At 36.7% G+C, this 72,089-nt stretch overlaps 3 protein-coding genes, 1 long non-coding RNA gene and 1 other non-coding gene across 6 annotated transcripts; 4 read left to right on the forward strand and 1 right to left on the reverse strand.

The window, feature by feature from the left end:
- The first annotated feature begins 14,591 nt into the window (after positions 1-14,591).
- On the forward strand, positions 14,592-20,629 carry LOC140176186 (uncharacterized). Its single transcript, XM_072206086.1, has 7 exons — positions 14,592-14,806; positions 14,905-15,115; positions 15,480-16,167; positions 16,220-16,491; positions 18,897-19,835; positions 19,919-20,176; positions 20,408-20,629. The coding sequence occupies exons 1-7, from the start codon at positions 14,592-14,594 to the stop codon at positions 20,627-20,629; spliced, it is 2,805 nt and encodes a 934-aa protein (XP_072062187.1).
- A 14,101-nt stretch (positions 20,630-34,730) lies between these two features.
- Positions 34,731-39,666, reverse strand: LOC140176388 (uncharacterized). Of its 2 annotated transcripts, none has more exons than XR_011867689.1 (11): positions 39,263-39,666; positions 38,882-38,962; positions 38,196-38,299; positions 38,004-38,080; positions 37,349-37,435; positions 37,202-37,261; positions 37,006-37,114; positions 36,579-36,664; positions 36,286-36,376; positions 35,943-35,998; positions 34,731-35,118 (listed from the first exon to the last, which is right to left on the reverse strand). It is a non-coding gene; the product is annotated as an uncharacterized lncRNA (long non-coding RNA). The 2 variants fall into 2 exon arrangements; XR_011867690.1 differs by having other exon boundaries at positions 35,860-35,998; positions 39,263-39,635.
- Positions 39,667-40,882: 1,216 nt separating this feature from the next.
- Positions 40,883-43,803, forward strand: LOC140176187 (uncharacterized). The gene is made up of 2 exons (XM_072206087.1): positions 40,883-42,109; positions 42,343-43,803. The coding sequence occupies exons 1-2, from the start codon at positions 40,883-40,885 to the stop codon at positions 43,801-43,803; spliced, it is 2,688 nt and encodes an 895-aa protein (XP_072062188.1).
- Positions 43,804-43,902: 99 nt separating this feature from the next.
- Positions 43,903-44,808, forward strand: LOC140176188 (uncharacterized). Its single transcript, XM_072206088.1, has 2 exons — positions 43,903-44,094; positions 44,410-44,808. The coding sequence occupies exons 1-2, from the start codon at positions 43,903-43,905 to the stop codon at positions 44,806-44,808; spliced, it is 591 nt and encodes a 196-aa protein (XP_072062189.1).
- A 9,408-nt stretch (positions 44,809-54,216) lies between these two features.
- Positions 54,217-54,324, forward strand: LOC112726044 (small nucleolar RNA R71). The gene has a single exon (XR_003165114.1). It is a non-coding gene; the product is annotated as a small nucleolar RNA R71 (small nucleolar RNA).
- Positions 54,325-72,089: the final 17,765 nt, after the last annotated feature.

Below are 72,089 nucleotides of genomic sequence, written 5' to 3' on the forward strand. Positions count from 1 at the left end.
ACGGAACGCCATAACAATCCAACCAAATTCGTCTAGACTCACTTCTCTCAATCTCGTCCCATCTCCACACCTTATAAAACAGATTCAAATCATGCATTCTAAAGGTATAGGCTTCTTCAGCACTAAGCACCGTGTTGAACGTTATCATTGATTTATATACTCGCAGTTCCCTTACTTGTGTTACCTCTGGCTAGTCCCTATGAATCTTTTGCTGCAGTGATTTAAAATCGATCGCCAACTTCGTACCTCCAACAATACTTCTCTGCAACCAAACAACATTCTCATTCGCTATCGGTACTTCTACCCTTTTTGTCCATCCGTTATTATTTGGGTCTTTGATGGGAGCATTCGACTCCTGGCTTACCAATTTCTCCTCCGATACTCTCACACTTCTTGTCTGTGGCTTGTTTTCTCCTTTCTCCTGTCTGGTGATCACCTTCACTTCATTGCCTCTCCTATCCTGCACCACCACTCCCCTTCTATACCTCGCTTCTCCAACAAACATCCTTTTGCCTCTCAACGCCATACCGTTTATATCTGCAATAGCCTTCAGAGGACCTCCTTTTGTAGTGTAACGTACAAAAGCGAACAGATAGATATGTCCATTTTTATTCTTTCGCACCAACTATATGTCAATTATTCTGTTTGTCCATTTGAACATATGAAATAGTTCCCTTTTTGATATATCTTTCGGCAAATTATCAACGAAGACTGAGAAAGAATCAAGCTCTAAGCGTTGATACTCTTCTTTGTTCCAAACCCTTGGATCTTTAACATGTTTACTCTGTTTACTTTCTTAACAAGAAAGTAACAAACTTGAAATTTTTGAATCAAAACATTAATTGTTAGTAAAGTTTTTGAAAATATGAAATAAAAAATAAGAAAAAGATTTTGAAAATTTTATTTAAGAAATTCGAAAATATTAAGAAGAAAAATAAAAAAGATTTGATTTTTGAAAAAGATTTGAAAAGATAAAGTTTTTAAATTGAAATTTTGACTTGACTAACAAGAAACAACTAAATTTTAAAAAATTTTGACCAACTCATCTCAAAATTTCGAAAATTATGAGAAGAATAAGGAGAAGATATTTTTGTACTTTTGAATTTTTAATGAGGAGAGAAAAAATAACAAAATGAAACAAAACATGAAAATTTAAGATCAAAGCAAATAATGCATGCAAGAACACTTTGAATGTCAAGATGAACACCAAGAACACTTTGAAGATCATGATGAACATCAAGAACATATTTTTAAAAATTTTTAAGAAAAGAAAGATATGCAAGACACCAAACTTAGAAATTTTTAATGTTTAGACACTATGAACTCGAAAATGCATATGAAAAACAATAAAAAACACAAAACAAGAAAATCGCAAGATTAAACAAAGAAAATCATCAAGAACAACTTGAAGATCAAGAAAAAACACATGATGAATTTTTGAAAATCAAAGAAAAATTAAAAACATGCAGTTGACACCAAACTTAAAATTTGACACTAGACTCAAACAAGGAACACAAATATTTTTTTGGTTTTTCTGATTTTATTAAATCTTTTTGGATTTTTTTCGAAAATAAAAATAAAATCTTAAACATAAAATAAAATTACCCAATCTAAGCAACAAGATGAACCGTCAGTTGTCTAAACTCGAACAATCCCCGGCAATGGCGCCAAAAACTTGGTGCACAGAATTGTGATCACACCTTTTACAACTCCGGTACAACTAACCAGCAAGTGCACTGGGTCGTCCAAGTAATACCTTACGTGAGTAAGGGTCGATCCCACGGAGATTGTCGGCTTGAAGCAAGCTATGGTCATCCTGTAAATCTTATTCAGGCGGATTCAATTGGTTATGAGTTTTGATAATTGAAAGATAAATAAAACGTAAATTAAAATAAAGATACTTATGTAATTCATTGGTAAGAATTTCAGATAAGTATTTGGAGATGCTTTGTTGCTTCTGAACCTCTGCTTTCCTATTGTCTTCTTCCAATCATGCGTGCTCCATTCCATGGCAAGCTGTATGTTGGTAGATCACCGTTGTCAATGGCTATCATCCATCCTCTCGGATGAAAAATACCAGGTACGGTTTCTGCACGGCTAATCAACTGTCGGATCTCTCGTCTCGGATGAAAAATACCAGGTACAACTACCGCACGCCTAATCATCTGTCGGTTTCCACTTGTGTCGGAATAGGATCTCTCTATCCTTTTGCACAATGTCACTGCGCCCAACATTCGTGAGTTTGAAGCTCGTCACAGTCATCCCGTCCCAAATCCTACTCGGAATACCACAGACAAGGTTTAGACTTTCTGGATCTCAGGAATGCTGCCAATTGGTTCTAGCCTCTACCATGAAGGTTCTAATCTCACAGATTTGAATGCTCTGTTGTTAGGAGAGGCACGTCAAATCTGTGGATCAGAGACCTAAGAGATTATACTTCAGCTGTCGTCCAATGACTACGTTGAACATCATGTAGACCGCCTGTGGTTGTCAGGCACGCGGATCTTGGCTAAGCGAGTAACGAAGATAGTGGGTGATTGTCACGGGTCACCCCTTCATTCTGACCTAACTGAATTAAGTACGAGAGTATATCTTAGAGAAGAAGTAAGCGGGAATTGAAAGAGAAACAATAGTACTTGCATTAATTCATGAAGAACAGCAGAGCTCCGCACCTTAATCTATGAGGTGTAGAAACTCCACCGCAGAAAATACATAAGAGAAAAAGGTCTAGGCATGGCCGAATGGCCAGCCTCCCTAAAATGATCCCAAAGTCCAAAAAGATCTCTCAATACAATAGTAAAAAGTGCTATTTAAATTAAACTAGTTACTAAGGATTACAGAAAATAAGTAACTAAGTGCAGATAGTGCAGAAATCTACTTCTGGAGCCCACTTGGTGTGTGCTTGGGCTGAGCATTGAGCTTTACACGTGCATAGGCCTTTTCTAGAGTTAAACGCCAGCTTGGATGCCAGTTTGGGCGTTTAACTCCAGTTCTGGTGCCAGTTCTGGCGTTTTACGCCAGAAAAGGGTCTCTGACTGGCGTTTAAACGCCAGGTTGGGCCATCAAATCTCAGACAAAGTATGGACTATTATACATTGTTGGAAAGCCCAAGATGTCTTATTTCCAAAGCAATTGAGATCGTGCCAATTGGGCTTCTGTAGCTTCAGGAAATCTACTTCGAGTGCAGGAGGGTCAGAATCCAACAGCATCTGCAATCCTTTCTCAGCCTCTGAATCAGACTTTTGCTCAGATCCCTTAATTTTAGCCAGAAAATATCTAAAATTACAGAAAAATATACAAACTCATAGTAAAGTCCAAAAATGTAATTTTTGCATAAAAACTAATAAAAATATAATAAAAAGTAACTCAAACATGTTAAAAACTATGTAAAAACAATGCCAAAAAGCGTATAAATTATCCGCTCATCAACAGTCATGTGAATAAAGCTCTAATTCTCGTCATCAAGACAAGACCTATAACATGACAGACGCTCAAAGTATGCAATTTAAGCATAGTCAGTCCATTCCTCAGGCTCTACATGAAAGACTGCTCTGATACCATAATGTAACACCCTCACTATCAGAATGTCATGCTTCCGGCTGCACCACTCTGATAACAAGAAGTATTACAATGACTTCATATACTTGATAATAAAATAGGAGCTTTTGACTCGAAGTCGTATCACTGTTTTCTTTTTAATAAAAACGGAAACACTTTTTAACTGAAAATAAACAAACATATACATATATACAAAATTTTTTACTCAATCAACTTACAAGTATTATATACATACATGTTATTATAGTCACGACTCCTATTCCTCTTACAAAAAAATATAATAATAAAGGTAAAGGAAAGTCTATAACATATGTATGCAAACAAAAACAACATAATTAGGAACTTAACAAAAACTCTGCAAGCTTCCTCGTCCGTCCTGAAAAGATACAACTGTAGGGGGGTGAGAACCTAACCACACGGTCTCACCTCTGAGTTTCAAAATTGTCATAAGAAGATATTTAAAGAGGAATCTATTTTCTAGCTTAGTGATCATCGATGACTTATGAATCTTTTAAAAATTGACGGTTTAATCACTCAAAAATTCAAAGTCTTGTAAAAGAAATCAGTTAAGTATCAAGAAATCCAAAACTCACTTTTCTTATAAAAGAATATTAAAAGTTTCCTAACTGTATGAATGACCAACCTGTTCCAAACATAGGTTCATTAAGCTTATGTTGAACCAGTTTGATATTTCATACTTTACTAAATCTTAGTCAGAAACCAATCACGCAATCAACCAACATTATCATCAATTTAGCACCAAAACTCAATCTTAAAAGTACCACACCAAAACAAATATAGGCAAAACAGACAAGAAAAATACAGGTATAGGTAACAGGTACAGCAAGTAGCTCAGATAGCAATGAGAGACAGTTAAGTAGTTAGGCAAACCAAAACAAATGCAAACCCAAACAAAGCACGCAAATGCATATGATGCATGTCTGTCCTATGGCTAATGAGCTCATTTGTCGGTTATATAGCTAACCCAACATGTTCGGTAGCTAACCCGAGCATCGTCCCTTGAAAACTGGTGAATGGTACAGTAACACGATCCTCACTTGGTGGGCGGTAAACCACCTTGATCCCCACCATCTGCGGGCGATAAATAACCTCGATCCCCACAGACATTTTCAATTGGAAAACAACACACACGTGGACGGTAAATAACCACGATCCCCACAATAATTTCATATCAAATCTGGTGGGCGGTAAATAACCACGATCCCACAGACATTTTAAATTTTAAATGCTTTCTATTTATTAAACATGTTTCATCTTGCTTCAATAATCATAATCAAGTTACTCAAGATATAATACTTTCTGTAATAAATCAAACTAAGTACAATTCATTATCTTCTTAACCAATTCAAAATCAACTAATAATTCTTAAATCCACAATTCTCTAAATAACATTTCAAATCAAGCCTCAGATTTTATAGAAATTTTGGCAGCATTTCCTCTAAAATTCGGACTATGCCACCCTTACGGGTCCCATCAAAACCACATTTTCCAACCATTTTTCAACCAGCTTCAATATCAAACATCAAATCCTTTCTAATTTTTAAACCAATTTTGATAACAGATCGGGTTCGATGTCAAACCATTTCAAAACCAATTTATTTCTCTAATTCAATTTATGTCCAATAAATCAAACTCATTTTCAAATCTCAATCATTTTCTAAAATTCGACCAGTTCTAATATAAAATTATTTTCAAATTAAACTAGCTCCAATATTAAATCATTTATAAAATCAAATTAATTCAAAATCAAACTACCAAAATCAATTCATTTTCATTATCAAATTAACTCCAAAACAAAGAAAAATCACTTTTCATAATAATCAACTAAATAACTTTACAAACCAATTTTTTATCAACAACCGCACACCAATCAAGCAATCAGTAATTCAATCCAACAAATAACCACATCCACAAGACAAACAGAATCACAGAAATATATTTTTCACATTAATATCTATTTATAACAGTTCTGTAATATAAAATAAATTTTAAGAAAAATCCTACCTCAATTGCGACTCAATTACGTGATAAAACTCTGTTTTCCTCTCGGCCCGCAATGCAGCAGCCGCAATCTCTGCTCCAAACCACTTTCGCATCAACCACAACAACTCTAATCGCAACATACAATAACCAAAACTCAATCATATAATAAATAACACCGCAAAACCTCAGCTAAGATAACAGAACAGCGACAAAAGGACTTTTCAGAATAAAAAGGCTTACCGTAACTAAGAAGGAACCAAACCAAGTAGCGGCAGCTTCAATTGTGACCCGCAATAACCAGAACTCGACCCGTAACAAAGGATTACAGACTGAACAAAAATTCAGAACCTCCGGCGGCCATACACGATGGGCGACAACCACTACAGCAGTTGGGGGGGTGGCGGCAGCTTCTGACGGCGATAGGAGCTCCGGCAGCGTCGTGGGTGGTTTCCCCCTCTCTCCCATCGTGTCTTCTCTCTCTCTCCTCGGGCTTCTCGGGCAACAGCGGCTCTAACGACAGCAATGACCGTGGCTGGGAACAGCACCTTCGGCGGCGAAGAACAAGGACCCAACGACGACGGCGACTGGCAGCTTCTTCTCCCCCTTCGAAGCCCCTCAACGGCAACGCGATGGATCTGACAGTGACGGAATCCTCGGTGGCAGCAGGAGCTTCTAATGACGACAGCGTCTGGTTCACGATCAGCAGCGATGATGGAGCATGAACGGCGATGGCTTCTTCCTCCCGCTCACGCTCCTCCTCTCCACCTCAGACTTGATGATGGTGACATGCGGAGGCAGCTCCCTTTCTCGTTCGGTTTGCTCAACGGCATCCCATTCTCTCCTCTTTGTCAGCGTCGGTGGCTTGGCAGTGGCGGCGGCGAGGTAGCAAGCTCAGTCGGCGACTTCCTCCCCTCTCTTTTCCTCCGCTGGTTCTCTCTCTTTCTCTCTTTCCCTTTCTTTCTTTCTGTTCCACTAAATCTGGCTACGGGTGTAGGTTTGTGAATGACGTCGATAAAAGGGCAAATGTGAGGGTTTAGGGCTGGGATGAGTGGCGGTGATGGTTAGGGTAAAATTAAGGTTTTGTTTGGTTAGAGTTAGGGTTAGAGTTGAGGATTTCGGATAGAATTAGAGTTTGATAATTTTAATAAAATTAGGGTATATTGTATTAATTTAAAATCTAGTTTAATCCTTTAAAATTACTTTAAAAATATTATTTACTATATCAAATTACTAATTGGCTTTCAATCAAGTACTCTAATTTAAATTACACAATAATATAATTATTTTCTTTATTAATAAAATTTAAAATATTAAATTTCAAAATCTTAATTACCCAAATCAAATCATATAAAATTCTTACTATTTTACAACTTACTAAACTTTATAGTTAACATATAAAAAATTATCTAATAACTTTAAAATTAAATAAAATTTTTAATTTAATTATTGAAATTTAATTTAATTATTTTTAATAAAATAATTTCTAAAAATAAAATCTTTAATAAATAAATAAATTAAAATAGACTCATAATAAGAATTTTTAAAAATTATGAGTCTTACAAATTAAATTATTCTCAAATCATGCATAATTAAAATTATTTATTTTAGTATATATATATTTTTAAAGTGACAATTAATTAGTCTAATTTTTTCATTAGAACAATTAATTAGCGTACAAGTCCATACGTTTAATAATGATTTATAAAGATTACCATAATTCAATCATAACTTTTCTTACAAAGTAAAAGATTTTTTTAATATTAATAAAAAAATATAATAATACAAATATATATATATTTAATAATATAATATATATTATGTTTAATTAATTGGTATCTCTTTATTGTTAGTTGTGTTTTTTCGTATTTTCTTTTATTATTGGATAAAAATTTTAATATAAATAATGCTTAAATTTTATTTGATATAGAATTAAAGATATAGTCTATAAATATGCAATGATCAATGTTGCAGATATAAATTAAAATTTTGGATGTTTACAAAAAAATATATACGCACATTTTGTCATAAAAATTAAGACATTAATTTATTATATACTACGCCTTTTTCTTTAATTAATCTAATTATTTTATAAATTTTTTTGTTTTATATTTTTATTTAGTGTTTGCGTAAATTAAAAAAAATATTTGAGTTTAAATATATCAAATAATATTTTTTATTAAATAAATCTTAGATATAAATAAAAAAAATTATTATTTTCTGTGTATCGCACGGATACATATAATAGTGTATATATATATATATATAAAATTAGAAGAATAAGTTATATTTGTAAATAAATCTATCTAAATTAATTTTTTTTCTTTTTATGTCGCTTTTTTAATTATTTTTTATATATTATGTTAATAAATTATTAGATTAATTTGATTAAATTTGACTAATAAAATAATTTGGTTATCTAATATTATTGTATATACTTCTTCTTTATTCGTAATTCAATTTCACTTGCTAATTGCGATCGTTAATCACATGTTAACAAAATTTGAAATTTTAAAGACCCTGCATATATATGACCTATAAGATTGAAAAGAAAAAGGATCATACACAAAATAAGGGAACATTAGTCCCATCCCTATCATAACAAAGAAAAATACAAAGTTGTTATAAAATTACTAAATAAGGAAGATAAAATAAAGAAATATAAATGAAAGACTCTAGTATTAATATTCACTAATATTAATATCATCCTACCATAATAACTATGATTTATATATTAATACTATATTTGTAATATTAAGAGAAAGAAAAGCTTCGTAGAGAGAGAAAAAATGCTTTTATTGATGTGTGTATTTGTCTGAGGCTTAGGGTCCTATTTATATGCATACAGGAAGGTAACTTTTTCAACCTTATTAAATACATTCTCTCTTGAGAATGTGAGCTTCACATGGAAATGGGCATCCACGTCTCATTCTTATCACAACACTCCCCCTTGGATGCTCATTTAGAATTATTGCCTCGTTAAAACCTTACTAAAGAAAATCCAATGGGAAAAAACTTTAGTGAAGGAAAAAGAGTACAATATCCTTTTGTGATGGGGACTGCCTCATTAAAAACCTTGTCAAGAAAAACCCAATGGGAAAAAACCTGACCAAGGAAAAAAGAGTACAGTCTCCCCCTCTTGCCAACATCATTTAATGTCTCGAAATCGGCGCATCCCAATCTCATGTACTAATCTTTCAAAGGAGGATTTTGCAGGTGACTTTGTAAATAAATCTGCCAGATTGTCACTTGAGCAGATCTATTGGATATCAATTGTCCCTTGATTTTGTGGATCATGAGTGAAGAAGAATTTGGGAGAAATATGCTTTGTTCTATCACCTTTGATATATCCGCCTTTAAGTTGAGCAATGCATGCTGTATTATCTTCAAACAGGACAATTGGAGCTATCTTATGATCAATCAGTCCACATGATGACAGAATATATTGAATTAGACTCCTCAGCCAAAAACACTCGCGACTAGCTTCATGAATCGCTAGTATTTCAGCATGATTAGAGGAGGTTGCTGCTATCGTCTGTTTCGTGGACCTCCATGATATAGCTGTACCACCAAATGTGAACAGGTATCCTGTTTGAGATCTTCCTTTATGTGGATCAGACAAGTAGCCAGCATTTACATAGCCAACTAGTTGTGACTTGGATCCATAGGGTGTGTATGGTTCAAGTATTACTTTGTTACAAAGATTCCATTCCCATGGGAATCACATATACCCAAGGGGAAGGTGGGATTTGAAATGATGGTATTTTGATTCCCTGGAATCAAACTTGCTTGAAAATAGTTTTTCAAACTTTGAACCAAACATGGACATATGATATTTCCATATTAAAATTCCTAGGAATTATTCATAATTCCCCCAACCACACACACCCATAGGGATAAAACAATACCATATCAATTGTTCCATGAAGATATCGACAGATTTGCTTGATTCCACTCCAATGTCTTCTGGTTGGAGAGGAACTATACCTTGCTAGTAAGTTCACAGCAAATGATATATCGGGTCATGTATTATTAGCAAGATACATTAGCGCTCCAATGGCACTAAGATATGGTACTTCTGGACCAAGGATATCTTCATTTTCTTCTTTAGGACGGAATTGATCCTTCACCACATCCAATGATCTCACGATTATTGGGGTACTCAAGGGATGTGACTTATCCATATAAAATCTTTTCAAGATTTTTTCTGTGTATGTTGTTTGATGAATAAAGATCTCATTTTTTTTGTATGCTCGATCTACAGGCCGAGACAAAATTTAGTCCTTCCAAGATCTTTCATCTCAAACTCTTCTTTTAGAATTTTTATAATTGTTGGAATCTCTTCAGGAGTCTCAATGATATTTAAATCATCAACGTACACAGCAATTATAATGAATCCAAATGCAGTTTTCTTTATGAAAACACATGGGTAGATATCATCATTCTTGAATCTGTTTTTGGCCAGATACTCAGTAAGACGATTATACCACATTCGTCCAGATTGCTTTAGACCGTATAAAGATCTTTGCAATTTGACTGAGTATAACCCTTGCGAATATTCATTGAATGGTTTAGATATCTTTAGTCCTTCAGGAACTTTCATATAGATATCCTGATCTAATGAGCCGTATAAATAGGCTATTACCACATCTATTAAATGCATATGTAGTTTTGATATGCAGATAAATTAACCAAATAACGCAATGTTATCGCATCCACTATAGGGGAATACGTTTCTTCATAATCTATACCGGGCCTTTGTGAAAAACCTTGTGCCACAAGTTGGGCTTTATAGCGCACAACTTCATTTTTCTCATTTCGTTTTCTCACAAATATCCATCGGTATCCAACAGGTTTTACATCTTCTGGTGTACGGACTACAGGTCTAAAGACTTCACGTTTTGCAAGTGAGTCTAACTCAGCCTTCATGGCTTCTTCCCATTTTGGCCAATCATTCCTTTGTCGATATTCTTCGACTGATCTTGGCTCAAGATCCTTACTTTCATGCATGATATTTAATGCCACATTATATGCAAATATTTCATTGACAATTGTCTTATTTCGGTCCCATTTCTTTCCCGTAAAGACATAATTTATCGAGATCTCATCATTTTCATAATTTTCAGGTACCTAAACGTCTTCTGGCGTTAAAATTATATCAGAATTTTGGACAACTGCAGGTGTCTTTACTCTGTCTTTTTCAACAGGAATAGTATTTACCTCTTTTCTCTTTCGAGGATTTTTATCTTTGGAACCGACAGGCCTGCCACGCTTCTGGGGTGTATTTGCTTCAGTGGCTATTTGTCCTACTGGGACATCAATTCGAATTGAGGCATTTTCTGTCCTGCGACGCTTCTGGCGTGAATTTGCTTCAGTGGCTACTTGTCCTACTGGGACATCAATTCGAATTGGGGCATTTTCCGCTGGTATATAAGATTTGGTTATCCTCTTTGTATCGGAAAATGCATCAGGCAATTCATTTGCTATTCTTTGCAAATGTATAATCTTTTGAACTTCTAGTTCACATTGCCCTGATCGAGGATTTAAATGTATCAACGATGATGCATTCCAATTAAGTTCCTTTTCAGGAAGCTTATTCTCTCCCCCTAATGTTGGAAATTTTGATTCATCAAAATGACAATCCGTAAATCGGGCTTTAAATACATCTCCAGTTTGTATCTCAAGATACCTCACTATAGAGGGAGAATCATATCCAACATATATCCCCAATTTTCTTTGGGGTCCCATTTTGGTGTGATTAGGTGGTGCAATGGGAACATATATCGCACACCCAAATATTCTTAAATGGGAGACATTTGGCTACTGACCAAAAGCTAATTGCATAGGACAGAACTTATGGTAACTCGTTGGCCTCAAACGAATAAGTGCTGCGGCATGTAAAATAGCATGCCCCCAAACCGAGGTTGGGAGATTTGTTCTCATAAGCAAGGGTCTAGCAATTAATTGGAGGCACTTAATAAGTGATTCTGCTAACCCATTTTGTGTGTGAACATAAGCTACTGGATGTTCAACACTTATTCCATTAGCCATACAATAAGCATCAAAAGCTTGGGAAGTAAATTTACTAGCATTATCAAGACGAATTGCTTTGATTGGATTTTCTAAAAATTGTGCTTTTAATCGAATAATTTGAGCCAGTAATCTCGCAAATGCCAGGTTGCGAGAAGACAATAAGCACACATGTGACCATCTCGAAGATGCGTCTATCAGGACCATAAAATATCTAAAAAATCTACATGGTGGATGAATAGGTCCACATATATCACCTTGAATCCTTTCAAGGAATTCAGGGGACTCAAATCCAATCTTTACTGGTGATGGCTTTAAAATTAACTTCCCTCGAGAACATGCAGCACAACAAAATTCACTAGATTTAAGAATCTTCTGGTTCTTTAGTCAATGTCCATGAGAGTTTTCAATAATTCTCCTCATCATGGTTGTTCTCGGATGACCCAATCGGTCGTGCCAAGTTATGAATTCATTTGGGCTAGTAAACTTCTGGTTTACAGTGGCATGTGATTCAATTGCACTAATCTTAGTATAATACAATCGAGATGAAAGTGATGGTAACATTTCTAATATAAACTTTTTAATTAAATCATGAGTTGTGATACATAAGTACTCATGATTTTCTTCATTCATAGTCTCAATATGATATCCATTTCGGTGAATATCTTTAAAGCTCAACAAGTTTCTTCGAGATTTGGTAGACAATAGTGCATTATTTATTATGAATTTTGTTCCTCCAGGAAACAAAATTATAGCTCTTCCGGAGCTTTCTATCACATTGTCCGAGCCAATAATAGTATTAACATATTCTTCTTTTGGCACAAGATGGGTAAAATATATATCACTTTTAAGAATAGTGTGCGAACTTGCACTATCCGTAAGGCAAATATCTTCAGGATATGTCCTTGTCATTTTTCTTCAAAGACATGATAATAAAATGAGTAGAAGTACATGCACAGTAAAATTATTCACATAAATACTTAACAAACACATACATATATCAAACTATTCCATCATTGATCAAATAGCCAATATTTCCTTCAGGATCCTCAAAGAAATTATATACATCATAATGAATGGTGGAATTTTCATAATTTGAAACAAAATTTGTTTCCTTTCCTTTGTCATCCTTTTTCAAGGATACTTGATAAAGATCAACTAAGTGCCTTGGGGTACGACAGGTACGTGATCAATGGCCCTTTCCACCACAACGGAAGCATTTATCCTTAATTGATTTACTTTGCCCATTATTTCTTTCTTTATCCCACTTCTAGTGAGATCTTTCTTGTGAACATAATTTCTTTTCCTTCTATAATTTTTCTTGTTATCAAAATCTTACCATTTACCTCTTCTGGGGTTAATTGCCGCATTTACTTCAGGAAATAGGGCGGCGCCAACTGGGCGCGCTTCATGATTCCTTAAAAGTAACTTATTGTTGCATTCAGCAACAAGAAAGCAAGAAAATAACTCAGAATATTTTTAAATTATTTTTCTCGATACTGCTGCTGCAGGAGCACATTCGAGACATGGAAGGTCAAGAAAGTTTTCCTTAACACATCGGGCTTGAGGAAGTATCACATGATTGTACCTTTCTTCAAAGTCTTTCCACAGATCTGCAAGATCTTTTAATGTGGGATATTCATTTTTCAATCATTCGTCAAGATGACGATGAAGGAAAGTCATGGCCTTGACTTTTATCCTTTTGGGATGTATTATTTTCAGCCTCAATGGTATCTTCAAGATCCATTGAATCAAGATGGATTTCAACATCTATATCTATGATAAATAATTATTTCCAAATATATCAAGAGCATTATATTCAAGATGAAAGAGTTTTGATATAATAAAAATTTGTTACCTGGAGTCTTCCTAAAATTTCGTTAGAGCTTCGTGCTGATAACGTGTTATAAAATAACTAAATAAGGAAGATAAAATAAAGAAATATAAATGAAAGACTCTAGTATTAATATTCACTAATATTAATATCATCCTACCATAATAACTATGATTTATATATTAATACTATATTTGTAATATTAAGAGAAAGAAAAGCTTCGTAGAGAGAGAAAAAATGCTTTTATTGATGTGTGTATTTGTCTGAGGCTTAGGGTCCTATTTATATGCATACAGGAAGGTAACTTTTTCAACCTTATTAAATACATTCTCTCTTGAGAATGTGAGCTTCACATGGGAATGGGCATCCACGTCCCATTCTTATTACAACAAAAGTATCCCTTCAATTCACTCATTCCATATATATATATATATATAATGGTCGCTAGGTTTGGTAATAAAATGCTGCATTGAGAAATTGAGAAGGTATGCTATATATTCACTGAAATATTAAATAAAATATGTTATGAGCTTTCTACGTGCCACTTTTGTAGCTAGTGCTCAATGATAGATGGGATTTAATTTATTTTTCCACTTTATTATTCAAAAGATGAATTACGAATTGACCATTTCCTGTTAAGTTTTTATTTTGTTTTCAATAAAAGATTATGGCTGTCTAGGCTCTTGAATAAGGAGTTCAATTGATACGAGTAAACCCACTCATAATGGGACGAATACAGCAATTGCAGAACCGACAATTTATGATGGGTTAAATGTACTAATTACAGATCCAACAAGCAAAAGAATAAGAAAATCACCTGTGTGAATGAAAGATTATGAAGGGTGATATGAGGGTGCGTCATAGGGGATTCTTATAGTATGATGAGGTGGAGAGTTAGTTACAATAATAGAGAGAATGCATATGTATAAGGAGAGAGGAGTGTAATGGGGGAGAAGAGGCATATTTCATATGGAAGGTTGCTATAGGAGTCTTCCCTGAGTCAGGGTTGCTGTTGTTGTTGATTAACTACAATTACATTCTCACTGTTTCATTGATTACTTGATATTTTTCCTGCATTGTTATATATCTTCACTTGCTGAATTTGTTCTGGTGTGTATTGTCTTTTGGTTACCTATTAATTGGTGCTCTCATTGAGAGAATCAGAGCCATGGTGGAAGGAACACATCTGAACCGATTAGAGGAGCTCACTTTATCGAACAAGCAAGAGGTCACCACCCTTAGCCGCGGTCTCGTGGAAGCTAACGAGAGGATCGCTGATACGCAAGCTCAGCTCATGAACATGGACTCTTCCTTACGATCCATTGAAAAACTGCTTTGTGATAATTTGAAATTGAAGCTTAAAGTGAATGATTATGGCTTAAGGTGAATGATTATGGCTTCAATGGTGATGACACCATGGAAGGTGGTTCAGGGGCAGGGTCTGTGAGTGTGGGGGCTGAGCAACTGTGGCCCTGACTCAGAGTGAAAGTCACCGATCTACCAATGTTCGACGGTGAGGGGGTGGAGGATTGGGTGTTTCGGGCCCGCCAATACTTAGAGACTTTTGAGATACCCATGGAACAACGAATCAGGGTTTTGTCATTTTACTTGGTAGGGGCGGATTATGCTTGGTACCGGTGGAGGATCAACAACAACATGGCGTATACATGCGAAGCGTTTCTGGAGGCGATGGTCCTCAAATTTGGAAAGAACCTCTATTATGATCCCCCGAGCCGCCATTAAAGAGTTGAAGTAGAGTGGATCGGTGAAAGAATATCAATGCCAACTTAAAGAATTGACCAACCGAGTCAACGGATTTAGTGAAGAATGGATAATCTCACTCTTCATAGCCGGGCTCAAAGAGCCATTGAAGTGTGAATTGCTCTTGGCCCAACCTACCTCTTACGCACAAGCTGTCTCCATTGCCAAACTGCATGAACAAAAAAATGCGGTAATTGCTGGCCTTGCTAGAAGCACTAGTAGTAAGCCTATTACTCAACAAGCCCCAACCTGATTTGCACCCAACCGCACTCTCAATCTCATTTACACTAATCAGAAAATTCAAACTAACCCTACCTCTACCAACCCCGCATACCCTGTGATTCTCCATTCCACCAACACTCCCACCAAGGAACCCCAGCCACCATTCAAGAAATTAACAAGTGCTGAGATTCGGGCTAGACGAGAAAAAGGATTGTGTTACTATTGTGATGACAAATGTCAATTGCTCATTGGGGAAGAGGAACTTCGGGAGTTGTTGCAAGGAACGACAGGGGGTAATGGAGAGGTACATGAGTTAGACACCGAAGAAGAGGAGGAAGAGGGTGAACAACAGAATCCGCGGATTAAGCTCAATGCTTTTGAGGGCGAATTTCACCCTGAGACCCTGCGTGTGAAGGGTACCCATGCCAACAAGCAGCTGCTGATTTTAATCGATGGGGGTAGCACCTATAATTTTATCAAGGGGTCCATAGCTAAAAATCTCAATTTGTCTCTCACTCCTACACCTGCATTAAAGGTAATGGTTGGTAATGGTGAATCCATAAACTGTGCTGCAAAATGTCGAGACCTATCATTATTGGTGCAGGGATACAGATTCTCCGCGGACATGTACGTCTTGGACCTTAAAAGAGCAGATGTTGTGTTGGGTGTACATTGGATGATGAGATTAGGCACCATCCGAATTAACTACATGGAGCTGTTTATGAAATTTAAGAAAATGGGGACATGGATCACATTCAGGGGTGAACGATTGTCGCGAGAGTAGTAACATTGCTTCATTGTTTCAATTGGCAGCGATTCCATCGGTGGAAGAGCCCGTTCCGGAGGTAGAGGAAGTGGCTATCCAAACAATTATTGAGGAATTCACTGATGTTTTTGAAGAACCAAAACAACTTCCCCCTCATAGAGCTATTAACCACCCCATCCACTTTACACTGGGTGCATCGCCAATAAGCATTCGACCATATAAATATCTCCATTTTCAGAAGGAGGAAATGGAGCGGTTAGTGTCGAAAATGTTACAAGCGAGGCTGATTGGGGATAGCCAGAGTGCATTCTCAAGTCCAGTATTGCTAGTAAAAAAAGGATGGTGGTTGGAAATTCTACGTCGATTATAGAGCTCTGAACATGATAACAATTAAAGATAAATTCCCAATCCCTACTATTGATGAGATTCTCGATGAGTTGCATGGAGCTAGGTTTTTCTCCAAAATTGACCTCAGGAGTGGGTACCATCAGATCAGAATGCGTGAAGAAGACATAAGTAAAATAACATTTCGTACTCATATGGGTCACTATGAGTTTGTAGTGATGCCTTTTGGGCTTACTAATGCACCTTCCACCTTCCAAGCAACAATGAACAGGATTTTCCAACCATACTTGAGGCGATTTATTGCTGTATTTTTTGACGACATCCTGGTTTACAGTCCATCCCGAGAGGAGTGGTGCACGAAATTGTGATCATCAATGGCGCCAACATCATGGTACGCACAATTGTAATCTCAACTCTTTGTCACAACTCCGCACAACTAACCAGCAAGTGCATTGGGTCTTCCAAGTAATAAACCTTACATGAGTAAGGGTCAATCCCACGGAGATTGTCGGCTTGAAGCAAGCTATGGTCATCTTGTAAATCTCAATCAGGTGGATTCAAATGGTTATGGAGAATTGATAATTAAAATATGAATAAAACATAAAATAAAGATAGAGATACTTATGCAATTCATTGGTAGGAATTTCGGATAAGCGTATGGAGATGCTTTGTTCCTTCTGAACCTCTGCTTTCCTATTGCCGTCATCCAATCATTCATACTCCTTTCCATGGCAAGCTGTATGTTGGGTTTCACCGTTGTCAATGGCTACCTCCTGTCCTCTCAGTGAAAATATTCCAAATGCGCTATCACCGCACGGCTAATCAGCTGTTGGTTCTCGATCATGTTGGAATAGGATCCATTGATCCTTTTGCGTCTGTCACTATGCCCAACACTCGCGAGTTTGAAGATCGTCACAGTCATCCCTTCCCTGAACCTACTCGGAATACCACAGATAAGGTTTAGACTTTTCGGATCTCAGGAATGGCCGCCAATTGATTCTAGCCTATACCACGAAGGTTCTAATCTTAGATTAGAAACCCAAGAGATACACATTCAAGCTTGTTTGCATGTAGAACGGAAGTGGTTGTCAGGCACGCGTTCATAGGTGAGAATGATGATGAGTGTCACAGATCATCACATTCGTCAGGTTGAAGAACGAGTGTATATCTTAGAGAAGAAGTAGGCGTAAATTGAATAGAAAAATAATAGTACTTTGCATTAATTCATGAGGAACAGCAGAGCTCCACATCTTAATCTATGGTGTGTAGAAACTTCACCGTTGAAAATACAAAAGTGATAATGGTGATCATTGGCTTCGTTCCCAGAGAGGAAACCAGAAGAACCAAGATTAAAAGTATGATCAAGTGTGTAAAAGTCTGAAAATACAATAGCAAAAGGTCATATTTGTAGAAAACTAGTAACCTAGGGTTTACAGAAATGAGTAAATGATGCAGAATCCACTTCAGGGCCCACTTGGTGTGTGCTTGGGTTGAGCGTTGAAGCTTTCACATGTAGAGGCTTTTCTTGGAGTTAAACGCCAGCTTTTGTGCCAGTTTTGGCGTTTAACTCCAGCTTTTATGCCAGTTCTGGCATTTTGACGCCAAAATTTCTATGCTGACTTGGAACGCCGGTTTGGGCCATCAAATCTCGGAAAAAATATGGACTATTATATATTGATGGAAAGCCCAGGATGTCTACCTTTCAACGCAATTGAGAGCGCGCCAATTGGGCTTCTGTAGCTCCAGAAAATCCACTTCGAGTGCAGGGAGGTCAGAATCCAATAGCATCTGCAGTCCTTTTTCAGCATCTGAATCAGATTTTTGCTCAGGTCCCTCAATTTTAGCTAGAAAATACCTGAAATCATAGAAAAATACACAAACTCTTAGTAAAGTCCAGAAATTTGATTTTTATTTAAAAACTAATAAAAAATTAATAAAAACTAACTAAAATATACTAAAAATAATGCCAAAAAGCGTATAAATTATCCGTCCATCAAGGAGCATCTGGATCATTTAGTTCAAGCTTTACAAATCTTGAAAGAGAACCAATTCTTCGCCAAGCATTCTAAATGCACCTTTCTGCAACAACAAATTGAGTATTTGGGGCATGTGATTTCGGGTGAAGGGGTTACGTGGATCCAGCCAAAATCGAAGCAATTGTAGCGTGGTATGTTCCTAAGTCTCTAAAACAATTAAGAGGATTCTTAGGGCTGATGGGGTATTACAGGAAATTCGTGGCACAGTATGCACAACGAGTGTTTCCATTGACAGAACTTCTCAAGAAGAATGCATTCCAATGGAATATCGCTGCTGATCAGGCTTTCCATCAATTGAAGCAGCTGATGGTTCATATCCCAGTCTCTCCTTGATTTCACACAGCCCTTCATAGTGGAGACTGATGCTTCGAGTACTGGCGTCAGGGCAGTTTTATCCCAAGGGGGACACCCCATAGCCTACTTCAGCAAGAAATTGGGAGCTCGGTTATCTCAAGCATCTGCGTATGTCCGAAAGCTATATGCAGTAACTCAAGCTGTGGCAAAATGGCGACATTACTTATTAGGGCAGAAATTCTTAATCAGAACTGATCACCAAGGTTTGCGGGAGCTCATGACGCAGGTGATCCTTACCCCAGAACAACAACACTACCTCTCTAAATTGCTTGGATATGAATTTGAGATTGAGTACCTCCCTGGGAAGTTTAACAAGGTTGCAGATGCGCTATCCAAGCTAGGGGATGATGAGCATCACACACAGCTCCAAGCATTCACAGCAGTGCAGTCCAATCTTTTGCCAACCCTGCTCCAGGCTAATAACGAGAGTGAGGAGATGCTTCAGTTGCAAGAGAAGCTACAGAGGGGTACATTACCTTCTGAATATGTATTCAAGGATGGGTTGATGACATACCGAGGTAAAGTTTGGGTTCTAAATGTTGCTAATATACGTGAGACGTTGTTGCACCAGTTCCATTCAGCCTTGACTGTAGGGCATGGGGGTATTTTGAAAACGTATAAAGGGTTAGGTGAGCTATTTTTTTGGCCAGGGATGCGCCAAGATGTGGTTCGATTTGTCAATCGTTGTGTGGAGTGTCAGTGTACAAAGTATATCACTGCCAAGCCACAGGGACTCTTGCAACCGCTTCCAGTTCTGGCAAAGCCTTGGGAAGACATTAGTTTAGACTTTATCACCAAAATACCAAATTCCAATGGTTTTACTGCAGTGTTAGAAGTGGTGGATCAGTTCAGTAAAACAGCTCGGGTTGCACCGTTAAAGACGGGGTTCACTGCCAAATTGGTCGCTCAGAAATTCATCAAATCCGTGGTGAGGTATCATGGCTTCCCAGCCACTATTATCTCAGACAGGACCCTCTTTTTCTTAGTCATTTTTGGAAAGAATTGTTTCAGCATTTTGGTACTAAGCTACTCTATAGCACGGCTTATCATCCTCAGACGGATGGGCAAACCGAGGTTGTTAATAGGACCCTAGAGCAATATCTGTGTGTTTTTACACATGCTCATCCAACCAAGTGGTCTGCTTACCTCAATTGGGCAGACTTCTGTTACAATAATTCTTTTTACTACACTATTGAAATGTCACCACATGATGCCTTGTATGGGTTTGCTGTCAGAACTATACCCGGCTATACTAGTCGCTCTTCTTTGGTCTAAGACGTGGATGATCTATTGCGAGTTAGGGAGATTCTTGACATGGAACTCCGATTTCGCCTCCAACAAGCCCAAGAACGCATGAAACGCCAAGCTAATTCTCATAGACGTGAAAAATCATTCAATGTTGGTGATTTAGTTCTCTTAAAGCTTCAACCATATCGGCAGGGGTCCGTAGTGACGTGAAGACATTTGAAGCTTGGTAAGAAATATTTTGGACCATTTAAGGTGCTCCAAAGAGTGGGAACTGTCGTTTACAAACTGGAGTTACCAGTTGGAAGTGCCATTCATCCTGTTTTTCATGTTTCACTACTGAAGGAGTTTAAGGGTGAGTCCGTTATGGCAGGGGGCATCAACGAGCTTCCTCTTTCTCTGCCTTTTGAACTAGTGCCGGTAGCCATTATTGATAGTAGAACCTTGCAGCTTGATGATGGGTCTCAGGATGTTTAAGTGTTGGTGGAATGGCAAGGAACACCAAAAGAGGAAGCAACATGGGTGAGTTGGGCTGAGTTGGTGAGAATGTATCCTGGGGAAGACCTTGAGGACAAGGTCATTGTAATGGGGGGAGTGATTGATACGAGCAAACTTACTCATAATGGGCCGAATACAGCAATTGCAGAACCGACAACTCATGATGGGCCAAATGTACCAATTGCAGATCCAACAAGTAAAAGAATAAGAAAACCACCTGTGTGGATGAAGGATTATGAAGGGTGATATGAGGGTGCGTCACAGGAGATTCTTATAGTATGCTGAGGTGGAGAGTTAGTTACAACAATAGAGAGAATGTATGTATATAAGGAGAGAGGAGTGTAATGGGGGAGAGGAGGCATATTTCATATGGAAGGTTGCTATAGGAGTCTTCCGTGAGTCAGGGTTGTTGCTATTGTTGATTTACTACAATTACATTCTCACTGTTTCATTGATTATTTGATATTTTTCTACATTGTTATATATCTTCACTTGCTGAATTTGTTCTGGTGTGTATTGTCTTTTGGTTACCTATTATCAATTGTAGTAATCTATTCTATTATATAAAAATTAGATTTTTGCACTTAATAATAAAGTTGACGTGACATATTTTTTAGAGTGTTTCCTGATTTATTTTTTTTAACTCATTAAATATAATTCATTATAATAAATTAATTATATCAACTAATTGATTTGATTAGATATTTAAATATCACAAAATTTAATATTATGTATATCAATTAATTGAATATAATAAATACAAATTAATTTAATTAGAAATTCATTGTTTTATAGACTTTTATATATATAATAAAATTGTAAAAATAATCTTTTTATCACTTTAACTCTTTTTTTTGTTTTTTTTTCTCTCTACGTGCGTGTAATTTTATTTTATGTTAACTTTGTTTATTTAATGATAAAATATACTCATGTTAATTCTATTATATAATAGTCTATTTTTTTCTATATATTTTGATTTATATAGTTACTATTGATCTTACTGTTTTTTGTTTTCTTGAATTATTCTTTATTTTTTTTATGACTTGATAATTAAAAAAAAAATAAAGAAAGGGAAAAAAACGATAGCCAAAGACGGAGGCTAAAAGCCTAAAGCAGCGATATCATTCCTCAGCATTATTATTATTAATATGAATTTTATTATTTCTTTTCTAACATTTTTTAATATGAGCTTTATTTCTTATTCTTTATTATTATTAATGTTTTTATTATTTTCTTCTCTAATTATAAATCTCCTCATAATTATATATATAAATATATATATGACAGAATAAAATTGTAAAATTAATCTTTTTTATCATTTTGGATATTTTAACTCTTTTTTCTTTGTTTCTTTTTCTCTTTGTGTAATTTTGTTTTATGTTAACTTTATTTATTTAATAATAAAATATTCATATTAATTCTAGGGTAAAGTATATTTTTTGTCCTTGAAATTTAACAAAAGTTTTAAAAATACCCCTAAGTTTTATTTTCTTTCAATGTTGTCCTAAAAGTTTTTTATTTGCATCAAATATACCCCGGACGGCTAATTTTTTAAAAAATTTAAGACCAATTCAACAACAATTTTATAAGAACAACCCTCAACACAAGCAAATCAAGCATAGTTTTCATGCATTATTGTTAGATTGGTCTTAATTTTTTTTGAAAATTTAGCCGTTTAAGGGTATATTTGATGCAAATTGAAAACTTTTGGGACAAAATTGAAACAAAATAAAACTTAAGGGTATTTTTAAAATTTTTGTCAAACTTTAAGGATAAAAAGTATACTTTACCCTTAATTCTATTATATAATAGTCTATTTTCTTACATATTTTGATTTGTATAGTTACTATTGATCTTGTTGTTTTCGTTTTTTTTTTTAATTATTCTTTATTTTTTTATGACTTGATAATTAAAAGAAAAAGTAAAGAAAGAGAAAAAAACGATGGCCAAAAGCGGAAGCTAAAAGCCTAAAACAGCAACATCATTCCTCAGCATTATTATTATTATTAATATGAACGTCATTATTTCTTTTCTAACATTTTTTAATATGAGCTTCATTTCTTATTCTTTATTATTATTGTTAATATTTTTATTATTTTTTTCTCTAATTATAAATCTTCTTATAATAATTTTTTGATAGACTATTTTTTTTGTCTAATAGATTTTTTCTATTTTTTTGTCAAAAATAATATATATTTAGAGAAAAAAGATATAAATAAAATTTTAAAATTTAAATTTAAATAAGATGCGCAAAGGATAACTATTGAATTGAGATCTAGAATTTATTTAGTAGATTTAAACTCTTTATATTATCGTCTTTAAAATTTTCAAATACTATTATAAAATTCTAGATATTTTTTATTTTATTATTCTTAAATTATACATTATATCGTATATTTAAAGAGTTTTATTTTTTTTAAAATAATTGTGACATTATATACTTTTTTAGATACAAAAGGATAATAAAATTGAAATGAGTAAAAAAATTAATTATATAATAAGATACAAAATTTTAAAATTTCTACCACAATTAACAAATTTTTAGCTTCACCATAAATTTTTACTCTACTCTTTATCTTTTATTTTATTTTTTTATAAATTTTTCTTGATTTTATTAATTAATTAAAATTATAATAATTCATCACAAATTTGTGTTTTGTAGAAAAAAATTGTCAATTATAAAATACAGAAGACTTAACTAAAAAATTTAAAAAATATTAGTTAATCACAAAATAAAAAATTATAAATTGTGCTTTAATTATGTTGCAAACTACAAATTAAGGCTATTTAAAAGTAACTTTTTATCATTAATATTAACTTAAATTATAATAAGATAAAAAATAAAAATTATATATAATAATTTAATTTAATTATTTATACTACTAAAATTATTTTTTATTATTCCCATTCATTTTTATCAATGTTGATATTTAATTATCTATTTTAAATGAAAATTTGAATTGATTGAATTGATTTTCTTTCAATTAGTAATATAATTATTGTGACATTTGTTTTGATAAATAATATTTTTTAATTTATTTAACCTGATTAATCATCTATTTTTTATTTTATATTAATTTAACTAATTAAGGTTAATAAATTTCAGTTATTTTAATTCTTATAATTTTTTATTCTAATAATATATTTTAATTAATACATTAATACACTTTTAATATTTATATGTTAGTAATAATAATAATCTCATTTTAAAATAACGTTTTACTCCCAATATATATATATATATATATATATATATATATATATATATATAGCAAGGTACGGAATGTATCATCAAATATTCTCATTCCGCCTTTTCGCGGGAATGGGATCTTATGCCAAGATCTGTGATTGAACGCAAAGATTCTAATAGAAGACGCCTATAGAGCCCGTAGAAAATCAATAATGAAAGAATCTCGCACTATATAGTCAAATTTTTTCGTTTCATCGAGTGGGCCTGCACTCTTCGTGCCTGACTTCTCTATTGATCTGACCCTAAAAAGGGTTCGATTGAGACAGAGAGTAAAGGTGCGAATCGGCTAAGCGCGCTCCTGACCTTCTATTACTAATAAAAAGTAGCTTGTTCTCGATCCACATCCGCTGATTCTTCAACATCAGTCGGTTCGGACCTCCACTTAGTTTATATATATATATATATATTCAATTTATTTGATTACTTAATTAGAATTAATTATATTAAAAAATTAAATTAAAATTATAGTAGACTAATTATATTGTTATTAATTAATTATATTAAAATATTAAGATGTTGATGGATTATTATTATTTTATTACTTTTTATTTTGATATTAATTCAGATATTTAATTTTATTATTATTATTATTTATTCTTTTATTCTATGTGTTTATTCTCATAAATCTTGCTAAATTAAATATGGTACTATATATATCTCCATTTTATTCCTCTTTTATATACACATAAAATTTATTAAATTATTTCTCTTCCGTCTAATAATTTTGTTTCTCTTCTATTTATATTTTGTTTCTTCAATATTTTATTGGTTCTTATTTTTTTAAATTTTACTTTAATTTATGTATTTATTCTTATTACACCTAATATTTTTTATTTATGTGTAATATATATTCTTATATATGTTATAGAAATATGGTTTGATTCCATTAACTTGCCAAATTTTTTTGAAAAATCTAAAGCTAAAGCACAAAAATATATTATTTATAGATATTTTACTTTTTTAACTAAAAATATAATATTCTTGCTATATTTGTTAAAATCTTAAGTTAAATATAAATATTAATTTTTGAAATAGAATAAATATATTTTAAATTTTTTGCATCTAAAATAATATTCTATCAATGTTAGAATCATTTAGATGGAAAAGTAATAGTGAATATAGAATTATTTAGGATGGATAGAACTAAGTACATCTTTTTATTGAAAATACAAATTTTAAAATATTATATTCAATTCTCAATAATCAACCTCTAATTGAACTATTGTATGTTCAAAAATTCTTGAATAAATGAAATAATTTTAGTTATATAATTTTTTAAAATTTAATTAATTCAAGATATTTATTGTCGTTGATTAAAAAAGTAAATTGAAATGACAATTTAATATTTCTATGCTCTTAAAATATTATTTATTTATTTTTTTAGCATTTTTTATCATCTAATGATTACATTAATATAATTTAATTTAATAAAATTATTTATCATCATTTGATTGAATAAAAATTCTATTTATCTGAAAATTTAGAATTTCTCAATCTCAAGATCATTTACGTTAAATCATTAAGAAATATAATTGAGAGTGCGGAAGCGTCCCTTCATTTGAGAGCATGATTGAGTCCGAGAGCTTGGCTCTTTTGGTTCTTTGATCTTCGTCAACCAAAATCTTATATATCTCTGATAGGGCTGAATCGCAACTCCACTGTGGAAAAAGAGCTACGGAGGCAGGTTTGATGTGTTGGTGACCAAAATCCTAAAGTCATTATTTATATTTGAGTATGACACTCATTAAATCCTAAAACCCAATAAAATAGTATCTCTGGTTTTAATCTCATTTATCCAAATCAAAAGTAATAATGACTTATTTAATTCAATATTTATGATAATAAATGAGATCACCGTTATATAAGTCATTTAATGTGAAATTACTTAATTTGTGATTATAATTAATATATGTATTGTCCATAAATTTATTAAGAAAAAATAATTTTCTAACAATCTTCCACTTGGAATATACATATATATTTTCCTAACATATCTTATAAACTTTATGCACATATCTGAATGTTATTTCCTTGATTACTTTAATAATCTGGTCTGTCTCATATATTAGTTATGAAATTACCGCAGCTTTTATGACATTAGTGTCGCAACAAAACCACGATGATCGCCATACTAAAATACTCAACTACATAGATCAAATTTAGATGAGAAAATTCAGAAATTACATATAAAAATAATCTCATGCATGCCTATTTCTAATTGGTCTAACTTGAATAAAAATTCTATTTTATTCGGTGACAGACTCACATAAAACTGCAACGGTAATACTCGGGCTCATAGTGACGGCGACTAAGTGATGAGTCTGTGGAAGAAGAAGAGAAGAACTTAACAGACTCACAATGAGAGAGAGAGAGAGAGAGAGAAAGAGAGAGAGAGAGAGAGAAAGGAATTTGCCTAAAGAAAAGGGGCTCGGCAGGAGAAAAATGGCGACGGTAACGGGATAAGCAGCGACGGCGACATGAGTTGTGAAGGAAGATATGAGCTATGAAGGGGGTAGGCAATGATGGGCTCAACAACGACGATGATGGGAGCTATGAGGTTTTTTGTGAAGAATTCGAGAAGAAGAAGAAGACTTTGGGTAAGGATGGCTGAATTTCTCTAGCATGGCTATAGAGTATGGACTGAAATTGTGAATCACTGAATCTGTGATGTGAGGCAAATCCTAATTCCTAAACAATGTTTATATATATATATATATATATATATATATATATATATATATATATATATATATATATATATATCCGGGGCGGGTACACCCTAAACCCGACCATGTCCTGTCCCGAGCAAAATCTGTTCCGACTCGAGTCAAGTTATTACCCTCTCCAACCGGGTATGGACGAGTTAGGTACCTGCGTATTCGGGTACTCCTGCCAAGCCTAATTACGTATCATGCTCCATTTATTAAGGTAGCGTTTGTTTTGAGGTACTGGGACGAAGATTGAGAGACTGAAACTCAGTATTATGTTTGTTGGCACAGAGACTAGTACTAAAATTTCAATATTTCAGTACCTCCAAAAAGTGGAGACACAGGGGACTAAAATTTTTAGAGATGGGGCTGAAACTTTAATAATATTTTATACCTAAAATACCTCCATTTCAATTAATTAATTAATTTCAACTTTACCCTTTGTACAAATTAAATTAGAGTTTCATTCTTATTTCAATCTCAGTCCCTTATTTTACACCAAATACAATACTAAAACTTATTTCAATCTCTGTCTCTTAGTCTCTGTCTCTCAATCTCAGTCTTTCAGTCTCTGTCTCTCTTCTAAATGCTACTTAAGGTTTTACCGCTAGCTAATAGATTGCTACACATACAAGGTAAAATTCTAACTTCTAATAGTTGTTTAAGCGGACGAGTGAGATAACCACTCAACAAACTCAAATTGATTAAGACAAATACTAATTATTTTTAATATTTTAATATTAAAATTTTGAGAATTTGATTTTAATTATAATTTTGTAAAAATTTATCATAATAATTACTATATATATTTTATTTAATTTTTTAATAAAATTTTTTATATAACCTTATATATTATCCCGTACGGGAACATACATTAGTTGGAATAATAAAAGGGTTTAGTTAATATATACTTTAAGAGCATATGATAAATTTATCATTAGTAAAAAATTTTAAATATTTTTATTTAATAAATATAAAACAAATATACAGAATGGTAAATTATATGATAAAGATGTAAATTTACACATCTTTTTTTTATAGGATGAAATAATACTTGAAAAAACTAGAACTTATATTTTGAACAGCAATAATATAATAAAAAATAACTACAAAAAAAAATTATACTCTCTCTATACAACTTTAATTTATATAGTAGAGTATTCCATACAGAATTATTTTTCATATGAAAAACACCATTGTGTTTTTTCTCAATATTGACATTGGGAGTGTTTTGCTATTTTGTGGGTGCAAGTTTCAACACGCAGAAGGCGTGGTGAATATATGTCGTCAGCATCATGGCAGCACCCTGTCCACACGCGGTGGGCGTGTTGCGTCAGGAATCCAACCAGTTTTTGCAGAGATTCTTGCACGTTTTTCAGAAATTGCAGGTGCTCATTCAACACAGGTGGGTGTGTTAGAGACTTAGAGGTGGTCTGCATATAAGGGACAGCTCTTTTCTTCGAAAACCAGTGACGCAAGGCTGAAGCTCTTTAAATAGAGCTTAACCAACCCCCCTCCATAACATGCATTCGTAGTGAATTTGAGAGATAAGAAGTCTAAAGTGAAGAAGAAGAAAAAGAAGAGAGTTAGTAGTGTGGCTCTGTAGTAGTGTGTTAGTAGTGTGTTTAAAAAAAGAGTAATTATACATAAAAAAAAATTATTAGTTTGTATTAATAAAAAATGGTGCGTAATTATACGGAATCCGAAGAACATATAATCAATTATTTGGATCATTTCGTTTATGTAAGTTGATAAATTTTTTTTTGTAATTTAATTTTTCTAATTTTTTTAAATTTTATTTCATATTAATTTTTTGTGTTAATATTATATAATGATATAGATTTTAATATTATTATTTTTATTTGTATTTAATATTACTATGTTATTTAAATTTGTAAATATTAAATTTAATAAATAATATAAATTTTAGTATATTATTATTTTGTTTTATATTTGTTACTTAATAAATAAATAAATAATATAAATATAGTCGTATAAATTTTTTGAATTTTTTGTTATAATATGATTTTTTTTGTAGATTTAATAAATAATTTAAATGTTAATAGTAATAAATATTTTTTATTTACAAAAATAAATAAATAATATGAATATCAAACAAAATTTTGTTCTTTTAATATTATTGTATGTTATTTTATTTTTTATTTATGATCATATTTATATTATTTAAACTAGTAAGTAAATAGTATACTATAATATCTTTAATTTAATTTTTTTATTTATGTAAAGTAGTACAGTTAAATTATTATTATATTTTATTTATTTATTAAATAATTATTTGTTATAATATTTATTAATTTAAATTAATAGATATGTTTGATGAATAAATATATTTTTGTTATACCAGTCTAACAAGAATCTTATGGTTTGTAAACTGGATTAGCCGGAGAAATAGAATCCAATAGTAGAAGACGCTTCACAAGCAACGTGATTCTACCTCGTTTCTAGAATTGGGGTGGTCAGAGAATTTTATCCCTTACTATCTGCTTTGGTAGAAAGGTAGAGGTCGGAGACTCACACCTTTGTATTGTCGGTGGATGAGGTTACCGTGACACTGGAAGATATCGCTCATATATTTGGCCTACCCATTGATGGACAGGTTGTGAGCGGCTATACAGATAGCAATGACAAATTCCTGCAGAGCCAGAGCATCGCAATTTTTGTCCGCGATCCCGTTGTGAGTAATTCCTCCAAAATCTTATATAAAGTTGGCATGGGTTTACCGTATCAGAGACGCAGAGCCAATAGACACTTTGAAGTCTATTTAGAGATACGTGAGATACCAGATTTTCTGTTTGTTGGGTTCGACCCTATTCGTGGATAAGTCGATGCCATATGCCCACGTGAAGTATCTACCGTTGCTCCGCGATTTTGAGCGGTTCCACACTTACAGTTGGGGGTCAGCATGTCTCGCGTATCTTTATATGGCATTGTACTATGCATCACGGTATAATACTAAGGAGATGGATGACCCTCTTAATCTTTTGTTTGTTTGGGTATGGGAGCGAATGCCATGTATTGTGCCTGTACCGAGACAGTACCTTCCAGCAATTGACGTATCGGTTGCTCGGAGGTAACAGTTTCTATTTTAGTTGTGTATTCTATTGACGATGCATATTTGTTTGACGGCACATTTTTTTATTTTTTCAATGTTACGTGTTTCAGGTGGAGTCATTCCGCGCGAACAACAACGTGATTATCCAAGACCACAATGATATTTAGGCAGAAAATAGACTACATGGACGAGGTAAATATTTTTGCTTTGTGTGTGTTAATATCCAATATTAATATTAGGGTTCTAATTTTTTAATAATATGTTGCAGTTTGTGTGGTAGCCGTACGAAGAATTGATGATACCCGATGAGCTACATAGACACCTTGAGGTGTGTGATACTGTTGCTCCATTATTGTCATTCGAGTGTGTCGAATGGCACCCTGCGAACTGAGTGATGCGTCAGTTCGGGTATGCGCAACCTGCCCCGAAGGTAGCAAAAGTCATTCTACCGGAAGAGCATTGCATCACTCTTCGCGGAATGCAGCTTCCTGACTAGAGAGTTTTACATGCGGGGTGAATAATGGAATGGGGCATCCGTCGTAACACTCGGTTGCGGTATCGGCACCCCATTCCGACTTGGGACTTTAGACCATCGGCTGAGTACCGTGATTGTCAGGAATGATCCTATGAAATCGTTTCCATAGTGTATGTGTGCCTACCGTTGTATCTGCGTATCTCCCGACAACCTTTTTTCGTATCAAGCTGGCTCAGATAAGCCAGTCGCACCCATGCCCATACATCTTGCATTTTGCATAGAACGTCTATGGATCAGACTCATACATATTGTAGTCGACTCCTCTAGAGATAATGTAACTTTTAATTGCTACGACGACCGACTTTCTAGAACTATATTCCATTCCGATCCTGCACTCCCCATCTTTAGAATCAGTAACACCTACACAAAGCAGAAATCATCATTTATTGATCCATCCAAAATATAAATTAAGAAAAGCGTATCATTTACTCATCACGTACCTATGTTTGTATATTCTAAAAATTCTGGTGCATGCATGGCGTTAAGATCCAAGTTATGCATAAAAGGTGGAACGTCCATCGGTTGACTAACTGCTGGAGGAACCACTACATTCTCCACTGCTTCCTCAACTCCCACATTACCATTCTCATTTTTGTCGCCGGCTTCATAAGTAGTTTCGAAGTCCTCTTTGCTATCAGTATTCTTTCATTCATACACTTCAGCTCTATTATCCTCTATATCTGAATTATTTTGAATCCCATCTGCCTCTACATTTTCAAACATAACATACAACTCAATATTTGGCTCACACCTGAGTCTGCCGGTGAGTATGGTACATATTCTGCAAACTCGTTTCGTAGATGATCGGCATAATATCAAAATATATTAGACTACCAAAAACTATAACTGGATTCCGGTACAGAATACTGCTCATTCTCCTTAACATCAATGCTTTGACAGACCATTCCGAAGCTCCAGGAACGTCATGGTGCATGGAACCACAAACAAAAACGGATTCTCACACGCAAAACTCATTCCCTCATGAGTATAATCTCACCAGTACAATACACTACCAAATTTGTGGTACCCTCCATCACACTATAAACAAACTCAAACAACTCTTCTCTTCGCAATGAAATGGTACCGAGCATTGCCTTTTATAGGGAAAGCACTCAACACGCACACCACGTGTTGCATCGCCATCGAATTAGAGAGCGATACGTTATCAACACGCCCCCCACGTATTGATCCAGCCCTCGAATCAGACATCGACACGTCCGTTATCAACATGCCCTCCCCGTGGTGTCAACTCACCCTCTACGTACTGCGTCAGCACGCCCCCACGTCTTGAAGTTGTCATCTCACATGTCCACGAATATGTAAATACACCAAAATTTTTTATTTCTATTAAAAACACTAATAAACATTTCATAATATAAAAAATGAACCACAAATATATTGAAAATTTAATTTTTTATATTTTTAATAAAATTTTTTTTATAGTAATTACCCAAATCAGTTCCCAAAGATTTTATAATCGGACATTCTAGTCCCCAAGAAAAATTAATACACAGATCAGTCTCCAAGGTTTTACTCCGGCAAACAAATCAGTCCCCAGTTTATTTTCTGGTAGAGTAATTACCTAAATCAGTCCCTAAAAATTTTAAAAACGGACATTTTAGTCCCCAATAAAAACTAATGTACAAATCAATCCCCAACGTTTCTCTCTGTTAGACATAATAGTCCCCCGTCTAAAAATAAAATAAAATAAAATTATTATTATTATTAATTACACAATAATATTGTACTATATTTTTTGTATTTTTTGGACAAAACTAATGATAAATTTATTCATTAAATTCTTTTATATATAGATATAGTCACTCAATAATAATAATAATAATAATAAAATTATTAGAGATTATTCTACAAGAAATTCAAGGTTAAAACTATTTGATATTTTTGTATTTAATATAATCAAAAGATGTCCTATGTAAAAAAAATATATGTTTGTATTAAAAAATATGTATTAAAAGAAAATATTTTAATTTGAATTTATATTAAATACATATTTTTTTAATACAAACATATTTTTTAAAATAATCTCTAATAATAATAATAATTTTATTTTTGGACGGAGGACTGTTATGTCTAATAGAAAGAAACGTTGGGATTGATTTATACATTAATTTTTTTTGGGGACTAAAATGTCTATTTTTAAAATCTTTGGGGACTGATCTGGATAATTACTTTGTCGAAAAATAAACTAAGGACTGATTTGTCTGTCGAAATAAAACTTTAAGAATTGATTTGTGTATTAATTTTTTTGGGACTAAAATGTCGGATTTTAAAATCTTTGAGACTGATTTACTCATTTTTTTTATTATGTAATATTAGATAAACCCATAATAAAAAGGGAATGCATGACATAATGAGTGGCACATACGTAATAACGAAATGACACGTGATTGGGCCCTCTGATACAATTTTGTTTGTGCCGTCTGAAAAAGCTGATGGCTGCAAGAGTAATAAAAATCCTTAAAGCCCAAAAATACAAAAATGTCATTCAAAGTTTCACTCTTTTAAGGACAAGAATGGATTGCTATGCTATGGTGGTTGAGACTTGAGAGTTGAGACTTGAGATCATCAGAGTAGAGAGAGAGAGAAATGATGGAATAGAATTAATGGAAGAAGCTTGCATTGCGCGTGTGTGTATATCAGTTTTGGAGCCACAAGACCCTGTAGAGTGCAGATAGTAGATCCTAACCACCTAAAAAACACACAAGTTTGTGGTTCAATATTAACTACCGGTCCTTTTCCTTCCTCAACTGGCTTTGTCTTTGCTAACATTTTTATTCCAAATTAGCTAACTTAACTTTTTTGTGTTTTACCCATCTTGGTTAATTAAGGTAAAAATTATTTTTATGGTACCGTTTATATGTGTCTATTTAATGTTATTTTTAAATTCTAATTATATATTTCATATTTTTTACCTTAACTATTTACTAGACCTGAAAATATCTTATATATTATCTTATACTAAAATATACTTTTAATTAATTATGAACCAAAATAGCATTTTGAATAATTTTATAAAAGACCAAAGTATCCGTTTTAACTTTTGGCCAAATATGAATTTTTATAATTACTTAAAAGAAAATATCATTTTAAGTTTAAAGTTGTTTAAAAAATATTAGCAATTAAAAGAATTTGATTTTAAAAAGACTAAAATACTTACCGAGTTTATTTTAGAAGACCAAAATGCCAGTTTAGCATTAATTTGAAAAAGACTAAAGTATTCATGTAGTTTATTTTTAGAAAATTAAAAATACTTTTAAACATTAATTTTGGAGAAATTAAAATATTTTTATAGGATTAATAAATATTATTTGATTATTTTAGAAAAAAATTAAAATTTTATATGAAAATATTAAGATATTCTTGATAATTAATTTTTAAAAGACTAAAATAACATAATTTTTTAAACAAATTCAAAACTCACAGAAGGCATTACAGAGTAATTATTGGCAATTTAACAAATATAAGTGATTATATCTGATGTGTACCTCTAAAAACTCGGCAGCTATTCTTCTCAGCTAACTGACCAAATATCTCGGCAAACATAACTTGATCACGTCACACACAAGTCAGATCCTATCTTCAGCCCGTTACTAACTCACCAAGAATATCGGAACAAACCCAACAGCATAGACCCCCCACTCGTCTATAAAACAGAACTAAGCAAACTCACAAAGGCTCAGGTCACGATATACTCTCACTTTCATTTATTCATTTTATTTTGAATACTCTTCTAACTTGAGCGTCGGAGTGCTTTTTGCAGGTGCTCCCGCCGCCGTGTTTCGCAAGCGCCGGGGTTAATTATGAGCACACCCTCGAGGCGACTTATAGCTCTTCCCTAAAGCAGATAGCCTCGCTTGAAGACGTATACCTCGGCCGAAGCTGAACGGAACATTTGGTGCCCACCGTGGGGCCCGAAAAGTTAATTTAACCCCACTATTTCTCTATATCGCACTTTGTATTTCTTTTTTACGCAGGGTTCTCCAACCTTCAAACATGGCCGACAATGGAGTTCACCAGCTTACTCAGGCCGAACTCATAGCCCAGATGACCGAGCTGCAAGCAGAAGTCAAAAGACTTGCTGAACTATCCACCCAAAACAACCACAACTAGAAAATTGATTAATACAGACAGATTTACAGACAGATTTAGTGTTTATTACAGACGGATTTTTGGTTACCGACAAAATTACCGACGGATTTTGTCCCTCTGTAAAAGTCCCGTCGGAAATTATTTACCGACGGATTTTTTTTCCGTCGGAAAATTACAGACGGATTTTTACCAGTTACCGACGGATTTTCCCTCTGTAAATTCTCCCTCCATTTCCTTAAGGCGACGAACTTACAGACGGATTTTCCGACAGATTTTCTGTCTGTAATTTAAACTTTGGAAAATCATGATTACAGACAGAAAATCCGTCTGTAAGGTAAAATAGAATTTTTTTTTACTTTTTCTAATTACAAAATAAACTTGTTTTCATACAAAATAAATATAAATTTAATACAAATTTTTATCTAATTTATATTCGAATATTTATAATATTTCAAAAAATAAACAAATTCATCGTATTATCAAACTAAAAGAAAAGTACTATAAACAAGCAAGTCAATATAATTCAAAATATAAACAAAATGTATTGATCATCAACTATAATTCCTAGTATATTGTTCAACCATGCTAAAACTATCAGCTATAGTCTTCAGTGTCATCTTCATCCTCATCATCATCATAGTCCTCATCCGAAGACATTGAGGGTGGCGGTGGTGGCAGTGGTAGTGGAACTGCACTAGAATAGGTGGAGGTGGTTGAAATAGCGGCTGCGGCAGTGGTGCGAGAACTTCTATGACCCTTGACACCTTTACCCTTGACCCGAGGAGCCATGACCTACATATATATTAAAAGACTATTATGCACAAAACTCAAAAGGTTGATAGAATACAATTGACAGCAAAATATTAAGCATAGAGAGGGTGCAGAGCATAGATACACTTGTTTAGAGAGGGTGCAGAGCAGATGGATGGGTACATAAATCAAGCAAACAAAAAAGAGAATCAAGCAAACCCACTTCATAATTGATCAGCAATCTACCAATCTGCTGCTTATCAAGTTAGACAGATTTTTTTTTGCAGGCCTATAGTGTGTAAAATATTATATTTTCCCATTAAAGATGTAAACATAATCATTTTGATAAGATATCATAAGTTAGAAAAAACTTAATCACATGCTAGTTTAGACCAAAAGTGTAGTTATTTAAATATCAAATAACAAATAACAAATAACTTAGAGCTTGGATTAAAATTCAAACCTGATAACAAATAACAGTTATCTTGGCAGTAAAAATATCAAATACAAGTAAAAGAAGACAGTATCATGAATTATATGCCACAGATTAAGGCATCAAATACATCCATTAAAAATGATTCTAAAATGGGATAGATTCATATTTTGTTCTATTAATGGATTTTAAATTAGCCATGGAAAAATCCAGAACTGGGATTAGAGTAATTAAGATTAGGAAGAGGATTAATAACTGGGGTAGTGAGTAAAGGATGCAGAAGAAATTGTTTTTACAGAAGAAAATCTAGAACAGTTGAGTAATGGTCAGTTTGCATGGAGGAGTAGTACTAGAAAGGATGCAGATTTGGAGTTGAAGCAGCAGAGAGCACGCGGGGCACACAGAGAGTGAGAGAGTGAGAGAAGGGGCTCACCTCATTCGTGCACTGCTACCCTTTACCTTCCCAATGAATTTCCTTCACTACTGCCACTACAACAAAGAGAGAGATTCAATCTTCAAACCAAACTATAAGAAAGAGATTAAAAACAATAAGAAAGAATATGAAGCTTCCTAAATTTCAGAAAAGGGACAAGAGTTATGCTTTTACGTATATCTTGATCTTCTTCTCGACAACAATATCTAAGTTAACGATTAAGTTACATGACAACTAAGACATACAAATTAAGAACAATATATGTAAAGAACAATATATATATGCCTATGCTGGGGAAATTTATTTTTTAAAGAAAATACAACATAAATGATAGGAGACAAACCTCAAACTTCTTTGTTGAGCTTTGATGTCTCTCAATAATGCTATTTTCATGTAGTCAAATCCTTCTTCATCAACCAAATATCCCCTTGAATCTGAAAATGATTTTTAAGAACATTGCATATGGCATCAAAAGATCAGGTAACATAAGGGAACTCAATCCCAACAATTTTGATACGAGTACTTCTAATCTTAATCTCATGATGAATATGAAAGATAAAATCTGACATGAAAAATGCACAATAACATCATGCTGTAGGATTCCTATATTTGTAACTCATAGCAAATCAAAATTACCTGAGACTGTGATAGGAAGGGCACCATAAGCAATCAGTTTCTCCAAAACGTGCATTGCAATCTTTCCAGAACCACTCACAACACATCTAACCAAAATAGAAGAAGAGTATCCCCAAATGCAAGAATCATGAACATGTAAAACGAATCTAATTAGCGAAAAATTTACTAGTATATAATTGGTTGAAATAGCAGACAAACAATTAGTAAATGAAATTGATATACATGCAAATGGGAACATTCTAGTTTATAATATAAAGGGAGTATTAAATTCAAAGTCTTCATTCTTTGAACCACTAGAATCTTAATAGCTAGAAATAACGGTTAGAAGGTAGCACAAATGATACATGAGCCGACAACAGCAATCTTTATATGTAAGAAAAAACAGGTAAGGCTAGTTACATATTATACATAGTCAAGCAAATATTACCAGGCCATAACCAGTAGCTTCAGTTCGAAGACTGGCTCCAGACCAAAATATCCTTGGTCCTGTAAAACTTCCCTGCATAACCAACGCCAATCTCCTCTGATGGAAGGTCCTAGCAAGCAACCATTACAACAAAAATAAGATGCAGAAGAGGCTTCAAAATTAAATAGTATAAAGGATCTTATATATTTTCAATTACCTTGTCAGGACCCAAGTACCGATACATCTCACTCATGAAACTTTGACAAAATCGCATGATCTGCCAACTTATTTAAGTTACACTAAGAAATTATACAAGCAGGTGAAAAAAAAAAGGAAGGGGCGGGGGAATAAGTAGGAAAGTCACCTCATTATCACTTTTTCCTTTTGGATCAAAATCACTTCCACCTGCTGCTCCTCCCAATTTGTAAGGCGATAATGCATTCTTTAAAGTCTGCAACGAAGGGAGTAGCTATGTTGTTTACACAGTGGCTCAACAGATAAGCAGCTCAGAGTCTAGACTTTTATCTCTTTTGATAATTGAACATTTGAACCTCAGCATTTATTAATAACAAAGCTTGCCAATATACAGGACCAAGTAAGTTTCTTTATGATTAGTACTCGAATTTAAACTAACTAAACTTGCCAATATACAGGACCAAGTAAATAATTGGCAATTATAACACAACTAAAAATAGGGATCATCTAGAAATCCATAGGGGAAAGAAAATGCCAAATGAATTATAACCTGTATTAAAGCAAAACCTAAGTAACAATGCTTCTGTCACTGCTTCCAATTTTCACTTCAGAGTCTCTTAGGACAGAAAAAGCATACTCAATGCCCATGGTTGGTAACTAGTTTTACTTAAGACCCCCCATGTTTTAATATCTTCAAAATAAAGAAAGTGAAAAAACAACCATAATTCGGGGAAAAAAACACTTTCTCTTGAATTTTAATTGATGCTGCCCAGTTCAGTGCATGATTCTCAACAAACATGAAAGATATTTTTCAGTGATGTTACCTTCTCATTGATATTCCTGGCAAGCTCAAGTGCCTTTGTGTAAGCTTCACCAGCAAGAACACAGTAGTTGGCAAGCCCTGCAGTAAATGGAACGATACACAATGTGTTATGTGTTCAAAGATATTCTTATACCTCCAAATTAGTTAGAGTTTATTAAACAATGATAAATATGGTGGGAACTAATCAGCGTACCTAGAGCCTCAACTTCTCTGCCGTAAACCCTTCGACCGATCAATATAAGATCCTTTGCTATTGCCTTACTGATCAATCGAGGTAGTCTTCTTGTTGCACCAGCCCTGTCCAAATAATAATTCTATTAAGGCATTTCATTTTACATCATATGTTGATAATTGAGCTGTTGGTACACTCGTTTGAACTTGCATCAGCAGGAGAAATAAGTTGTTCTCCAAGCCAAAGCATTAAAAACATATGATGATAACCAAATCAAACAATCATTGAAAAAAGTAAAAGAAAAAAGATTCAAATTCAAATCAAGCAAATCAAGCTCAACATTTAATGTTCTTTAGTAGTGTTAATCATTTACAGTGACAATATAATTATACAGTTATGCTCACAACAAATTCAATTATGCACAATAAAAATAAACACTTTGATCTAGACTTGCATTTCAATCACCATTAGTTTTCCTTACCAGACCTCTCTCCTTCACTAATTTTCCTAGGAATTCTGTTAGAACCATCATCATTCTGTTAGAGTTTCAGTTACTCAGTTAGTGATATATTTATTACTACCACTCTGACCTAATAACACCACTCAGATTGCACAAGAGAGCAAAGCACTTTTCTTGGAAGCGAGATGTTCATTTCATTCAACGTGAAAATAAAAAAGGAGCTAAAGTGGATTGTTGAATGTATTACCCCAGAAGAATTCAGACGCTCCTCCCAAGCTTTAAAAACTGACTTAACACTTCCTGGTCTTGCCTCATTCAAAGCAGATACCTGAAAAATGATTTTATGTTTTTAACAGAATCATTGGAAGAATCAGAGGAATTTTTTACGACTCCCAATTAATAATTGCTTTGAAAGACACATAAACCATGAAACCATATAAGCACACATAAACACACCTAAGCATGATCAAAATGAACAGCAAAACCCAGCTAGGCATTTTGTCAAGCACTAACTGTGCATTACACTTTCAATGTGATTCACTCAGTAATAAGCATACATATACTCCAAATCCAACAGTGGAGAAAAAGGAGCTGTTCACAACACTAGAGAAAAATAGCATTTACTCACCGGTGGCGAGGAAGAAGGGCAGTGGCAGAAACACAACGGCGACACAGAGAGAGAAGGAGAGCGCTCGAACAGAGAAGACGGCCAACGAGCTTCCAAACGACGGCGAGGGAGCTTCCAATCACGGTAACACAGCTTCCTACGACGGCGACAGATCTTCTACGGTGGCGGTGGAGGCTGTGTCTGTGTAGGGGCTGCGGTGGCTGCGCCGCTGCGGGGCTGCGAGGTTGTGGGGGTTGCGGGGAGCTGCGAGGGCTGATGCGGGGGCTGCGTGGCTGCAGTGGCGGCAGAGTCTGCGGTGGCTGTGGGCGGCGGGCTGCAGGGCAAAGAGTTCGAAGGATGTGGGCAAAGAGTTCAAATAGAGTGTGAATGGAGTGTGAATGGGAGGTGATAAAATTAGGGTTTTCAATATTTTCGACGGATTTAATTTAAATTACAGACGGATTTTCTGTCTGTAATAATTTAATAAAACGTGCATTTTGTCTATTTAATTACAGACGGAAAATCCGTCTGTAAATTCGTCTGTAATCATTCCACGAAAAAAAATTAATTTTCCGACAGAATTATAGACGGATTTTCTTTTCCGTCTGTAATTTATGCTAATTTATTTTTTTTTGTTTTCTGACAAGAAAATCCCTCTGAAATTTCGTCTGTATTTCAGTGGGATAAAATCTGTCGGAAATATCCGTCTGTAATAATTAGTTTTCTAGTAGTGAACGCTAGTAAATGTGAAGAGAATGGAAGCAAAGGAAAAGGCAACGCAGACCTACTAAGTGTCGACCCACCAAAGGAGAAACTGACATTGGACAACCCATTCTCCGAAGAGATCACCAATTACCAGATGCCAAAACATTTCACACTACCTTCCTCACTCAAGCCGTATAGGGGGATTGGTGACCCCCGGGCTCATATTAAGAAATTTCAATCTATGATGTTCTTTAATGGCCCTAATAACGAACCTGTTCTTTGCAGAGCTTTCCCTACTTACCTTGACGGCGCTGCTCTACTTTGGTTTTTAAAATTACCTGCAGGATCAATCTCTTCCTTTGAGGAATTGGCAAAATCTTTCATAGACTACTTCGCTGCAGCACGGATATATGTACACGGATCGGACTACCTCGGCACCATCCGCCAAGGTCCCCAGGAAAGCTTGAAAGACTACCTGACCAGATTTGCAGAAGCAACAATGGAGATACCCGACCTGGATCCCGCTGTCCACCTGCATGCCCTGAAAGCCGGACTCAGACCTGGAAAATTCAGAGAAACAATCGTGGTAACTAAGCCAAAGACACTCGAAGAATTTCGAGAAAGGGCAGCAGGACAGATGAAGATTGAAGAGCTCCGTGAAGCCGAAAGAACAGAGAGAAAACAACTAAACAGAGAGGATGACAGAGCCACAAGGTCGGCAAATATCAAAGACTCCAGAAAGCCCTTCAGACTGACCCTAAAATTTGACAATTACACCGAATTCAACACAAAGAGGAAAAGATAATTAAAGAAATCCTCAGTGCTAAGATCATAAAACCTCCAGCAAGGGCAGGAAACTACCAAGATCAGCGCTTCATCGACAAAAGCAAACACTGCACTTTCCATCAGAAGTATGGACATACAACTGATGAGTGCATGATAGCTAAAGATCTACTAGAAAGACTAGCTTGGCAAGGCCTCCTCGACAAATACATCAAAGGGAGAAAGCACAAAGAGGGTAACAAGGACCGAGAAGAGCGTCATCAAGCTCCGGGGCATAAGGAGGACAACAAATGGTCGAACAACGCTCCACCCAAAAGCATCATAAACTGCATATCCGGAAGATTCGCCAGGGGAGGCGAGACAACGTCGGCGCGAAAACGAAGCTACCACGCAATGTTGGCATTCGAAGGTACAACACCACAAAACACCAAAAGTGCGCCCGACCTCAATATCACTTTTAGCCAGGAAGATATATGCTCGGCGGCACCAAACCTGGATGACCCAGTGGTAATTTCCATCCAAACAGGCGAATTACTGGTAAGAAAAGTCATTTTGGACTCAGGTAGCAGTGCAGATGTTCTTTTTTACTCTACTTTCCTAAAAATGAAATTATCAGAAAAACTCATGCAACCTTCATCTGGAGAACTGGTAGGATTCTCTGGAGAAAGGGTCCCAATTAAAGGATACATATGGTTAAAGACAATGATGGGAGAGGGCTCATTGTCACGAACCATTGATATGCAATATCTGGTAGTTGACTGCCCAAGCCCTTACAATATCATTCTCGGAAGACCTGCTCTGAACATGTTCAGGGCAGTAGTATCCACTTTTTATCTATGTGTTAAATTTCAGGCACAGGACGGTAGAATAGCTACACTCCACTCAAATCGCCAACAAGCTCGGCAGTGCTATAACGCAAGCCTGAAAAGGTCGATCGCAAGACATGAGTTCCAACAAGAGGTCAAAGCAATTCATAGCACAAACGAGGTATTGTCCCTAGCAGAGCTTGACCCCAGAGAAGACACCCAAGAAAGACCTCAGCCAGCGGACGAGCTCATGAAGGTCCCGCTGACGTCGAAACCGGAGCATGTCACATACATCAGTCAGGCACTACAAGGAAAAGAAAGATCGGAGCTCATAAAAGTACTACAAGACAATGCTGACTTATTTGCCTGGACCCCAGTAGACATGCCAGGTATAGACCCAAACATCATCTGCCACAAGCTCGCCACGGACAGAACCAGCCGACCCATAGCTCAAAAGAAAAGGAATCTTGGAGCCGAAAAGTCAAAGGCAACCCTAGAAGAAACTGGAAAACTTCTTAAAGCTAATTTCATCAGAGAAATTAGATTCACCACATGGCTCTTGAACGTGGTAATGGTAAGAAAAAACTCAGGTAAATGGCGCATGTGCGTCGACTTTACAGATTTAAATAAGGCATGCCCTAAAGATGCTTATCCTTTACCTTGCATTGATAAACTCGTAGATAATGCATCATGTTTCAAAAGCTTGAGCTTCATGGATGCATACTCTGGCTACAACCAGATCCTTATGCATCCAGAAGACCAAAGCAAAACAGCATTTATAACCGAGCATGGAAATTTTTGTTATAGAGTAATGCCATTTGGCCTAAAGAATGCAGGCGCAACCTACCAACGACTGATGGACAAAGTTTTCCGCCATCAAATAGGTCGGAACATGGAATCTATGTGGACGATATGGTCGCCAAAACTACACGGGAAAAATCACACTGCGATGACCTCAAGGAGGTATTCGAACAAATCCGAGCAAACAACATGAGACTCAACCCCGAGAAATGTGCCTTCGGGGTACAAGGAGGCAAATTCCTTGGATTCATGTTGACCTCACGAGGAATTGAAGCAAACCCTGAGAAATGTGAGGCAATACTTAACATGGCGAGCCTTAAAACAATAAAAGAAGTACAACAACTAGCAGGAAAGGTAGCGGCACTATCTCGGTTCTTGCCAACAGCATCAAGCCGATCATATCATTTCTTCCAAACAATATCAAAGAATAAAAGGTTTCCATGGACAAAAGAATGCGAGAAAGCGTTCACCGAACTCAAAACCATTCTATCATCACCACCCGTGCTGCAAAGACCGGAAGTCGGTAAACCTTTATACTTATACATATCTGTTTCTAATTATTCTATAAGATCAGCTCTGGTCATTGAGACAGGAAAAACACAACAACCGGTGTACTTCGTCAGTAGAGTCATGCAATCAACGGAACAAAAATATCTGAGGATAGAACAGCTAGCTTTAGCACTCGTGATAACGGCAAGAAGACTAAGGCATTATTTCCAAAGTCACACAATAATAGTAAGGACAAACCAACCACTAAGACAAATACTAACAAAACCAGAACTGGCCGGACGTCTGATCAAGTGGTCCATCGAGCTCTCGGAATTCGATATCCAATTTCAACCAAGATCGGCATTAAAAGCACAGATCCTTGCAGACTTCGTCTCAGAACTAACCCAGGACGAGCACAATAAATTTTGGGAATTACACGTCGACGGGGCGTCCAGCCGAGGAGGAAGCGGAGCTGGGATAATCCTTAAAGAAGGGGACAAAGTGGTGGCCGAGCAATCCCTCCAGTTCCACTTCCCGGAAAGCAACAATCAGGCCGAATATGAGGCCCTCATAGCGGGACTTAAGCTCGCCCTAAATTTCCAAGCAAAAAGCCTGACAGCACACTGTGATTCCCTCTTAGTGGTGCAACAAATCCGAGGAGAATTTCAGGTAAAAGATCCCTTGCTAGAGCGATACTGGCTCATAGCAAAGGATCTCATCTCAAAGTTCAGCTCATTTATTATTCTACATGTATATAGAGAAAAGAATGTTAGAGCAGACATATTATCCAAACTTGCCGCCACAAGGGCGGACACACAAACATCGGCATTATCACAACTAACACTTAAAAAACCCAGCATTGAACTATTATCTATAACAAGCATTAACCACCTCCGAGACTGGAGAACACATTTCCTTGAGTACATCAATGCAGGTATCATTCCCAGACACGAGCTCAACCCGCAACACTTCAGATGAAAAGCAAGCCTCTACACAAACATAGCTGGAGAACTATACAAGCGCGGTTTTTCACAACCATTGCTAAAATTCCTAAACAAAGATGAGGCACAAGAGGTGATGGACGAAGTCCATGAGGGAGTTTGTGGGAACCACATCGGAGGTCAGGCCCTCGCCGCAAAGATCGTCCAAACAGGATATTATTGGCCGACCATGAAAAGAGATTGCATAACAAAGGTCAAGACATGTGACAAATGTCAAAAGCATGCAGCCATCTCTACAAAACCGGCCGAAGCATTGCACAGCATGGAGGTAAGCTGGCCCTTACACAGATAGGGGCTCGACATTCTCGGCCCATTTTCAATAGCTCCAGGTCAGGTAAAATTTCTTTTAGTATCAATAGACTATTTCTCAAAATGGATAGAAGCACAACCTCTAACAAAAATAACAGCCGAAAAGGTACGATCTTTCATATGGAAAAATATCATATGCCGATTTGGAATACCAAAAGAAATAATATCAGACAATGGTAGACAATTTACTGATAATAATCTCGGCTCATTTCTAAAAAATTTTAATATACACAACCATTTTAGCTCGGTCGAACACCCACAAACCAATGGGCAGGCCGAAGCTGCAGACCGAGTTATATTGCAGGCAATAAAGAAAAAGCTCGATAATGCAAAAGGGGAATGGGCGGAGCTAATACCAGAAGTATTATGGAGTTACAACACCACAATACAAACAACAATGGGCGAAACACCCTTCAAGCTAGTCTATGGGTCGGAAGCTTTAATCCCGGTAGAGGTCGGAGTCCCCACACTAAGAGCCGACCTATATGACGAACAACACAATATAAATGCAAGAAATGCCGAGCTTGATCTCACAGAAGAGGACCGAGAAATTGCCACCATTAAACAAAGAGCTCAGAAACAACTGGCAGAAAGAAGGCACAATAAAAAAGTGATGCCAAGGGCATTCGAGGAGGGCGACTTAGTCCTCAGACGAACAGAAGAAGCCAGATGACCTCCCTCCCATGGAAAGCTCGCTGTAAACTGGGAGGGACCATTCCGAGTATCCAGAGTGCTCGAAATGGGGCTTACCAGCTACAAACGTTACAAGGAAAACCAATTTCAGGGAATTGGAACATCTCTTCACTAAAGTTGTACAGATCATAAAATTGCACATTTTTGCGAATGAAGGTACTCTTTTTCCCCCTTAAGGATTTTTTTATCCCAAAATGGGTTTTTACCTAAGGAGGGTTTTAATGAGGCCGGACGCCCAAATCAAACAAATGCAACTGATTATTTGTTCGCCTATCTTACACTACTGTTTAATACACCATTTTATCACAATAACTATATCATCAAAGTGACCTAACCACGGTCAACGCATAACTTAATTCCAAACAAGAACCAAGTATTCACAAAATGTCAAACCGACCATAACTCGGCCACAAACAAAACAAGTCATCATTACAAACAAAACATGTCCAAACATATAAACAAAAAAAAAACAACTCAAGGAGGAGGGTCGTTCTCGTCATGGTCCTCCACTGTGCCATCCACCACCAACTTCCCATCAATAACGACCTTTGTCGCGTCCATCCGAGCACAATCAAAATTAGGTGCCAAAGTGGAAATCTGACTAACAGCCCGATCGAAACCAGAGGCAAACATTTCCATACCCAACTCCTCTAATTCGTGAACTCAGGAAGTCAGCTGACCTTTAGCCAAGTTACTATCTTCGATGTCGGATTGGAGGAGCCGAATTTGATCCCTGAGACGATTAACCTCGTCCTTAGACAACTTCAGCTTCAATGTCACATCCGCAAAAGCCTCGTCCTTCTCCTTCAAATCCTTCTCCATTACAGTATCTTTATCCTTCAACAACTTCTCCAGCTCGGCAGCTTTCCCCGCACTTGCCTGCTGTTCAGCTCCGATCAATTTGGTAGTACGACCAATGCACATCAAGCGTGAAGCAACAATCTATCAATAGCAACACAAGAACACATAAACAACGGCAGTATCACAAGAAGGCAAAAAGAAACAGAATAAATAAACACAAAAACTAACCTGAATAAACTTTCCCATTCCCTCCATTCCAATACGGCGAGTCATGAGCATATCGCCAGGGTATTGAGAAACCCTATCAGAGAGCTTGGCTATGGGGAACTGGTCACTCCATAGAAAATGAGTGCTCGTCCCTGGTATGAACCCATGAAGTCGCCTTTGCCGATCAAATGCAGACCTAGCACCTCTAGCAATATCCTTATCACATTCGGAAATGACCTCCAAAGACTGATCCGTTTCATCTCTCTTTCTCTTAGGTGACAATGCGGGATGGGCAGTAGATTGAGCCGCCTCGCCACCACCATCCTTGAGAACCCCAGAAACCCCAGCATCCTTCTCCTTTTTCTTTTTCAAAAAAGATTGGAATCGAGAGGGATCGAGAAGAGGAGCTCGCCCACCTGAAAAAGGAAGAACAGTCAAATAAACAAAATAAATACACAACAGACAGTACATCAGCCATCATTACCTATGTAAGCTTTCAAACTCTCACTATCACCTGCATCATGCAGACGAAGAAGGTCGGGGATCGATAAACACACCCCATCAGCAAAACACTCAATCAGAAACTCTAGAAGGCAGTCTTCATCCTCACTTCGCTCGGTAGCCTCAAAGATCTGACATGGCTCGGAACATCAGTACAAGGGAAACCTTTCTATGAGCTCGTCATCCAGATAAAATGGATACTCGGCCTCCAACGACCGGACCTTAACAAACAAATATTTAAAGTTTTTGAAGGAAGACTTATAAAGCAAGAAGAGGGAACGACCGGGGAAATTACTAAGACAAACCCACAACCCTTTCCTAACCCCTTTAGACTGAAACAGCAAGAAGAATAGAGAAAGGGAACAAGGAAACGACAAGAAATCCATTAAGCACTGGAAAGCACGAAGGAAAGCCCATGAATTTGGGTGTAGTTGAGAAGGCGCACAGTTTAGTTGGGTCAACAAGTCACACTCGAATGCAAAAAAAGGTAACTTCACACCTAACTCCGTAAAACAGGGAGTATACATGTAAAAATATTCCCAATCCCCCCTCCTCTCGCAAACCCTATCATCAGTTGAACAGGGAAGCAACTGCACACCCACACTAGAACCCTCTCTCATAACTTTCAAACTTTCTAGTTCACGCATAGATGTCGAATCAACATACGAAGAAGAACGAGTTTTCACATCATCATTAACCCAATGATATGGGTTATCTTTCTTCTCTTCAACAGCCACCTTTTTCTCTTTATCTTTCACCATAACAAAAGTAAAAAAAAAACAGTAAAGTGGGAGAGAAAATACTAACCTCTACAGTTCATGGTCCAAGATAAAATCAGAAAGACTGTGAGGTAACAGAGCGTCAGTTCCCAAAACAAAAACCAAATAATATCACCAAGCCCACTAACGTAGTGGGTAAACCAAGTGACAACCGTAAATGCCTCGAAAAAACCAAAGAGATTCATTAAACATGACGCGCCAAACAAGATAGAAAACTCTTGACTTCCCTTGACTCCAAAGACCAAACATGGGCCCAGCAACCAACAAACCAACCCAAACAAAACCCAGCTGATCAAAGCTTGCTTGTCACCAAAGACATGGAGACAAAACAAGCATGGGGGCTTGGTATGTGAAATTGTTACTCTGAGGTTGTAAAATTTGTTGTTCATTCTCTCCCTGGCAATGGCGCCAACAAACTGGTGCACAATACCATGGTCCAAACATAACTTCACAACTTCGCACAACTAACCAGCAAGTGCACTGGGTCGTCCAAGTAATAAAACCTTACGTGAGTAAGGGTCGATCCCACGGAGATTGTCGGTATGAAGCAAGCTATGGTCACCTTGTAAATCTCAGTCAGGCGGATATCAAATGGTTATGGAGTTTTTCGAATAATAATAATAAATAAATAGAAAATAAAGATAGAAATACTTATGTAATTCATTGGTGAGAATTTCAGATAAGCATATAGAGATGCTTTCGTTCTTTTGAACTTCTGCTTTCCTGCTGTCTTCATCCAATCAGTCCTACTCCTTTCCATGGCAAACTTTATGTAAGGGCATCACCGTCGTCAATGGCTACATCTCATCCTCTCTGTGAAAATGGTCCGATGCGCTGTCATTGCATGGCTAATCATCTGGAGGCATCACCGTTGTCAATGGCTACATCCCATCCTCTCTGTGAAAATGGTCCGATGCACTGTCACTGCATGGCTAATCATCTGGAGGTTCTCGATCATACTGGAATAGGATTTACTATCCTTTTGCGTCTGTCACTACGCCCAGCACTCGCGAGTTTGAAGTTTGTCACAGTCATTCAATCCCTGAATCCTACTCGGAATACCACAGACAAGGTTTAGACTTTCCGGATTCTCATGAATGCCGCCATCAATCTAGCTTATACCACGAAGATTCTGATTAAGAGATCCAAGAGATAATCATCCAATCTAAGGTGGAACGGAAGTGGTTGTCAGGCACGCGTTCGTATGGGAATGATGATGATTGTTACGTTCATCACATTCATATTGAATTGCGAATGAATATCTTAGAAGCAGAATAAGTTGAGTTGAATAGAGAAACAGTAGTACTTTGCATTAATTCGTGAGGAACAGCAGAGCTCCACACCTTAATCTATGGAGTGTAGAAACTCTACCGTTGAAAATACATAAGTGAAAGGTCCAGGCATGGCCGAATTGCCAGCCCCAAACATGATCAATATGATCTAAAGATGAACTAAAAATCATAAGATGATCCGAAGATTAGTAAAAAGTTCTATTTATACTAAACTAGTTACTAGGGTTTATAGAAGTAAGTAATTGATGCATAAATCCACTTCCGGGGCCCACTTGGTGTGTGCTTGGGCTGAGCTTGAATGTTACACGTGCAGAGGCTCTTTCTGGAGTTGAACGCCAGGTTGTAACGTGTTTCTGGCATTCAACTCTGGTTCGTGACGTGTTTCTGGCGTTTAACTCCAGACTGTAGCATAGAACTGGCGTTCAACGCCCTTTTGCGTCATCTAAACTCGACCAAAGTATGGACTATTATATATTTCTGGAAAGCTCTGGATGTCTACTTTCCAACGCAATTGAAAGCGCGCCATTTTGAGTTCTGTAGCTCCAGAAAATCTACTTTGAGTGTAGGGAGGTCAGAATCCAACAGCATCGGCAGTCCTTCTTCAACCTCTGAATCTGATTTTTGCTCAAGTCTCTCAATTTCAGCCAGAAAATACCTAAAATCACAGAAAAACACACAAACTCATACTAAAGTCCAGAAATGTGAATTTAACATAAAAACTAATAAAAATATCCCTAAAAGTAACTAGATCCTACTAAAAACATACTAAAAACAATGCCAAAAAGTGTATAAATTATCCGCTCATCAGAACACCAAACTTAAATTGTTGCTTGTCCCCAAGCAACTGAAAATCAAATAGGATAAAAAGAAGAGAATATACTATAAATTTCAAACTATTAATGAAACATAGCTCCAATCAGATGAGCGGGACTTGTAGCTTTTTGCCTCTTGAATAGTTTTGGCATCTCACTTTATCCATTGAAGTTCAGAATGATTGGCATCTATAGGAACTCAGAGTTCAGATAGTGTTAGTGATTCTCCTAGTTCAGTATGTTGATTCTTGAACACGGCTACTTTATGAGTCTTGGCCGTGACCCTAAGCACTTTGTTTCCCAGTATTACCACCGGATACATAAATGCCACAGACACATAACTGGGTGAACCTTTTCAGATTGTGACTCAGCTTTGCTAAAGTCCCTAATTAGAGGTGTCCAGGGTTCTTAAGCACACTCTTCTTTTGCTTTGGACCTTGACTTTAACCGCTCAGTCTCAAGTTTTCATTTGACACCTTCACGCCACAAGCACATGGTTAGGGACAGCTTGGTTTAGCCGCTTAGGCCAAGATTTTATTCCTTTAGGCCCTCCTATTCACTGATGCTCAAAGCCTTGGGATCCTTTTTATTTACTCTTGCCTTTTGGTTTCAAGGTTTATTGGCTTTTTGCTCTTGCCTCTTGGTTTTAAGAGCTTTTGGCTTTTTCTGCTTGTTTTTTCTTTTTCTTTTCTCTTTTTTTTCGCCATTTTTTTTCTGCAGGCTTTTGTATTCACTGCTTTTTCTTGCTTCAAGAATCATTTTTATGATTTTTCAGATTATCAAATAACATGTCTCCTATTCATCATTCTTTCAAGAGCCAACATATTTAACATTCTAAAACATCAACTTCAAAAGACATATGCACAGTTCAAGCATTCATTCAGAAAACAAAAAGTATTGTCTCCACATCAAAATAATTAAACTAAGTTCAAGGATAAATTCAAAACTCATGTACTTCTTGTTCTTTTGTAATTAAAACATTTTTTCATTTAAGAGAGGTGATGGATTCATATTCACTACTTTAAGGCATAGACACTTAGACACTAATGATCATGTAATAAGACACAAACATAAATGAACATAAAGCTTAAAAATCGAAAAACAGTAAAATTTAAGAACAAGGAATGAGTCCACCTTAGTGATGGTGGCGTTTTCTTCTTGAGGAACCAATGATGTCCTTGAGCTCTTCTATGTCTCTTCCTTGTCTTTGTTGCTCCTCCCTCATAGCTCTTTGATCTTCTCTAATTTCATGGAGGATGATGGAGTGCTCTTGGTGTTCCACCCTTAGTTGTCCCATGTTGGAACTTAGTTCTCCTAGGGAGGTGTTGATTTGCTCCCAAAAATTATATGGAGGAAAGTGCATCCCTTGAGGTATCTCAGGGATTTCTTGATGATGAGCTTCCTCACGTGTTTCTTGAGCTCCATGAGTGGGCTCTCTTGTTTGCTCCATCCTTTTCTTAGTAATGGGCTTCTCTTCCTCAATGGGAATGTCTCCTTCTATGAAAGCTCTAGCTGAGTAACATAGATGGCAAATAAGATGAGGGAAAGCTAGCCTTGCCAAGGGGGAGGGTTTTTCGGCTATTTTGTAGAGTTCAAGGGAGATGACTTCCTGAACTTCTACTTCCTCTCCAATCATGATGCTATGAATCATGATGGCTCGATCCACAGTAACTTCAGATTGGTTGCTAGTGGGAATGATGGAGCGTTGGATGAACTCCAACCATCCTCTAGCCACAGGCTTAAGGTCCAGTCTTCTAAGTTGAACCGGTTTGCCTTTTGAGTCAATCTTCCATTGAGCTCCTTCCACACATATGTCCATGAGGACTTGGTCCAACCTTTGATCAAAGTTGACCCTTCTAGTGTAGGGGCGTGCATCTCCTTGCATCATAGGCAAGTTAAATGCCACCCTCACATTTTCCGGACTAAAATCTAAGTATTTCCCCCGAACCATGGTGAGATAATTCTTTGGGTTCGGGTTCTTACTTTGATCATGGTTCCTAGTGATCCATGCATTAGCATAGAACTCTTGAACCATTAGAATTCTGACTTGTTGGATGGGTTTTGTTAGAACTTCCCAACCTCTTCTTTGGATTTCATGTTGGATTTCCGGATACTCATTTCTCTTGAGTTTGAAAGGGACCTCGGGGATCACATTCTTCTTGGCCACAACATCATAGAAGTGGTCTTGATGGGCTTTGGAGATGGATCTTTCCATCTCCCATGACTCGGAGGTGGAAGCTTTTGTCTTCCTTTTCCCTTTTCTAGAGGATTCTCCGGTCTTAGGTGCCATGGTAATGGAAAAACAAAAAGCTTTATGCGTTTACCACACCAAACTTAGAATATTGCTCACCCTCGAGCAAGAAAAGAAAGAATAGATGAAGAAGAAGAAGAAATGGAGGAGAGGGAGAGAGAGATGTGTTTCGGCCAAGAAGAGGAGGAGGGGGTTGTGTTGTGTGAAATTGAAGAAGAATGGAGGGGTTTATATAGTGAAGGGAGAGGGGTTAGTTTCGGCTATTTAGGGTGGGTTTGGGTGGGAAAGTGATTTTGAATTTTGAAGGTAGGTGGGGTGTATGAAGTAGGTTTATGGGGAAGAGTGGGTGGATGTGAGTGGTGAATAGGTAATAGGGAAGAGAGCTTGAGGTGATTGGTGAAGGGTTTTGGGGAAGGGTGTTTATTGGGAAGAGAGGATGAACATTTAGAAGAGGGAAGAATATGAGTGGAGGTAGGTGGGGATCTTGTGGGGTCCACAGATGCTGAGATGATCCTGTGGGGACCACAGATGCTGAGGTGTCAAGGAATTGCATCCCTGCACCAATTAGGCATGTAAAATGCCTTTGCATGCAATTCTGACGTTTAAACGCCGAATTGATGCTTGTTCTGGGCGTTCAGTGCCCAGATGCAGCATGTTTCTGGCGTTGAACGCCAGTTCTATGCTTGTTTCTGGCGTTCAGTGCCAGCTTTCCTCAGTGTGCATTCCTGGCGTCTGAACGCCAGGATGCTGCTTGTTTTGGGCGTTCAACGCCAGATCCATGCTCTGTTCTGGCATTGAACGCCAGCCAGATGCTCCTTACTGGCGTTTAAACGCCAGTAAGCCCTTCCTCCAGGGTGTGATTTTTCTTCTGCTGTTTTTGATTCTGTTTTTGATTTTTTATTTATTTTATGACTCCACATGATCATGAACCTAATAAAACATGAAAGAACAATAAAATAAAATTAAAATTAGATAAATAAAAATTGGGTTACCTCCCAACAAGCGCTTCTTTAATGTCAATAGCTTGACAGTGGGCTCTCATGGAGCCTCACAGATGTTTAGAGTATTGTTGAGACTCCCCAACACCAAACTTAGAGTTTGGATATGGGAGTTCAACACCAAACTTAGAGTTTGGTTGTGGCCTCCCAACACCAAACTTAGAGTTTGACTGTGGGGGCTCTGGTTGACTCTGTTTTGAGAGAAGCTTATTGTGCCTCTTTTCCATGTTTACAGAAGGATGTCCTTGAGTTTTAAACTCAAGGGAGTCCTCATTCAATTGAAGGACTAGTTCACCTCTGTTAACATCAATCACAGCTCTTGCTGTGGCTAGGAAGGGTCTTCCAAGGATGATGGATTCATCCTCATCCTTCCCAGTATCTAGGATTATGAAATCAGCAGAGATGTAAAGGCCTTCAACCTAACCTTTACTAATATGTCCTCTACTTGTTCATAAGCCTATTTTCTGGAATTGTCTGCCATCTCTAATGAGATTTTAGCAGCTTGTACCTCAAAGATTCCCAGTTTTTCCATTACAGAGAGTGGCATGAGGTTTATCCCTGACCCAAGGTCACATAGAGCCTTCTCAAAGGTCATGGTGCCTATCGTGAAAGGTATTAGGAACTTTCCAGGATCTTGCTTCTTCTGAGGCAATCTCAGTTGATCCAATGCATTTAGTTCATTGGTGAACAGGGGAGGTTCATCTCCCCAAGTCTCACTACCAAATAAATTGGCATTCAGCTTCATGATTGCACCAAGGAACTTGGCAACTTGCTCTTCAGTAACATCCTCATTCTCTTCAGAAGAAGAATACTCATCAGAGCTCATGAAGGGCGTAAGGAGGTTTAATGGAATCTCTATGGTCTCTAGATGAGTCTCAGATTCCTTTGGTTCCTCAGAGGGAAACTCCTTGTTGATCACTGGACGTCCCAGGAGGTCTTCCTCCTTGGGATTCACGTCCTCAACCTCCCTTACAGGTTCGGCCATGGTAATTAATTCAATGGCCTTGCACTCTCCTTTTGGATTCTCTTCTGTATTGCTTGGGAGAGTACTAGGAGGGGTTTTAGTGATTCTTTTACTCAGCTGGCCCACTTGTGCTTCCAAATTTCTAATGGAGGACCTTGTTTCATTCATGAAACTCATAGTGGCCTTAGATAGATCAGAGACTAAATTTGCTAAGTTAGATGGATTCTGCTCAGAATTCTCTGTCTATTGCTGAGTGGATGATGGAAAAGGCTTGCTATTGCTAAACCTGTTTCTTCCACCATTATTAAAGCCTTGTTGAGGCTTTTGTTGATCCTTCCATGAGAGATTTGGGTGATTTCTCCATGAGGGATTATAGGTGTTTCCATAAGTTTCACCCATATAATTCACCTTTGCTATTGCAGGGTTCTCAGGATCATCAGCTTCTTCTTTAGAAGATGGCTCTTGAGTACTATTGGATGCAGCTTGCATTCCATTCAGACTCTGAGAAATCATATTGACTTGCTGAGTCAATATTTTATTCTGGGCCAATATGGCATTCAGAGTATCAATTTCAAGAACTCCCTTCTTCTGAGGCGTCCCTTTACTCACAGGATTCCTCTCAGAAGTGTACATGAACTGGTTATTAGCAACCATGTCAATGAGTTCTTGAGCTTCTGCAGGCATTTTCTTTAGGTGAATGGATCCACCTATAGAAGTATCCAATGACATCTTAGCTAATTCAGACAGACCATCATAGAATATATTCAGGATGGTCCATTCTGAAAGCATATCAGAAGGACACTTTTTGGTCAGTTGCTTGTATCTCTCCCAAGCTTCATAGAGGGATTCACCTTCCTTTTGTCTGAAGGTTTGAACATCTACTCTAAGCTTACTCAGCTTTTGAGGAGGAAAGAACTTGGCTAAGAAAGCTGTGACCAGCTTATCCCAAGAGTTCAGGCTATCTTTGGGTTGAGAGTCTAACCACACTCTAGCTCTATCTCTCACAGCAAAAGGGAAAAGCATGAGCCTGTAGACTTCAGGATCTACTCCATTAGTCTTAACAGTATCACAGATCTGCAAGAATTCAGTTAAGAACTGAAAGGGATCTTTAGATGGAAGTCCATGAAACTTGCAGTTTTGTTGCATCAGAGAAACTAATTGAGGTTTCAGCTCAAAATTGTTTACTCCAATGGTAGGGATGGAGATGCTTCTTCCATGTAAATTGGAATTAGGTGCAGTAAAGTCACCAAGCATCCTCCTTGCATTATTGTTATTTTTGGCTGCCATATCCTCTTCTTGTTCGAAAATTTCTGTAAGGTTATCTCTGGATTGTTGTATTTTAGCTTCTCTTAGTTTCCTCTTCAGAGTCCTTTCAGGTTCAGGGTCTGCTTCAACAAGAATGTTCTTGTCCTTGCTCCTACTCATATGAAAAAGAAGGAACAGAAAAATAATAATAATAGGGATCCCTTTTACCCAGGTATAGAGGTTCCCCTGTGTGAGTAGAAGAAGAAAAGAATGTAATGTAAAGAAGGGAAGAAGAGAAAATTCGAACACAGATGGAAGAGGTGGTTCGAATTTGGGTGAGATGAAGTGTCAGTAGATGAATAAATAAATAGAAGAGGATGAGAGAGAGAAGAGAATTTTCGAAAATAATTTTTGAAAAGGAGTTAATGATTTTCGAGAATTAAAGGAGAATTAAAATTAAAATTGAAATTTAAACAATTAATTAATTAAAAAGAATTTTTTGAAAAAGAGGGAGGTATTTTCGAAAATTAGAGAGGGATAGTTAGTTAGGTAGTTTTGAAAAAGATAAAAAACAAATAAAAAGTCAATTAGTTAGTTGAAAAAGATTTGAAATTCAATTTTGAAAAGATAAGACGATAAGAAGTTAGAAAAGATATTTTTTTAAAATCAAATTTTTGAAAAAGATAGAATCAAAAGATATTTTTGAAAAGATATGATTGAAATTAGTTTTGAAAAAGATTTGATTTTTAAAATCACAATTAATGACTTGATTCACAAGAAATCACCAGATATGATTCTAGAACTTAAAGTTTTGAATCTTTCTTAACAAGTAAGTAACAAACTTGAAATTTTTGAATCAAAACATTAATTGTTGAAGATATTTTCGAAAATATGATATACAATTAAGAAAAAGATTTTTGAAAAATATTTTTTTTTAAATTTTTGAAAATGACTAAGAAAAATGAAAAAGATATGATTTTTGAAAAAGATTTTGAAAAAGATAAGATTTTTAAATTGAAAATTTGATTTGACTCATAAAAACAACTAGATTTTAAAAATTTTTGAAAAAGTCAATCCAAATTTTCGAATTTATGAGAAGAAAAAGGGGAAGAAAATTTTTTTGATTTTTTTTTTAATTTTTAATGATGAAAGAGAAAAACATGAAAAAGACTCAATGCATGAAAATTTTGGATCAAAACATGTGATGCATGCAAGAACACTATGAATGTCAAGATGAACACCAAGAACACTTTGAAGATCATGATGAACATCAAGAACATATTTTTGAAAAATTTTTTATGCAAAGAAAACATGCAAGACACCAAACATAGAAATTTTTAATATTTAGACACTAAGAATTCAAGAATGCATATGAAAAACACCATACAACACAAAACAATATAACATGAAGATCAATCAAGAAGGTTTATCAAGAACAACTTGAAGATCATGATGAATGCAATGCATGAATGCAATTTTCGAAAAAATGCAAGATGAGTATGCAATTGACACCAAACTTAAAATTTGACTCAAGACTCAAACAAGAAACACAAAATATTTTTGATTTTTATGATTTTATTAATTTTTTTGGATTTTTGTATATTATTTTCGAAAAACATATAGGAAAAAGAAAATAAGAAATTCAAAAATTTTTATAAGAATTCCAGGAATCTTTCAATGTTGGCCTAAAGCTCCAATCAAGGGGTTGGACATGGCTTAATAGCCAGTCGGCTTTAGGATATAAATCAGGCATGCAACAGCTGATATTCAAATTAACTTGCCTCTATGCTGATGGTTGGAAGCCCCTATCAAAAAGAATTAGACCTGGCTTTACAGCCAGCCAGGCTTCAACATGCTTCATGAAACTCTAGAATTCGTTCTTAAAAATTCTGAAATAATTTTCGAAAACAAAGGGAAAATATTTTTGAAAGATTTTGAAAACAAATATTTATTTTTTCGAAAACAGATGAGAAATTTTTGAAAGATTTTTGAAATTTTTTTTTTGAAAATAAAACAAAAAGAAAATTACCTAATCTGAGCAACAAGATGAACCGTCAGTTGTCCAAACTCGAACAATCCCCGGCAATGGCGCCAAAAACTTGGTATGCGAAATTGTTACTCTGAGGTTGTAAAATTTGTTGTTCATTCTCTCCCTGGCAATGGCGCCAACAAACTGGTGCACAATACCATGGTCCAAACATAACTTCACAACTTCGCACAACTAACCAGCAAGTGCACTGGGTCGTCCAAGTAATAAAACCTTACGTGAGTAAGGGTCGATCCCACGGAGATTGTCGGTATGAAGCAAGCTATGGTCACTTTGTAAATCTCAGTCAGGCGGATATCAAATGGTTATGGAGTTTTTCGAATAATAATAATAAATAAATAGAAAATAAAGATAGAAATACTTATGTAATTCATTGGTGAGAATTTCAGATAAGCGTATAGAGATGCTTTCGTTCTTCTGAACTTCTGCTTTCCTGTTGTCTTCATCCAATCAGTCATGCTCCTTTCCATGGCAAACTTTATGTAAGGGCATCACCGTCGTCAATGGCTACATCTCATCCTCTCTGTGAAATTGTCCGATGCGCTGTCACTGCATGGCTAATCATCTGGAGGCATCACCGTTGTCAATGGCTACATCCCATCCTCTCTGTGAAAATGGTCCGATGCGCTGTCACTGCATGGCTAATCATCTGGAGGTTCTCGATCATACTGGAATAGGATTTACTATCCTTTTGCGTCTGTCACTACGCCCAGCACTCGCGAGTTTGAAGTTCGTCACAGTCATTCAATCCCTGAATCCTACTTGGAATACCACAGACAAGGTTTAGACTTTCCGGATTCTCATGAATGCCGCCATCAATCTAGCTTATACCACAAAGATTCTGATTAAGAGATCCAAGAGATAATCATCCAATCTAAGGTGGAACGGAAGTGGTTGTCAGGCACGCGTTCGTATGGGAATAATGATGATTGTCACCTTCATCACATTCATATTGAATTGCGAATGAATATCTTAGAAGCGGAATAAGTTGAGTTGAATAGAGAAACAGTAGTACTTTGCATTAATTCGTGAGGAACAGCAGAGCTCCACACCTTAATCTATGGAGTGTAGAAACTCTACCGTTGAAAATACATAAGTGAAAGGTCCAGGCATGGCCGAATGGCCAGCCCCCAAACGTGATCAATATGATCTAAAGATGAACTAAAAATCATAAGATGATCCGAAGATTAGTAAAAGTTCTATTTATACTAAACTAGTTACTAGGGTTTACAGAAGTAAGTAATTGATGCATAAATCCACTTTCGGGGCCCACTTGGTGTGTGCTTGGGCTGAGCTTGAATGTTACACGTGCAGAGGCTCTTTCTGGAGTTGAACGCCAGGTTGTAACGTGTTTCTGGCGTTCAACTCTGGTTCGTGACGTGTTTCTGGCGTTTAACTCCAGACTGCAGCGTAGAACTGGCGTTCAACGCCCTTTTGCGTCATCTAAACTCGACCAAAGTATGGACTATTATATATTGCTGGAAAGCTCTGGATGTCCACTTTCCAACGCAATTAGAAGCGCGCCATTTTGAGTTCTGTAGCTCCAGAAAATCCATTTTGAGTGTAGGGAGGTCAGAATCCAACAGCATCACCCGTCCTTCTTCAACCTCTGAATCTGATTTTTGCTCAAGTCCCTCAATTTCAGCCAGAAAATACCTGAAATCACAGAAAAACACACAAACTCATAGTAAATTCCAGAAATGTAAATTTAACATAAAAACTAATAAAAACATCCCTAAAAGTAACTAGATCCTACTAAAAACATACTAAAAACAATGCCAAAAAGCGTATAAATTATCCGCTCATCAGGGCTATGATGTGTACCCCTAAAAACTCGGCAGCTATCCTTCTCAGCTAACCGACCAAATATCTTGGCAAACATAACTTGATCACGTCACACACAAGTCAGATCCTATCTTCAGCCCGTTACTAACTCACCAAGAATATCGGAACAAACCCAACAGCATAGACCCCCCACTCGTCTATAAAACAGAACTAAGCAAACTCACAAAGGCTCAGGTCACAATATACTCTCACTTTCACTTATTCATTTTATTTTGAATACTCTTCTAACTTGAGCGTCGGAGTGCTTTTTGTAAGTGCTCCCGCCGCCGTGTTTCGCAAACGCCGAGGTTAATTCTGAGCACACCCTCGATGCGACTTATAGCTCTTCCCTAAAGCAGATAGCCTCGCTTGAAGACGTATACCTCGGCCGAAGCTGAACAGAACAATATCTAATGGAACCTAAACAAGAATTTGAATATAATAATTAGATAATTAAAGAAAAAACATGTTTAGAATTGTTTTTTTTTTTTCAAAATTCAAGGTGATTCACAACAATGCACTGCAAACACACCACTCATAGATGTTAGATATTTTGTTGGAACAAGTATGTGGTAGATAATGATTTGACTAGAAACAACGTAAGATAAGCAAGAATGTGAAAGTGTATTTTAATAATTTGAAATCATATTCATATTTTTAATTTTTAATATAATTAAACATCTATAAGTTAAAATGATAATTTTAATCCTTTTAAATAATACAAAATTTTATCTTATTTAATTTTTTTAAAATGAAAATTATATTTCTAATATAATTAAAAAAACTTAACACTAAAATCAAGAAAAAGGCATATTACAACGTTACAAGTGACAAATTCTTAAAAGTTCATTTATACAAGAACAAATTAATAAAGGCCATTGTAATCTTTTTTAAGATTAATTCTAAAAGATATTTTTAATCTTTTAAAAATAAATTATTAGGACATTTTAGTCTTTATAATATAGAATTTAAATTTCTATTTCCTAATCTAATCAAACAATCTTTAATAATTCTGTAAGGTTATATTCTTTTTTGAAATTAAAGCTAAAAATATTTCTTTTGCCTCTTAAATATGAGCTAAGGGTATTTTGTTGTTATTTTTAAATTATGCTAAAAGGATATTTTAGTCTTTTAAAATAAATTATGTGAATATTTTATTCTTTTAAAAATTTATTTTAAAGGATTATTCTCGACAAATTATTAAAAACGTACTGTATTTTTTAGCAAAATTATTCAAAAATAATTTTAATTTTGTCACAGTAAGAAATTGTAACTATAGAGAGTTTATGATTATGATCTTTTACTATGACAAAAAAAAGTTTTTTGTCACAGTTTTTTAAAAAATGATGACTATAGAGTATGATTACGATTTTTTAAAAAAGATAATCTAAAAGAGTCTATGATTACAGTTTTGGAGGTGACTTAAAATGGACTATGATTACAGTTTCGGAGGATGATCTAAAAAGGTTTATAGTCATGATTTTTTAAAATAGGATGACCTAAAAAAGTCTATAGTCATGATTTTGGGGGTGACCTAAAGGGGTCTATGGTCACGATTTTGGGAATGACCTAAAAGAATCTATGGTCACCGTTTTTCAAAAAAGAGTGACCTAAAAGAGTCTATGGTTATGATTTTTGGAAGTGACCTAAAAAGGTCTATGGTCACGATTTTAGGGGGTGAGTTAAAGGTATCTATGGTCACTGTTTTGGGAGTGACCTAAAAAGGTCTATGGTCATGGTTTTACGAAAGGGTGACCTAAAAAGATCTGTGGTCACAGTTTTGGTGGGTGAATTAAATAGGTCTATGGTCACGGTTTTGGAAAGTGACCTAAAGGTATTTATGGTCACGGTTTTCCGAAAAAGAGTGATCTAAGAGGGGTATATGGTAACGGTTTTTGAGGGTGACCTAAAGAGGTCTATGGTCACGATTTTGGTGGATGACCTAGAGGGTTTATGATCATGATTTTACAAAAGGGTGACCTAAAAAGGGTCTATAGTCACTATTTTTGAAGGTGACCTAAAGGGTAGATGACCTAAAAGGATTTATGGTCACTACTTACAAAAGAGTGACCTAAAAGGGGTCTAGGTCACGATTTTTGAAGATGACCTAAAAGGGGTCTATGGTCACGGTTTTAAAAGGTGACACAAAAAGGTCTATGGTCACGATTTTATAAAAGGGTGACCTAAAAAGAGTCTATAATCACAATTTTTAGGGTGATCGAAAAGAATTTATGATCACAATTTTAAAGAGCAACCTAAAAATGTCTATGTTCACAGTTTTAATTAATTAGGGCTGTTATTATTTTTTTAATAATTAATCATGGTACATAATTTGAATTAAAATTTAAGTAATTATAAAATAATAAAAATTAAAAAAATTAATTTAAATAATTAAAACTTTGAATTTAATTTTATGAATAAAATAAATTAATAAATAAATATCTTATCTTATTTATTTTTAAAATAATTTTATTATATTATAATTATCCTAAATTACTATTTTATCCGGCCATGTACACCCTAAATACAGAAGAGAGGGAGTAGGGGAACGAGGGATTGAGGAGAGAAGAAGAACAGAAGAAGAGGAGGAACGGGAAGGACGGCACCAGCGGAGGGAGGACCGTTATTCGCCGTTGCCGTTGTCATTTTTATCACAGAGAGAGAGAGAGAGAGAGAGAGAGAGAGAGAGAGAGAGAGAGAGAGAGTTCACAGACACAGATCAAGAAGAGGAAAGGAAAAAGAGAAGGGGAAGACGATAGCGCCGGCGAAGCAAGGGGAGGTCGTCGCCTCCGTCGGTGGCTCGCTGCACTGCGTCATCGCATGTTGGTGCTCCCCGTGCGTTTGTTGTCGTCGTTATTGCTTCCTCGTCTGGCATTGCTCGAGGTCGTTGCTGCCACGCCATCGGTGTCGTGACCGTGGTTAGTATCCATTTTCTCTTTGTCTACGTCGTCTGCATTCTCAGGTATGTTTGTTCCCGCTTCTTCTGACTCCTTCACTCAACAATGTACCAAATTCCTAAACTAAAAACTAAATTGAGCTTCAATGTTTTATTAAGTTGTAATCTCATAACTTTAAGAATTTTTTTAAATTAAATAAATATATAAATTACAGAAATACATAAAATGTGAGGTATTCATAAAATTGCGTACTCATACACATCTCGGATGTTGAGGGACATATTAAAAATTGAGCATGTCTCGGCGTTTGAGACCCCGTACTGTGACCAGGTGATGCCGAAACATATATATATATGTGTGTGTGTGTGTGTGTGTGTGTGTGTGTGTGTGTGTGTGTGTGTGTGTGTGTGTGTGTGTGTGTGTGTGTGTGTGTGTGTGTGTGTGTGTGTGTGTGTGTGTGTGTGTGTGTGTGTGTGTGTGTGTGTGTGTGTGTGTGTGTGTGTGTGTGTGTGTGTGTGTGTGTGTGTGTGCGCACCCGGCATATGTATTACCATAGAGATTGGGGACTGAGCATCCGAGATATGTGGAAACTGAAAAAGGAATCTCAGCATCTGAGATATGCTCGAACGCCTATATAAGGTTAGTAGTTTTTTCTTATTTTATTTTCAGTAAATAATTAGTTTAGATGTTTAGGCTTTAGTGACTTAGTTAATGTGGTAAGACTTAGTGAATAGACAAAGTTAGGCAATTGATATATATTTAGTCAGGTATAGTATGATTTGATATTTTGTATAATTGATTGTAACTAAATGTAACTTAAGTGAGATAAATAAAACAGATAACTAATTGCAACTTAAGTTAAATAAATAAAATAGGTAACGATTAATTAATAATTAATAGGTAATTAATTGAAGTCATGCCCAAATGTGACAGTCAGGTTAAGATAGTGCAACATGAATAATTTAATTTTTTACATATTACGTGATAGTCCTGTTTTAGTAAGTGCTATGAACATTAACAATAGAAATTATATTCGTGTTGTATCTGTTCCATTTATTATCGATATTTATCTACTTAGTTTAGACGAGATTAATATGCGAGAGTAAATATCATGGGAATTCTAGAGACCACAGTTAGTGTTGCCACGCCGTGTGACCATGAGTCTTCCTCTGCCGGACATCCTATTGCCTTATATAAGAGCGGCTAGATTTGGGCATGCAGTAGAGTTGATGGACTTCATGTTTGACACTTCCTTGATTTCTGTATTTGTCGAGCGGTGGAGGCCTGAAACCCACACGTTCTACCTTCTATGGGGTGAGGTTAGCATTATGCTCTAGGATGTGGCCTACCACATTGGTCTGCGCACTTATAGAGAGCGAATTGGGGGGTTGTACCGGAGACTTTCAGTGATGGCATGCCGCTTTTTGTCTCGTGGATCTACAATAGATTTCCGTATTTTAGTCCAGCGGAATATGACGTCGTCAGGTTCCTACTTGCAGCTAGGTATGTACATATTGTAAATAATTTTTAAGTTAACAAGTAGTACACATTGAAGACGTGTTAGGGAATGTAATTAATTAATTTCTGCTCAAATATTTTTATTCTGCATAGGTTGACAGGACTAGGGCAATAAAGTAGAGATTGTCCTGATGACAGGATCCAGACTCTACGTCGTCACATCGATGGACTCACATTTGACCATGTATGACGTTTTTTGGTTTCTATATTATTTCATGTATTGGTATGTTATTTCTAATTATGGTACTTTAACACGATGTGAATAGTTTTGGTGTACACCTTACGAGGATCTTCAGCTACGTCAGATTACGCCCGATTGGCTTATGAGTGACGTAAAGATTTATACATGGACGATTGTTGTGTCTGCTTTCACTTTGTAGAGTTTTATCACGTAGACGAAGTGAAGAGGCAGCTCGGGGGGGGGGGGACAGCACAGGCCAGCAAATCTGGTGAATGTCGACGAGTATCTTTTCAAGACGATGTGAGGAGATGATACCAGGTGTCCCAATGTGTATCGTGAGTGGTACGATCTATTCAGGGGATGTTACCAGCTACAACACTTGGTTACAATCAATGGCCATCTTGACCTTCGTTCGACACAGGAGTACCTCACCTGGTGGCAACAAGCATGTAGAGTTAGATTTCTGTCAGGGGAGGAGGTTCTTGCCGATCCCAAAGCAACATCACCACCGGTTGATATCCTCCTTGTGGCTCCAGGTCAGAGAGATGAGTTACAGTTATCACGGGATGCCTCAGATTGGAGACGACAGGTATCAGAGGAAACTCCATCTCATATACCTTAAAAATAGAGGCCATCTTGTACACGGGATTGATGAGATGCCCCGACTCAATGCTCACAGCTGCACAATTCTGCCAGGGCGTGTCAACATGGGTAATGTAATGACTGGAATAGACCGCAGTGGCATGTACGTGCGTTGAGATGTCTGTGACCATCCATCCACCGACTCAACCACCTTGACACTGAACACGGATGCCTTATGGTCACAATGGGTGATTCGCATCATTGGTAGGCTCTATCTGTTCTTCTCTATAGCTGCCAACAGCCGCTGTGAGTATATATGTCCATCCTGTAACTGAGCATGTGCTTCGTGACCTTTGCGCATGAATAGCTGATGCAACCTCTCATACGTAGCACTAACAATGGCAGCTACTGGAAGATTCCTCGTTTCCTTCAGCACCACATTTATACACTCCAATAGGTTTGTTGTCATGTGACTATACTGACGACCTTCATCACAATGTTGTAGTCGTAAATCCTTCCTAAAACGAAGAGCCCAATCTACCATGTCACGGGATAGTGTACCCAAAGTATCCAAGTACCAATCGCAACCCTCCTTGCTTGGAATACGCTGCATTTATAAGTAACCTCTTACCCTCGACCGATTTGAACTGTGAATTGAAAGTTGAAGCCATGTGCCGGATGCAGTAAGCATGATATCCCGACGGAGGATGCCATCCACTGTGAGGTGCATTTAGGACAGTGCGAATGGCCTATAATCTATCTAATATGATAAGGATTCCAGGCTATGGAGTGACATGTTGTCTCAAATTTGAGAGCAAAAATGACTATGACTCCGTTGTCTCAGACTTAACTAATGTGAAAGCTATAGGAAGCATGTTGTTATTACCATCTTGAGCCACGACAATTAACAGCACGTCCTCGTACTTTCTGTACAAGTGTGTCCCGTCCATAGATATAAAAGACTTGCAATGATTAAATGCATCAATACATGGAGGCAATGCCCAAAATACCTTATCAAATTGGCTTCACTTTCTGTCAACCATGTCCCTGTTGTAATAAGGATAAATAATGCATTCGTGAATCGTACCTGGGAGGCATTCCTGCAAAGCTTGTAAGAGCGCAGGTAACCTATTGTACGACTCTTCCCAGTCACCATAGATCTGGGCAATCGCTTTCTGCTTTGCCATCCACACTTTTTGATACGAGGGCTTGAAATGGTAACTCTAATGTACCGTACGTTGCAACATCGGGATAGACACCGACGGGTCAGTCTTTATCATAGGTAATACGACTTTGCAAATCAAACTACTATCTATCTGAGCATGGTCCTAAGACATGGTTGGTACCAAATAAGTGTGTGCTCCACCAAACCTACGCACTTCCCTACAAATTACTCATGGATGTTGATAAACCACTATTTTATGGTTTATATTGTGCTTAATTGTGCGGTTTTATCAAATCTTTACCCACTTATTCATATGATAAGCATGCATTTATAATTCCTTCCTAAAAATACTTCATGGTTGAAAACTTGCTTCCTAGAGACTTTTAATTTTGTATTTTTAATTCTCCTTTATTCCATTCGAGGCCATGATCTGTGTGTTAAGTGTTTCAGGCTTTATAGGGTATGAATGACTTGGAGATTAGAAAGGAAGCTTGCAAAAATGGAAGGAACACAAGAAATTGAGGAGAAGACCAGCGAGAAGTGACGCGGACGCATGGCTCACGCGACCGCGCGGATTGGAAACTGCACAAGTGACGCGAAGGCATGGATGACGCGCACGCGTTGCAAGGCAAAACGCTGGATGACGCGAACGCCTGGATGACGTGATCGCGTGACATGCGCGATCTACAGAATTTGCTGGGGGCGATTTTGGGCCCTGTTTTGACCCAGTTTTCGGCCCAGAAAAGCATATTAGAGCCGGAGAACATGCAGAGACAAAAAAACAAACAACATTCATTCCGCATAGTTTCAGTTTTAGATCTGAATTTACTCCTCCTCTAGGTTTTCTCTCTACACATTCATAGTTCTTAGGATTTTGATTTTATTGCTTTTTGGATTGGGATATTGAGAAGAGTTATTACCTCCGTCAAGACTTCGTCATTCTAGTTTGTTTCCTTACTTGTCACTTACTCTTTCATGTCCTTTATTTACTCAGAGTTACTATTGGATTATTTCTAGAATCTATTTATACAAGAACTATTTTTATTTTTTATTGATCCTTTTGATTATTACTTATCATGTCTTTCAGTATTTCTCTTCCTTATTTTGTGAAATTTACATTCATAATGAGCGAGTAGTTCCATAACTTGATTGGGAGATGATTGAAAGGAAACCTTGAGTTGGATTACTCAAGAGAAAAATTGTAATTGGGTTTATTGCTGGATCGCCCTCTAGTCACTGACACTAGTCCTTCCCAAGGGAGAGGATTAGGAGTTGTGAATAGAAATTGCCTTCCAACTTGCTTGACTTTTCTCTACCTAGTAAAGGATAACTAAGCAGAACAACCTTCAATTATCATTTTAATCTTGGGAGAACTCCATCAAGGATAGGGCTTCCAACTAATCTACTCCCAGTCAAGGTTTTTATTTAAATTACATAATTTCTCTGATTTAATTTCCTGTTTATCAACTCAAACCATTTTAGAAAACATCTGATTAATAAAATAGCACACTTTTCTGCAACTCGTTGGGAGATGACCTGGGATTCATACTCCTAGTATTTTAATTCTAATTTTGTGACAACCCCTTCTAAATTGATAAGCGAATTTTCGGTTGGTTAAGAACTGTACTTGCAACGTATCTCTTATAATAATTTCTTGACTCGCCAATTTCTGCCACGTCAATTTTTGGCGCCGTTGCCGGAGAGTTGCAATAGAGTGCTAAGTTATTGATTGGAATTTATTTATTTGCATTTTATTTTATTTTGCTACTATGAGCTGCATGTTTCTTTCGTTAAATGACACGTTTACTTCCTGATCCAAGCTTGCCAGTATTTGATCCTGAGATTGAAAGAACTATCTCACGAATAAGGCAAGCTCGGTGTCGGTTAGTCCTCTCCGAGGGAAAATCTGAAACGTCACTTGAGGAAGAAACAAGCTCCATTTCTACTGATTCGGTTGAATTACGTGCAGGTGACATGGCAGAACCTAGGAGAGTTACTATCCAGGAGGCTGGAGCCCCTGATTTCACAATGCAACCGTTTCAAGCGCATCACCCAGCAGTGGCTACAGACTTTGAAATAAAGACTGCACTGCTCAACTTGATGCCTAAGTTTCATGGCTTACCTACTTAAGAGCCTATCAAGCACCTTAGGGATTTCCAAGCAGCCTGTTCTACTGTCAGGCGCGATGGTGCGGATGAAACTTCTATTTTGTTAAAAGCTTTCCCATTCTCTTTTGAGGGAAAGGCGAGAGAGTGGTACTACACTCAACCCGCAGTAACTGTTTCTGACTGGGATACGCTTAGAAGAGAATTTTTGGAAAAATTCTTTCCAGCTGAAGTTACTAATAAACTGAGGAAGGACATTTCCATGATTGTTTAGGACGAATCCGAGACTCTCTCTATGAATACTGGGAGTGCTTCAACAACCTTCTGAAAGCATGTCCCCACCATATGATTGACAAGATAGTGTTTCTCGGCTACGTCACACAGGGCATGAGGCCCCAAGATAAGACCACATTAGAAAGTGCTAGCAATGGGTCTATGAAAAAGTACAAGACTACTGATGAGGCATGGCAATTGATCAGCGACTTGGCTGAGTCTACAAGGAACCACAGGCAGACACAAGGCCGGTCAAAGGCTGTTGCAGAGGTATCTTCTAGCAAAGAAACTACTGCTCTGGCTCAGAGTATATGTGAAATGATCAACTTACTGAAGCAGATGCAGTTGAGTCAACAACAAGCACAGCAAAGCCAACAGCTAGTCCCACAGAGAGTGTGTGGGATCTGTGCTGATTACAGCCATTATACTGATGAATGTCCGCAGCTCCAGTAGGAAGACAACACTGTGGCAGCCACTCATAACTTCTATGACCGCCCCAACCAAGGGTACAATCAAGGTGGCAGTTACAACCATGGATGGCAGGACAGTTCTAACCAAGGTTGGAGAGATAATTCTAACCAGAATTGGAGGGACAACAATAACAGAGGAGGCAGAGACAATCAAGGATATCAGAGGTGGAATAATAACAACAACAGGCAGCAGAACCAGAACCAGCCTTATAGAGCACCTCACCTGAGGCAGTCCCAAGGACCACAGCACAACCAACAACAAGTTCCGCAGATCACTCAATCTAATTCCTCTCTGAGTGATGAGGCTCTTCAATCCATTGCACAAGGACAAAGGAACATGGAAAGTTTACTTAATGGCCTAGCATCCGCTATACAAGCTCTCATCTCTCAGCTGGCACCACCCAACACTTTAAACACTCAACATGCAAGCTCCAGTGGAATTCCTTTTCAACCCTTACTTAATTCAAAGGGTGGCATCAATGCCATCACCTTAAGGTCCGGAACCACACTGCAAGAGAGGAATCAGGAGGAGCCAATCCCATCAGAACACGCCTCAGCTGAAGAGGTGGTAGAAGTAGAGGATGCTGAAGAGGAAGAGACGATACAAGACATAGGTGAAGAAGTAGAGGCTCAACCACAGAAAGAAGCACCCAAGGAGGCAGACCCTGGAGAAAACATCCTCCCTATTCCATTTCCATAAATTGCAAGGAAGCACAGGAAGCAGATGGAACTTGATCCCAAAATGGTAGAGATATTCAAAAAGGTTGAGGTAACTGTTCCCCTTTTTTATGTTATTCAGCAGGTACCTAAATACGAAAAGTTTCTAAAAGATTTATGTATACATAAAGACAAAATTAATGAATTAGAAACTATTCCTTTAGGTAGTTCTATATCTGCTTTAATGGGAGGTATACCTGAAAAGTGTAGTGATCCAGGTCCATGTATGGTTAATTGTACTATTGGTGTGATATTTTCTGACTGCATGTGTGATTTAGGAGCATGCGTTAGTATAATGCCTTTATCTATATTTGATACTTTGAGGCTCCCTCCCTTAAAAAGGTTGGCAGCCCGTTTTGTGTTAGCAGATAAAAGCATTATTACAGTGGTTGGAGTTGCTGAAGATGTATTAATGAGCATTAAGGGGCTCACATTTCCCATTGACTTCTATATCCTGGAGATGCCCCCTAATAACTCAGGAAAGCCATCATCAATCTGCTTGGAAGACCATTCCTGACGACTTCAAAGTTCAAGCTGGACGCATTTTCCGGAACTTATTCCTTTGAAATAGATGGTAGAATAGTGAAATTCAGTCTAAATGGAGCAATGAAGCACCCTCTGGATGACCTTTCTATCTCCCAGTGTGACATCATAGATGAAACCGTGGCTGAAGTTCACCAGGAGGAGTTAGAAGAGAAGTACACAGGACAAGGTCCAAGTGTGGGGACACTCTTGGAGGACAATGAGGGCACTTTGCCATTATCACCAGCCCCAGATAATCCAGAGCCTGACCATGAGCAGAAATTAGAATTAAAGCCCCTCCCTCCACACCTCAAGTATGCTTACCTTGAGGACAAGCAAAAGTTTTTAGTTATTATTGCAAGGGAACTCACTTCCCAACAAGAAGAACAGCTACTCAGTGTGCTGAGGAAACACAAAAGAGCAATTGGATGGAGCTTGGCAGACATAGAAGGCATCAACCCTCAAGTTTGTGAGCACAGAATATTTTTAGAAGAGGGAGCTAGGCCTGTTCGTCAACCCCAGAGAAGACTAAATCCCACTATCTTGGAGGTTGTCAAAAAGGAAGTGACCAGACTACTTGAGGCGGATATCATCTACCCCATCTCAGATAGTGAATGGGTAAGCCCAATACAAAGTGGTACCCAAGAAGTCTGGAGTCACTACAGTGAAGAATGAGCATGGAGAGCTCATAGCAACCAGAGTACAGAATGCCTGGAGAGTCTGCATTGATTACAGGCGCCTCAACCAGGCCACTCGTAAGGATCACTACCCCCTTCCATTTATTGATCAAATACTGGATCGCCTGTCAGGTAAATCACATTATTGCTTTTTAGATGGTTACACAGGCTATTTCCAGATTCATATAGCTCCTGAAGATCAGGAAAAGACTACTTTTACATGTCCTTTTGGGACTTATGCTTATAAGAGAATGCCCTTTGGCTTGTGCAATGCAATACCCCCTTTAGCGTTTATGGTGATTCCTTTAGCCTTTACTTAGATAGTTTATCTAGAGTATTAGATAGATGTGTCAGTACAAACCTTGTATTGAATTTTGAAAAATGTCACTTTATGGTTAAACAAGGGATTGTACTAGGAAATGTTGTATCTAATACTGGCATTTCTGTAGATCCAGCAAAGGTGGATGTTATTTCTAGTTTACCTTACCCCTCCTCTGTGAGGGAAGTCCGTTCGTTCCTTGGCCATGCAGGTTTTTACCAGAGATTCATTAACGACTTCAGTAAGGTAGCACTACCCTTATCCATACTACTGCAAAAAGATATTGAGTTCGATTTCAGTAAGGATTGCAAACAAGCGTTTGATAAGCTAAAGACCGCCCTGATTCAAGCTCCAATTGTGAGAGGACCTGACTGGAGCCAGCCATTCGAAATCATGTGCGATGCTTCCAACCAGGCAATAGGAGCATCGCTGGCTCAGCGTGAAGGTAAGGATCCTTTTGTCATTGCTTATGCAGCTCATAGTAGCAAAATAAAATAAAATGCAAATAAATAAACATGTATATATTGTGAACATCAACATTTTGTACACCCCTAGAATCGGTTTCAAGTATATGTATATATTGTTTGAACTTTGCTTTGTACTTGACAACTTTGCTTTGTTGAAGTATTTAATAATTAGATTTTATGGCTTCTTATTCAGAATGAGGTAGCTGATCGTGATGTTCCCATGTCAGAGTCTGCAGAGCATTCGACTTCTACATTATCTCCTCTCCCAACTACATCATCTGAGCGCAAAAATCGATTATCAGTTTGGGACCACTTCAAGAGAACCCCTGATGATGAAAATAAGGCTCAATGTCAACACTGTTTGAAAGTGATCAAGTGCGGGAATAGAACAAGTGCAATGCGATCACATTTAAAGATTTGCATAAGCAATCCCAGTTTAAATAGAGGCAAACGACAGAAAACAGGCACATCGCCTAGCCCAGAAGCACAAGTGGATAGGCTTGATGCAGAATATGCTCGGGAAAAATTGATATAAATGTTTGTTCGCGAGGATTTGTTTTTATTTTTTTTTATCATTTTATTTGTTTTTATTTTTGCTTTTAATTTTTATTAGCTATTATGAGTTCTCACCCCCGTCGCTTTGAGTTTGGTTCCAATGTTGTTGCAGGGAATAGAAATTATAACAGGAACATGCATCAAGGTCAAAACAATCAGAGATGGACGGAGCCACGAGGATCTGATCAACCCTTTCGGCAACAACACCTTCCAAGATGCCATGGACAACGACCATTCTACAATGCATGCCAAGACAATAGTTACGGTTGACAACTTCGTGACAACCAACCTCCACCAAATTACTATGGTCAAGAGCCATTCCGAGGTGCGTACCAAGATGATAGATATGGTGGACCCTCTTGTAGTTACCAACAAGCCCCATCATATGCCTATGAACCACCTCATCAGTAGCTTTGAACCACCATACTCACAAGCCCCCTACCACCATTCACCTCCATATGACCCTAACCCATATCCACCCCAATTCTAATCCCATTACTCCTAAGAACCACCACTTCCCTATGCACCATGTCCATATCTATCGACCCAAGAATCACGGGAGCGTCTCAAGGAAACAGTGGAAAAATTTCATGCAACCCTTCACCAACTGGAGCAAGCGATCAATCGATTACCTTCCCGACGTTCGGACACTCAGGGAACCCCCATGGCTTCCTGTGGACAATCTAATGAAGAACGTAGCATGAAGGAGATACTAGAAACTCCAATGGACAGTAAGGAGCACGACTTTGTATTGGAACAAGTGGAGGAAGCTGAAATTATCGAAGAAGAAGAATTGGTTGAAGACTTAGGAGATGCTGAACCTCCATGGGAATCCAGAATTGTGGAGAATTCTGTCAAGGAATTTGTAATTGATGCTAAGGAGGATAGTGCACAGCCCCCAAAGCAGGTATCTTATGAAGAACTGGACGGAACAACTGAAGAAGCGAGTTTCCTTGATAATGATAATCACAAGTCAAGTTCTCCTAGTAATGAACTTGCATCCGCAAGTGAATTCTTTGAGACTGAAGAATCTTTCCCAAATGAATACGAAGATGATGCGGAGGTAGACTTTTCTCAACCTCCAACTTATGA

The sequence above is a fragment of the Arachis hypogaea genome, chromosome 11 (genome assembly GCF_003086295.3).
Source record: "Arachis hypogaea cultivar Tifrunner chromosome 11, arahy.Tifrunner.gnm2.J5K5, whole genome shotgun sequence".
In the NCBI taxonomy this organism is placed as follows: Eukaryota; Viridiplantae; Streptophyta; class Magnoliopsida; order Fabales; family Fabaceae; genus Arachis; species Arachis hypogaea.

Bases quoted from the DNA above. Each gene is read 5' to 3' on its own strand.
- LOC140176186 (XM_072206086.1), top strand. From the start codon at position 14,592: ATGGTGGAAGGAACACATCTGAACCGATTAGAGGAGCTCACTTTATCG. The intron at 15,116-15,479 runs GTCCTCAAATTT...TACACTAATCAG, and splicing joins AAGCGTTTCTGGAGGCGATG to AAAATTCAAACTAACCCTAC. The intron at 19,836-19,918 runs GTGAGGTATCAT...GAATTGTTTCAG, and splicing joins AGAAATTCATCAAATCCGTG to CATTTTGGTACTAAGCTACT.
- LOC140176188 (XM_072206088.1), top strand. From the start codon at position 43,903: ATGGACGAAGTCCATGAGGGAGTTTGTGGGAACCACATCGGAGGTCAG. The intron at 44,095-44,409 runs GTAAGCTGGCCC...ACCAATGGGCAG, and splicing joins AAGCATTGCACAGCATGGAG to GCCGAAGCTGCAGACCGAGT.
- LOC140176187 (XM_072206087.1), top strand. From the start codon at position 40,883: ATGATAGCTAAAGATCTACTAGAAAGACTAGCTTGGCAAGGCCTCCTC. The intron at 42,110-42,342 runs GTAAGAAAAAAC...TTTTTGTTATAG, and splicing joins GGCTCTTGAACGTGGTAATG to AGTAATGCCATTTGGCCTAA.